General features: G+C 34.3%; 6 protein-coding genes and 2 long non-coding RNA genes across 10 annotated transcripts; 5 read left to right on the top strand and 3 right to left on the bottom strand.

Annotated features, from left to right (window-relative positions):
* LOC130999134 (uncharacterized) lies at positions 1–1,230 on the top strand. Its single transcript, XR_009093422.1, has 4 exons — positions 1–324; positions 406–479; positions 574–698; positions 889–1,230. It is a non-coding gene; the product is annotated as an uncharacterized LOC130999134 (long non-coding RNA).
* Positions 1,231–4,657: 3,427 nt separating this feature from the next.
* On the top strand, positions 4,658–6,087 carry LOC130999132 (transcription factor MYB17-like). Its single transcript, XM_057924630.1, has 2 exons — positions 4,658–5,107; positions 5,194–6,087. Exons 1-2 carry the CDS (start codon positions 4,975–4,977, stop codon positions 5,949–5,951), a joined length of 891 nt encoding a protein of 296 aa, XP_057780613.1. The 5' UTR covers positions 4,658–4,974; the 3' UTR covers positions 5,952–6,087.
* Positions 6,036–7,946, bottom strand: LOC130999133 (remorin-like). The gene is made up of 5 exons (XM_057924631.1): positions 7,524–7,946; positions 7,002–7,052; positions 6,756–6,843; positions 6,516–6,597; positions 6,036–6,423 (listed from the first exon to the last, which is right to left on the bottom strand). Exons 1-5 carry the CDS (start codon positions 7,705–7,707, stop codon positions 6,223–6,225), a joined length of 606 nt encoding a protein of 201 aa, XP_057780614.1. The 5' UTR covers positions 7,708–7,946; the 3' UTR covers positions 6,036–6,222.
* A 2,525-nt stretch (positions 7,947–10,471) lies between these two features.
* Positions 10,472–13,584, bottom strand: LOC130999131 (uncharacterized). The gene is made up of 3 exons (XR_009093421.1): positions 13,457–13,584; positions 11,316–11,380; positions 10,472–10,729 (listed from the first exon to the last, which is right to left on the bottom strand). It is a non-coding gene; the product is annotated as an uncharacterized LOC130999131 (long non-coding RNA).
* Positions 13,585–37,082: 23,498 nt separating this feature from the next.
* LOC130999128 (tRNA-specific adenosine deaminase TAD1-like) lies at positions 37,083–40,809 on the top strand. 2 transcript variants are annotated; one of them, XM_057924626.1, is made up of 10 exons: positions 37,083–37,302; positions 37,438–37,558; positions 37,637–37,827; positions 37,909–38,013; positions 38,188–38,301; positions 39,074–39,240; positions 39,318–39,394; positions 39,516–39,635; positions 40,168–40,255; positions 40,513–40,809. In XM_057924626.1, exons 1-10 carry the CDS (start codon positions 37,146–37,148, stop codon positions 40,615–40,617), a joined length of 1,245 nt encoding a protein of 414 aa, XP_057780609.1. In that variant the 5' UTR covers positions 37,083–37,145; the 3' UTR covers positions 40,618–40,809. The 2 variants fall into 2 exon arrangements, with proteins under 2 accessions (XP_057780609.1, XP_057780610.1); XM_057924627.1 differs by having other exon boundaries at positions 37,160–37,302; positions 37,400–37,558.
* On the top strand, positions 40,603–48,941 carry LOC130999126 (uncharacterized). 2 transcript variants are annotated; one of them, XM_057924623.1, is made up of 8 exons: positions 40,603–40,670; positions 41,200–41,260; positions 42,192–42,413; positions 44,933–45,468; positions 47,349–47,541; positions 47,625–47,689; positions 48,112–48,322; positions 48,394–48,941. In XM_057924623.1, exons 3-8 carry the CDS (start codon positions 42,228–42,230, stop codon positions 48,769–48,771), a joined length of 1,569 nt encoding a protein of 522 aa, XP_057780606.1. In that variant the 5' UTR covers positions 40,603–40,670; positions 41,200–41,260; positions 42,192–42,227; the 3' UTR covers positions 48,772–48,941. The 2 variants fall into 2 exon arrangements, with proteins under 2 accessions (XP_057780606.1, XP_057780607.1); XM_057924624.1 differs by having other exon boundaries at positions 40,656–40,670; positions 42,214–42,413.
* Positions 48,942–50,463: 1,522 nt separating this feature from the next.
* On the top strand, positions 50,464–52,600 carry LOC130999127 (uncharacterized). The gene is made up of 6 exons (XM_057924625.1): positions 50,464–50,738; positions 50,822–51,348; positions 51,443–51,635; positions 51,706–51,770; positions 51,847–52,057; positions 52,131–52,600. The coding sequence occupies exons 1-6, from the start codon at positions 50,637–50,639 to the stop codon at positions 52,479–52,481; spliced, it is 1,449 nt and encodes a 482-aa protein (XP_057780608.1). The 5' UTR covers positions 50,464–50,636; the 3' UTR covers positions 52,482–52,600.
* Positions 52,601–52,728: 128 nt separating this feature from the next.
* On the bottom strand, positions 52,729–54,398 carry LOC130999130 (actin-depolymerizing factor 6-like). The gene is made up of 3 exons (XM_057924628.1): positions 54,240–54,398; positions 53,241–53,506; positions 52,729–53,157 (listed from the first exon to the last, which is right to left on the bottom strand). The coding sequence occupies exons 1-3, from the start codon at positions 54,240–54,242 to the stop codon at positions 53,007–53,009; spliced, it is 420 nt and encodes a 139-aa protein (XP_057780611.1). The 5' UTR covers positions 54,243–54,398; the 3' UTR covers positions 52,729–53,006.
* Between the last annotated feature and the right edge of the window lie 4,010 nt (positions 54,399–58,408).

The following is a 58,408-nucleotide window of genomic DNA, read 5'->3' as shown; positions in this document are numbered from 1 at the left end:
ACTGGTTTGTTTCTTAGACCTCAGTATTCTGGATTCTTGTTCTTAGTGAATTTTGTTTTTCCTGAAATCATGATTACCTTTGTCCATTCTTCTGCCAATCATGTGAAAATACTAGTTATAGGTCTGTAACTATCTTTCATCTGCTGATTTAATCTCATTGCTGATGCTATCTTTTTATTGAATAGCACTTGTCACCTGTGCTTAGAATATTGATTATTTTTCCTTCTGTATGTAGACTTATTTACAAGAGGTATAGATATTCAAGCAGTTAATGTTGTCATCAATTTTGACTTCCCCAAGAATTCAGAAACGTATTTACACAGGGTATGTTGCTTCTTTTAGTTTTATTTTTACCAGTCTGTTCTTTATTGATTCTCTTATTGCAATTCTTGCCATATATGCCAGGTTGGTCGATCTGGAAGGTTTGGGCACCTTGGTTTAGCTGTGAATCTGATAACATATGAGGATCGGTTCAATTTGTATGATATCATTTCTTGGTTTCCTTGAACAAGTTTACCTAGTCATGTTTTTAGAGGGTTTTCTCTAAAATGTTCCATCACCTTTCACTTTCAGGTATAGAATTGAACAAGAACTAGGGACAGAGATAAAGCAGATCCCTCCACATATAGATCAAGGTATATACTGCCAGTGATATGTGGTGGTGGCATCCGTTTTCATGGTTGAAGGTGGTAAAGCTGGTGAGTAATCAAACCTATGCATAATTTATTTACTTTCTAACAGTTGATGCTGGTGGGTTCTTGCTCTTTGCCATAGTCTTATTGGTGCATTTATGTTCTTACGATTGCTTTTCAGTGTAAACTGTTATATCCTGATTTCAATTACATGATCCTGAACTGAAATAACACCTCCGTCATCTTTCTATGGCAGCGACATTTGCCCCACCCCGGAGGTTTACTCGATCAAAATTCCGTTGGGGATTTATTCGAAATCGTGTCGTGTTATTGGTCTCGAAAGACTTGTATTTGCCTAGTGATAGAGGCAGATGATGCAAGACATTTGGCGTGTCTTATTTGGAATGATATTGCCACTGGATGCCCAGTCGTTTGAGCCTTGCTTATTTGCTATTTTTATGTTGCGTAAAAGTTTGAGCTCTATGTCAAGATCTGCTTTTCTGTATGTTTAAATCCTAATAAAAAATATTTGCTTCGTCTCTGTTAACAAAGATTCTGTGGTTATTTTTGTTAATCGGTAGTATTTTCTTTTCTGGTTTCTCCATGTTAATTTACGTAAGTTCAGATTTATCTGTTTTTGTATTACTATAATATTCATTCATTTTGGTATCATATTCAGAGGGTGTTTGGTTAAGCTTATTTTAAAGAGCTTATAAGATATAATTTTTAAGAGCTTATAAGTTGTCAAAGTGTTTGGATAATTGAGCTTATAAGCTAGAGAGAATTTTTTGTTAGAGAGAGAAAATCGAAGAAAAATAAACTTAAATGATATATAATGAAAATAATAAATTATAGTTGAAAAATATTTGTAAAATGATTATTGCATATGAGATTATAAAAAAATAAGTTGGTGTAGATGAATTTATTTTTTGGGGACTTATTTTTGGAGCTTATAAGCTGTTTGGGAACTTATTTTGTCAAACACACTTTTATGAGGAGCTTATAAGCTGTTTTGAGGAGCTTATAAGCTCAGCCAAACACCCTCAGTCTCATAAGAAAATGGTAGTTTATAGCTAAATATGTACTATGTATGTCTTACGCAGATGATGATTAATTGATTATATTAAGAAAAATACGACTTCAACTTTTGTTTATTTTTCAAAAGATCTGAATTTCTTAAAGTTTATAGACGATGATTATATTGAGATGGTGACCTATCATAATCTTTTAGGTGGAATTTTGAACAATATTGCTATAAAATGGATTATGCTGTACCGATTTCATAAATCAGTTACTATTTACTATCGCAAATTCATATTCATGAATGTTAAAAAGTTCTAAAAGTTAGTCCCATTTTTCGTTTTATACATTTCAAGAAAATACATATATGGGTTGATCTATTAAGGAACCTAGCTCCAGCTCAATGCAAGCCCAATTCTTTTTTTTTTTTTTGTATTCCATCTGTACACAAAATTTATGTCACATTGCTTTTGACACATGTTTTAATAAAATGTGAGTGAAGCTGGTAGTGGAGTAAGGGGTTCCACTTTAAATGTGAGTAGAATGGTGCGGACCCTACTCATAAAAATGAATATGACATATTTTTTGTAAAGGGACGAAAATAACAAAAAAGAAAATTGTGACATAAATTTCGTGGATAGAGGGAGTATTATATTAAGTCCAATTCAAAATTAGTCTAATTTAAAATAATTTAAAAAAATTAAAATAAAGTTACTGTGAAATGTGCAATGCGAGCGAAGAAATCAAACTGAATACTTCATAATTGTCCTTCGATCACCACTGTAGCACCGACACTGCCATCGATCAAAGTATTTATTTTTCATCACATCCTATTATCAAATCTGGATCCTTAGAGTATTTGAAAAAAACAAACAAAATGCATGTAATTGATAAGGATCATTGATTTTAATTTTTATGGAAAAAAATGAAATACTTTCTCCGTCTCATAAAAACATGAACATTTCTATTTTGGTACACTATCTCACCACAAACCCTTTATTTTTTATTTCTATTTTTCATAAAGTGGGATCCTTTTTCATTCACAATACACTTTTATCTAATATGAGTAGTTTTTTAAAATTCATGACGTTTATAAATATTCGTATTTTTGTGAGACGGAGGAGTATCAATTTTTCATGATTTTGAGTGGAGGCAGTAAATTACGCAGAAAGGGAAATAGAGAGGGTGTCGCATATGGAAAAAAGCAGGCCAGAAAACATGCATGTGCATGAATAGAATCGTCAATCACACATTCCAAGACACGACAACTTTGTCTAAATCTTAATTCTCTCGACTTCTTCAAACAATGTCTCTCTGTTTGTGTTTTTTTCCCCACACCCAATCTAAAACAAGCAAAATCAACAGTGGTTTTTCAAAGTTTCAAACCTCTGAAACAAGATTTTTTTTTTTTTTTTCCTAATTTATGACCTTTCACAAGAAAACATACGTATCTCTTAATTGATATTTTTTTCCCACAGCTCGTACCCCCTGCCCTCCTGCATGAATCTCTGTCCCACCCATCAATGCTTTCTCTCTCTAGAAAATGTGCAGTCATGTGGTTGCTGTATAGGTGGAGTGAGAGAAAGAGGGAAAGAATGGGATTATTCATTGAATGCAGAGTATGTCCTTTCACCATTGAAGAAACCCCATTAAATGCTTTCATCTTCACTGCTTCTCTCTCTCACACAGAGACGGATCTAGAGGCCGGGCAGCCTCGGCGGTCGCGGTCAATTTTTTTTTATTACCTATATATATATTGATGAAATCTCGGCGGTCGCCCGGTCTGTTTTCTTTACTAAAAATTCATTAAAAACATCCGATGAAATCTCGCCCGATCCTAATTAAATTCTTAGATCCGTCCCTGCTCTCACATCCCATTTCCTTTGTTAACTTGAATTTACTCCTATCCTCACCCCATGGTCTAGACAAACACAGTGGAAAATCAAGAAACTGTTGGCACAAATCTTGAAAGTTTAATTTACATTTTGCCTTTTTCCACCTTATATTTTACTGCCCAAAAGCATTCAACTCCAAAAGTCTAATAGTATTAATGAATTTTTTCCCTTCTTATAGTATCACATGCTACACTTGGTGTCTTAATTACTTTGTGTCCCACTTTTTCGATTTTTCTACTTTTTTTTCTTTAATTTCAATTTTACATGTTTTAATTTAAATTCGTTATTATTATTAAAATTTATTCCATCCAATTAGGATATATAATTAACTTTATCATTTATTTTTACTTTTATTAGTTTTTTTTTAGAATTTACTTTTATTTGTTAATAATGCGTTTATGAGGTAATTTATAAAAAAAATCATTTTTGAAAGAATTTTTTTTGTATAATTCATAATACTATGATAAAATATATTTTCATAAAAAATAAAATTAAAATAATAAGAGGTTATGGCCAAAAAATACATGAACTTTGAAAAAAATTGTAATTTTCACCTGAACTCAATTAAGACAAAAAAATACATGAATTTATATTTTTGTTGCAATTTTCAACGAAATTAGAGGTTAATTGACAGTCGAAATTAAGTCAAATATATTAATTTTTGCCTTTTTAGACCTTCAAACTTCTAAATATACTTTTTATCATCAGCTAGATCAACATCATGTGAACTTCTGACTACCAACTAAGCTCTAATTTCGCCGAAAGTCAAATTCAAGTGAAAATTACAACAAAAATATAAATTCATATATTTTTCTGGCTTAATTGAAAGTTTGGGTGATAATTACACTTTTTTTCTAAAGTTAGTATATTTTTTTGCTATAATCATGCACAAAAAACTATTGTACACTGGATCTAATCCGCTATCTAAGCACCTAAATCATTGCTTGTTCAACTGAATCAAGAAACTAAAATAATTAACTTTGTTTGGGCTTTAGAAGATTAATTAAGCTACACAAACTATACATACACACGTATTCTCGATATGGACATAACTTGAGCTCAAAACTTGCTGAAATTTTTTCAAAGTAAATAAGCGTGCTTAGTAATTAATGATACTGTTATGCTTCTGACTTGATGGATCCAAATTTCTCTCTGTGTGTGTGAAGTCTCTGTCCATATATATATATATATATATATATACATATATGAAATAGTAGTGGTGTCAGAAATAAATGAAAGGAGGTCATGAAAAGAGCAATAAATAAAATATTCCATTGAAAATCAATCATTCAATATCCTCGTCCTTGTTGTTGAACAACATTTGCATCATTTATAGATTAGCAAAGATGAGAATCCTCTCAAAATAGAACCATTCAATGCCCCTCTGAGTAATCCTGTGGAGTGTGTGTTGAAGGTGTTTGTGTGTGATGGGCAGAGCTCCATGCTGTGAGAAGAAGGGTTTGAAGAAGGGGCCTTGGACTCCTGAGGAAGATGACAAGCTGGTTGACTACATTGACAAGCATGGCCATGGCAGCTGGAGATCCCTCCCCAAGCTTGCAGGTATATTTTACCAATCTTGTTTCTTAATGCTGGTGGAATGCAATCATGCAGAGTAAACGCTCCCTTTAATTTTTATTATCCCGCAGGTCTTCTCCGTTGCGGGAAGAGCTGCCGTCTGCGCTGGACGAATTATCTTCGTCCAGACATAAAACGGGGCCCGTTTACGGGCGACGAGGAGAAGCTCGTGATCCAGCTCCACGCCGTCCTCGGCAACAGGTGGGCGGCGATCGCGTCCCAGCTCCCGGGCCGGACGGACAACGAGATCAAGAACTTGTGGAACACGCATCTGAAGAAGCGGCTGCTGCTGATGGGGATCGACCCCGGGACTCACGAGCCCTCTCCCTCGTCGGCGCTCGTGAGCCGGCCCCCCTCGGCCCCCTCCACGCGCCACATGGCGCAGTGGGAGGGGGCCAGGCTGGAGGCGGAGGCGCGTCTCTCCAGGGAGTCGCTCCTCTGCTTCCCCCCAGCGGCGCCCGGCTCGGAGGAGGGGGGCGGGGACCACTTCCTCCGCCTGTGGAACTCCGAGGTTGGGGAGACGTTCAGGAGGATGAACATCAAGAACCAACCCCGGAGCCCGTCCTCCTCCGCCTCGACCAGGTGCCGCTCGTTCTCGGGCACGACCACCGAGGTCGAGCTCAAGGCGGCGGACGCGCTGGCCAAATCTACGAGCTCGAACGAGACGGAGGATTCCTCGGAATCTACGCTGCAGCTGCTGCTGGATCTTCCAAACAACAATGACATGAGCTTCTTGGGAGATCCTGATTGCTACACCTTGTATCCAGATTTTAGCACTGATAGTTTGTTCCATTCCTCCCCTCAAGAACACAGAGATGGCTTCGTCTAGAGACGAAAATCGTGTTTCGCATTATAGTAATGCGAAACGCGAGATGTAATAGGAGAGTGTAGGAAGATTCAAAGAGACAAGCAATGTTGCAAACTTCCAGTGGTATTTATTCAAGACAATTGTTTTGTTGTTACAATCCAAAAGATGACATAACAATAGTAGTAAAAAAGATCACACAGACAGAAGAAACTATACATAGGCAAAGACAAAAATTCTATGATTCAATGTTCAAACTTTTGATCAAATGATGATTCCACTTGTGCTTTTAGTTTTAGCCACCGAGGCATCCGCAAGCCTTGGGTGGAGCTTGCTTCGTTGCGCGGAGTTTTGCAGCGGTCTCCTCGGTTTTGAGCAGATCTTCTCCGCGTTTGGCTTCAACCAAGGCTCTCTTCTCCTCCGCTTGCTTGTGCACCAGCCCCACCTTGTTCTTGATCTTCTCCGCGTACTCTCCCTTCTTCTTCTGCATTTTTTCCTTCAAGAAGCATACACGGTTCGTCTCATTGCTCGTTCAGTGAACTCGTAACTAAAATTGAAGCATTCATCCGCTCGAGAATGTGTGCATACCTCAATGCTCTTCAGCTCGCTCTCCAGAGCAGCCTTCTTCGTGTTCTCCCATGATGCAACGTCCGAGAGCTTCTTCTGTGCCCTGCCCCATCATAGCATATAGTTATTACTATCATCTCTCAATTTCTAACAACATCTTTGAAGAGACGAGAAACGAAAACATCATCATCCAAGGCATTCAAGATGTTTGCAGCATGATATTGTTCATAGAAATGAGAAGAGATGAGGGATAAGCCCTACTTGTTTTCGACTTTGGTTTTCTCACTCTCTTCCCACGCCTTGATATACGACAACCTCTTCTCGTCATCGAGCTTTGCAAGAGCAACATCTACAAAATTCAGACAGTCCAACTTCTTCACTAAGTAATTTCCCCCAATCATTTCAATCTCATTCACTACACAATTCATTCTCATTTCCTGATATAATACATCAACTCATGTTTAACTTCCCCTTGTGCAAAACTATCAATTCGAACGAGAAACGCACCTCTATCGAGGGATCCCTTCGAGCTTTTCTTGGCTAAGGGTTCAGGGATCACTGCAGCACACAAAAACAGTCCCTCAATTCAACTTCAATAATGAGAACTAATGGCAAAGAGTTTTCACAAAACAAATAAGCTACAAAATGTTCTTTTCTGAGTCATGATTCTAATTATGTATGTGTATTATTCAATCTTGGTATACAATTGGAGAAACAAAACAACCAATTAGTCATCACCAGTTCATCTCTTTCATATACAATATTAATTTTCACAAAAGTGTTGTAAATAAATCCTAATTTCTCTTTACATCATGACCAAATCAAAGATGCTTATCTTAAAAGAGATATAGCTACTATAAATTAATTCCATTCAATTACAGCAAAAAGTAATGAATTCTCAGCAACAAAAATTCAATCTTTAGCATCTTCCTCAACAAAAATATCAGAAAAAATGCAGGGATAAATCGCAATTAGTCGTAGCTTAAGAGTCACAGCTGAGAAAGAGAGAGAATTGAGAAATGGATTTACTTGCAAGAGCTTTGGAGTCGTCGTGAGGTGGCGGCGGGACAGCAGGCTCATGCTGCACGACGTCGTTGGACTTCACCATCTCCGCCGCAGCTGGTGGCGCCTCCTCCGCAGCTGGCGGCGCCTCCTCCGCTTCAGCTTTCTTCTGAACAACTTCTTCCGCCGCTGCTGCTGTTGCTTCTGCCATTTCTATACAGTATGTATTTATATACAAAGTCTCTCTCTCTCTCTCTCTCACTACTGGCGAATAAATCAAAAGAAAGCAGAGAAAATTCTCCACTAACAGAGAAAGAAGTAGAAACGGTTGGCAATGGCGAGACGAGCTCGATGATAGGAAAAAGCTTATTGTATTTTTTGTGGGCCTTTAAACGCGATAACGCAAGCTCGCGATTTTGTGTACTGCGATACTCTGCGACGCGGCTCATGGTAGTAGGAACTGGACGCTTTCTCTGCACCGTTAAAACAGTACCGTTTAAGGATGTTGGTTGTGTGGACGGAGATGATGTTAGGGTGCACCGGAAGATCTGTGCGGGTGCGATGTAGAGTGGACTCTCCCACGTACCGACAGGTCACAATTTCATGGTAAATACCGTGTGTACTACTCCGTATCTTATAACGTGGTTACTCCCTCCGTCCCATTATTCATGACACGTATTCCTTTTTGGGCTGTCCCAACCTACATGACACATTTCCTTTTTTGGAAAAAATCAGGGGACATTTAAGCATTAATATATTCGCTAATTATCCACCTAATCACTAATTATCCACCTAAAACTCATTTCCTACTTCTTCTTCTCTCTCTCCTTCCCCCACCTACCAGCCGCCTCCCTTCTCTTCTAAAATTCTCGGCCACCACCGCCCGTCGATCTGCCGCCTCCACCGCCACCACCGCCCGTCGAGCTGCCGGCCACCACCGCCGGCTTCGCTCTCCCCTCTCTCGCCAATTTTTTCCGCTCGATTCCCGGTGACGACAGCCAACCTCCGCCGCGCCCAAGCCCCTGCCTCCCTCTCTGATCACTCCATCGCGCCTCCTCCGTCGTCGACGAAATCTTCAGCCCCACCGCCAGGAGACGCAGCAGCGGCGCGGTCCGCCTCCACCCTCGGCGTAGCCCCTTTCCGCCTCCACTCTAGTTTCTGGATTTTCAATTTTTATCTTCAATACTTGGGTTTCAATGTTTGTGGGTAGATCTGGTTTTGATATTTGTTTCGATTTTGGTTTCGATACTTGTGAACTTGTGGATTTTGATTTTTGTTTGTGGATTTGGATTTGTGGATTTTTGTTTGTCGATTTTGCATATTGTTTGTGGGTCGACGGAGGCATCGGCGGTGGCGACTCTCCACCGCGAGCCCGGCGGCGCTGGAGGATGAAGGAGCCGGCGGCGGCCGTTCTCTGTCTCCGGCACAAAGGGCGTACGCCCTGTTCCGAACGAGAGGCGGAGAGAGAGAGATGGAGAGAGGGAAGAGGGAAGGGAGAGAGAGGTGACAGGGGGAGGACGGAGAGGGGCTGACGACAGAGGCGCTCGCCGGCGGCGGCGCCGTGTACCAGTCCGGCGACAGAGAGCCAGGCCGGCGAGAGAGAGACAGGCCGAGAGAGGAGTGACTGTGCGTGTGTGACTTGTTAATTAAAATAACACTACACATCTAATTCTCTTAATTCTACTCTTCTTAATCTCCGTGCCCAACAGTGTTGTCCCATAAATAATGGGACGGAGGGAGTAATATTTAAGATTACAATAATGATTTTGAGACACCTAGGTGTCTAGACACCTAGGTGTTAACCGGTTTTTTTGTGGTTTTTTAATTGAGCCGGTTTTTTGTTAATTGATGATTTTACTAAAGTATCCAACCTAATTTTATTCTATTTTTTTCGGTTGTTTTCCAGCTTTTTCGTTTTTAATTGTTTCCTTAATTATAGGTTTTGTTGTTACCTTATTTATCTCTTATTTATTTTCAAAAAATTTATAAATCATATAATAATTCAAATTTATATGAGTTTTAATTGCAGATTTTTTTATTTATTTGTTTCAAGATTTTATTATTTAGTTTTTTAAATTAACTTTTTTTTGAAATTAATATTTATTCGTTTCAAATTTTTATTATTTATTTTTCGGATTTTTTTTTTCCGAAATTAATATTTTTTTTTTCTTTCGAAAATTATGTTATTTTTATTTATTTCCACTAAATTAGAGATTATCCTAAAATAATCCTAGATTTGATTCCACTAATTTAGAGATTTTAATTTCTCCAAATAATAATCTCAGATTTGATTCCACTAATTTAGGGATTCTCCTAAAATAATCCTAGATTTATTTACATAGATAATATATTTTTCGAATTTTAATACAGATTTGATTCCACTAATTTAGGGATTCCCCTAAAATAATATTAGATTTATTTCCACATTTAATTTATTTTTTGAATTTTATGTTAATTTGATTTGTTTCCATTAATTTAGGGATTCTCTTAAAATAATCCTAGATTTGTTTTCATTTATATATTTTTTTCGAATATTTAAAAAAAAAACATTTCGAAAATGATTTAAAAACCAAAGAACCAAAATAACAAGAAAAAGGTGTTTCATTTATACATTTTTTTCGAATATTAAAAAAAAAACGTTTTCATTTATATAATTTTTTCGAATATTTAAAAAAAAATCAAAAATGATTTAAAAAATAAAGAACCAAAATAACAAGAAAAATGTGTTTCATTTATAATTTTTTTTCGAATATTTAAAAAAAAAATGTTTTCATTTATATAATTTTTTCGAATATTAAAAAAAAATAGAAATAACAAGAAAAAGGTGCTTGGGGGATTTGAACCTGAGACCTCAATAATACGTGAGTGATACATTGTGTCACAGCCCACTATCCCAATGACGGGTTAACCGGGGTTATGACTTGGGGTGAACAATAAGAAACGGAAATTAAAGGGGATTTACTAAGTAACCAACATTAATAACAAACTAGTGGTATATATATATAACCACTTGGGTAATTCACAAATGAGTCTGCCATAACGACTAGACCCCAACTGAAAGTTAATTAAAATGAAGTAGTAATAAGTTCAAGTAGAAATGATAAATAAGTCAGAGTGTTTGCAGCGAAAAAACGTGTGAGTTATGCATATGGAGATGCATACTCAAGGTTTCATTACATAAACATCAAAAGGGAAATCCGCTCAACACCGATCCATTCCATCGCCTGCTCAACCTGCACATTTAGAAATACATGCAGGGCTGAGTATAAAAATACTCAGTGACATAAGCCGAAAATACAACATGCATACATATATAAATTGAACTGCCAACAGTAACACACAGGGGTTTTCTTGAATGACCTGCGCTTACTAAAACATTTCATTCATTTTCATAAAGGTGGATGCGCATCCCATTTTCAGTCTATATGATCCATATCTGTCCTTTCTGTCACGCGCCGGGAAGGAGGCCTCCTTACCACGGACGCCAAGACCGGTCGCAAGCGACTCGCGGTCTCCATGAGTGTACACGTTAACCCTAGCTAGCGACTTTTGTCTAGCATAGGATCCCAATTGGATTTCTTTTAAAGTTGGCGAACCAACACAGATAGGATACATATAAAAACATAAACATTTTGGCAGTCAATCATTTCATAAACATTTCATTTTCATAACATTTTCATTTTCATAAAGGGCATTAAACATATAAGCATTTCATAAGAACTGAATAAATAGTCAAAACATATCATGCATATATATTCGCATATGAGGCCTACGTCACGCAGGGGATCTCTATATACGTAATAATAAAATAATGCCCACCTCAATTGTTCTTAAAGCTGGCGTGGAGTCGTTTCTTCTTCGGCTTCACTTTCTGTCGCCCGGACCTTCATTGATGAAGAGTCGATAAGTTCGTGAAGAAATTGTCATAAGACAAAGTCTAATTCTACGTGCCTAGGGTATCTTTTAATGTTTTAGGGTTCTAGCATCCATAATTCATTACATTAAAGACAGTAAAAAATCAATCATACCTCGTCTAATCTCATTCAAACACATAGGCAACACAAACACATAAGGCACATAAGAATCACAATCAAACATCATCAAAACATGCTCTATTTTTACACTGACTCAATTTCAAAATTTAATCTGTTCTGACTCCGACATCTCCTGGACTCGAGACTCATACGGAAAGAAAGATATTCTAGTCTAGTTTCATATATAAAAAAAAGTAGAGTCGAAAACTCCAAGTGGTTTGAGAGATATGACGTTTTTACCACGATCTACCATGTTCGGCAGTTTTGAACAATCGAAAACTTGGATTTTTGAAAAATAGTAAACGTTGTCAAACTGGGCTCAACTTTGGTGGATATCTAGCTAACACAATAAGGTTAATACCATAAAAATTTGGAAATCTAGATCACACAGGAAGCTACTGAAATGAATGACGCTTTCCTCTGTTCTCTGAAATTCTCGGTAGTAATGTGCAGTTTAGGTTTTGCATTTTAAAGAAGTATCAAACGAAGTTGGAATGGCTTGAAATTTTACCAGGGTACTCACGACTAATGTAGGGACTTGCTATAAAAGTTTCAAAGCTATTAGACATCGACAAACTGTCGATCACAGTAGGTCAGTAGGCCTACGAAATTCATATTTATAAGTCCTTAAAAAAAATAATTTATATAAATCAAGAAATAAGAGTTTAATCCCAAAAATATTCATTAAAAGTCCATCATAATTTAAATCAAAGAACGGACCTCATTTAAAATAAATAGTCCCAAACTCGTTACGCACATATACTAAATCTTTCATGAAACATCCTTTAAAATAAACTTTGATACATAGAAAATAATTCAACAACTTGAGCTCTTAAGAGGTTATTTTGCAACAGACATCAAATCTGCCTCGGATCTCCAAATGAGGCTCCAAAAGACATTCTGGAAACTAGACATTTCAAGGATCATTCTCCAATTTGAATCGAATGAAAAAAAATTCAAACGAGCAAGATATGCCCTCTCAAAGATGGGTATTTAACAAGCAAAAATCTGAAAATTTCAGATTTCCAGATTACAACCAAGTCAGTGGGCTTTCTTTAAAAATTCATATCTCCCTTTACAAAACTCCAATGGGAACCCCAAGGGTCAATCTGGAAACTAGGGAGAGATCATAACACTCTCCAGTTGGATTTACTCCAAGAACATTCATGGTTTAGAAGATATGACTGTCTAAAGTTCAGTGCACAAAAAGAGTTCAAGTTTGGCAGATTCAGAACATAAATCGGAAAAACCACTTTAGGCTTCACCAAAAATTCTAAAACTGAACAAGTAAGTTCCCAACATGTCAGTGAATATGCAGTAGAAAGATAGGCTTGAGAATCAAAGATTTAAGTCGGCCTTTGCCACCTCAAAGTCGTAGGTTTGTAAAATCTACTGGATGGTACAAGGAATAAGAACTAGATTTCAAGAATTTATACCGGTTGTTTCCCTTACTCAAAAATGGTGAGACCGATGTCAAAAGAACGATACGGGAGTCTAGAGTGACATATTCAAGTTTCAAAGGTTTTCACCGATTGAAACTTTACTTATGGCCTCCCAAAGATTGTTTACCAAAAATGTATTCCAGATGGGCAGTGATGTTTACAAATTCATACATAAATCATAAGAGCTCCAAACCTTCTGAAATTTTACCAGAGTATAGAAAACATATGAAAGATGATACACAATTAATTTGGGAATTTTTGGGAACCGTTTTGATGGCTGGAATCGCCTTGCAAAACACTGCCGAGCAGTGTGCTTATGGCAGATTCGCTGCCTTACCTCATGCACGGTTTTTCACCCAATAAACTCTACCAAAATAATCATCCAAAATCATAAAACATATCCTCACATAATATAGCACACAAATGTGTAAAAATCCATGGCCATAAAGCATTTTCAGTTGAGAAAAAGCAATGAAAAACTCACCCTCGAAGCACAACCTTCACTCTATAGTTTTCCCACACTCTCCCTTGCTTTGCTACTTCTCTTGGGGCTTCAAATGCTTCTATGGAGTGTGATAATGGTGGGAGAAAAGTTGTGAGAGTGGGAGAAAGAATGTAGTGGTGGGGGAAAAGGAGTAGTGTGGTGGAAAGGTAGGAGTAGTGGTAGGGAAAAAGATTAGTGGTAGGGAAAATAAAATATTAGTGGAGGATAATGGGGTGTTACATTAAGTAAATATAAAAATGTGGTGTAGTAATAACCCATGTGTAAAAAAAAAAATATATGTAAGACTAATCATCAATTGATAAAATGCTAGAGCATAAAACTCTTGTGATCAAAATTAGAATAAATAGCACTAACATTAGTGCACTCTCTCAATTTATAAATACATCATAGGAAAATAATTTGAGAAAAATATTGATGGAAAATTTTTATAACTCATCATTCCTAAATTTCTCGGTAAAAATAAATAAATACATAATTTTTTTTTTCGATTTGAAAACTCAAAATAAATCTTTGAGCTCCATCATTCTCTTAATGGACTCAAAATATATTTTGAGTGCATCATCCGTTGAAATAAAAATAAAAATAAATTATCACGTATGTAATCATCAAATTCACATAAGTCCGTATTTTATTAATGGATGCTGAACCCTAATTACCATAAGAAATCCTTAAATCAATAATTAAAAGTCTATAATCCTTAATAAAAAGTCGGGGCATTACACATTGCCACCTTGTCCGATAGTGGCAACAGCATTAGTCAACCGTTAGAAATAATAATAAACTGAATCATACGAAGGGGCATTGTTCGAAAGAATAAATAACATATACTTTATTAAACGTGATATAATAATTATAAAATGAACTACTAAAGTGTAAATAATGAGAAGAAAATTAAAAATAATAAATCAAACAATTGGATTTTGCTTGTAAAAGTATGTAACATATACTTTGTTTGAATATATTATAATAAAGTATTGTAATTGATATGATAATAACTAAACGAACCACCATTGCGTGATTAACGAAGTCGAAATAATTGTACTCAATGAAATAAAGTTAATAAATTATTTGAAATTAATTAGTGAATTTGGAAATAAAATTAATATATAAAACTATTTAACATATACTTGAGGGAAATACAATTTAATTATTGTAAATAATTAAACACGATATGCTAATAAGACAATGAACTGCTATAGTGTATGTAACGAAGTCGATATAACTATTTTTTATAAAATTATTTGTTAATTAATTTAAGTTAAATTAGTGAATATAATATATAAATAAATAAAATAAAGTGAAATGATTCATACGATTGGATTTCGGTCGCGTCACTATTTAACATATACTTGAATGAGAAAGAATGTATTATGCAATGACATTTTGCAATGTATTGAAATTAATTAGTGAATTTGGTATAAAAAAATTAAATAAAATGAATAATACGATTGGACTTCGCTCGCAAGTCTATTTAACATATACTTTATTTGAATGTATTATAATAAAGTATTAAATGCAATGTAATAATAACAAAATGAAAATAGTAATGTTTGAGTAACGAATTAATTATAGTCAATGAAATTAAGCTACAATTAATTAATTGAAATTAATTACTGAATTAAAAAAAATAGATAATAAAATGAATCATGCTATGATATTTTGGCCGGATAACTATACAACATATACTTTATTTGAATGTATTATAAAAGAGTATTAAACTGAAATATTTAACGAAGTCGATATGATTATTCGTTATAAAATTAATTTTTATCAATTAATTAAGTGTAGTTAAATTATTAAATATAATATAATAATATACATATATATATAGACGTTCTAATAAAAACCTCTTTTAAAATGAGAACTAGGAACCACATCTTAGCCTTTAAAATTGGAAAAATATGCGCCCAAAATGGATATAATTGTTTTAAATAGCCGATTTTTTTAGTTTTTAATTAGTCAAAGGTTATATTTATCTTTTACTATTTACTTAATTAAACCTAGATGATTAGTTAGTCGTGTGTTTCATTTTTAATCTTTTATTTCATGTTCTTAATTTTCTCTCATTCTTTTTCCAAGTCTTGTAATTTATTCTTCCATACTCTTAATATCCTATACTCTTAATATCAATTATTATTGAAGATAGTTGTAGCAGGTATTTATACATGATGAACACTGATGGTACTTATTAATTTAATTTTATTGTAAGTTTTAATTTTTGAAAAAAAAAAATATTTTCGGAACCATAAAAAAATAATATATGCAAAAATAATTACTATAGGATTATGTTTACAACAATTCATAAATTCGTCGGAAAAAAAAAATCTCAGAAATAAATAAGTAAAAATTAGAAAAAAATAATAAATTTTTCATTTTTCAGAAAAAAACAATTTTCGAATAAACGAAAAAATAGGAAAAAAACTAAAATACTAAATAAATAGGATAAGATTAAAAGTAGTCGAGGAATTTAAGAAATGATATTTTAATATAAAAATAACAAAATTCGAAAAAAACAACTAAAAAAATATATATTTTTCAAGAAAAAAAATTGGCAAAAAAACGGCAAACAATGCTGAAAAAAACAAAAATACAAAAAAAATAAAATAAGATAAGATTATAAATATTTGAGAAATATAAAGAAAGGATATTTTAGTAAAACCATAAATTAGCAAAAAATCGGTTCAATCAAATATCCACATAAAAACCGGTTAAAACCTAGGTGTCTAGACACCTTGGTGTCTAAAAATCACTACTCTTAAGATTAATGGTAGTATACTTAAATTTTAATTTTGAATTAATATTATTATTATTTTGAGAAAAAAAATTAATAGTTTTTTAATTGATACATAAATTTTGAACATTTTAAAATCTAGCTTGAAATAAAATTTTGAGAATATTTATTTTATTTGGACGCTGAAATATTATTTCATTTTCTATTTTGTCATAGTGAGAATATTTATTTTATTTGAGTGCCGAAATATTATTCCATTTTCTTTTCTGTCATAGCTAGTTCATATAAAAAATTCACGCAATGAAATTCTGGCAGCTATATAGGAATTAATGTGTTCCAATTTTAATAAGGATCGAATTCCAAAAGGTTCAAAATTTATATATTAATTAATCAAATAAATAATGTTGATTAAAAATATAAATTTGAGTATATTTTATGTATTTACAATCAATTAACCTTTTATATTTGATTATCAGTTTATCAAAACATAGTATGTATGATTTATTTTCTCACAAAATGGTGATTCCTAAAAAAATATTAAACAAATGAATAAAATGAAGATAGAAATTATCATTCCATTCTCACATTTATTCGCCGTACCAACCAACTCCTAAAAGTGTCGCTTATTTTGTTTTCAAAAAATTAAAATAAAAGTTAGTGTATAATTATGTATACGTCACAAAAGATTTAAAAAAAAATTACGCATACATGCATGTACTCAATATATAAGGTTAAGTACGTTAATCATTCTAAAAAAAAAAAAAAAAAAAAAGAGGTTCGTTAATTTTTCTTTGTGCCATCTCGTTTATATTAAATTCATGATTATTCGGTATAAAATGAATAATTCTCTGGTTGCTTGATTTAACTATATATTATCCTCACATACTTTCAACCATATTAGATATGATAATTAAAAAATATTACCTATGTACTTAAATTCAGTCCTACCGACATCATTCTTTCAAGATATTTTATTTCTAATAAATAAACAAAAAAATGCAATGTTTTAAAGTATAGACTAGTTAGATTGTAATTGAGATTTGATATTACTCCATGCTCCAATAAATGAGAGGAGTTAAGTTTATCTTCATAATGTTAACGAGATCTGACATACAATTTAAAAATTGATTTTCAATTGAAAACAATTTTAAAATTGAAAGTTACATTTTTAATGAAGGAATACAATCTATCTTTCCGCTCAAAGAAAACTACTACTAATAAATGTTAGTATTTTCAATGCATCCACATTGGAACAAATGGCAATGCCATCTTGCAGGTATGATGGACCCCACGGAATAGATCCTCCTAGTGCAGTTGTTTTTATTATAATAATTATATAATTATTTTATTTTAATTTAATATATTATTCTTTTTGGAATTATTGTGAAATTTACTAATTCAATCTGTAAAACAATATATTGAATACAACAAGGGTATATTAACAATAAATAATGCTCCATAATCTTTATTTAAATTTATAATTTTCACATGAATTTTGAAATATCGCAAACACAACATCATGTTCCTATTTAATTTATTCTTTTTCAATTATAATAAATTTTACGTAAATTTTCAGATAAAATAACTAAGGGATATTAATGAAAATTCTAGCCATATTGTAATTGAAAAAATATTAAAAGACTGTTATTGCGATGTTTGTAATATTGTTTGCATATAATTATATTTGAAAAAAAAATCATACACTGTTGAAAGTAGAGAGAAAAGTAGAAGAGAAGAGAATAGCGTAGAGAGCGTAGAGAGAATAAATCTGTATGAGCATATCATTATGAGGACTAAATGTCTCTATTTATAGGAGATACAAAGCTAGGGTTAGGGTTTAGAGTTAAGTCATTTAATAGGGAAATATATATTTTATATATATTTACAACACTCCCCCTTAAATGACTAACCCTAAAAATATGCTGCCTCATTAAAACCTTGCTAGGAAAAATTCAATGGAACAAAAACCTAGTCTAAGGAAAAAGAGTACAGCTGCACCCCCTGAAAATGATCATTGTATATCTTTGAGTCGATGCATGTCGATCTTGTGTACTAGCTTTCTGAAAGTTGATGTTGGTAATGCCTTTGTGAATAAGTCCACCAATTTATCGCTTTATCGAACTTCATGTATCCTTTGAGTTGTGTGCAATATGACTTCGAAGAAACTCCTCATTTGATGTTAGAGTCTAGATGTTCACGCCTTGTTAAAAACCTCTCCGTAAAAACCCTATGGAAAAAATTCGGTAGAGGAAAAAAAAATACAAGACGTATATTTACTCATATATTACACTAGTTGCCTCGTTAAAAACCTTAACTAAGAAAATCTTATACGAAAAAACTTAGTAAGGGAAAAAGAGTACAACCATTTGGCCTTCAGGGCCATTGACCTTCAAAGTCTAATTTTCGAAACTATTTAGTTGATCATGCTCCCCTCAAGATAACAATCTTGAATGTGTTCAATATAGTTTTCGAGATTAAATAAATTATCAACATCATCCACCAATTTTGAATTTCGATTTCTTTCATAACATAGACCAATTGTAATTTGCTTTGAATATAACCAACAACATGGTTAATATCATTTAAAATTCTCATTCTTGGAGAAACATTAAATCTTGCTAGCAAGTTAACTGCAAATTGTATATCATGCATGATAAAAATAGTGCTTCAATAGCACACAAGTAAGGAACTTCAGGTCCTAAGTAATTTTGTTATTTTCTTTTGGTCTAGGTGAATGAATGTGATATAATCATATTCATCAAAGCCTTCTTCGGGTAGGTCGATTAGTTTGAAATACTTTATCGAAAAGATGCTCGATTTACAAGTCGAGACAATACTTAGTTTTAACTAAGTTTTTCAAAACTCATCTTTAGACATGAGTTAACTTCCTCATGTTTTGAGTGTTGGATTTGTATACTGAAAGCAAGAACTTTATGCTTGTATACAATGATTCCTATTTTCACTATTCTTATCTCCTATCTGATTGTGTTCATGATTGCATATGTATGTTCTTTATCTCTGTATAAGTAGATTATATGGTGTGTTGTAGATCACAGAAGACCATATAATTGGAATAACCTTAAGAGATATAATATGATCACAGCCGAAATAACTCTAGGACAAGTTATTGGTTTAGGCTGCAGTATAGATGGAAGTAGTTTGTCTTGGCTACTTGTCTATACTGGTACGTCATTACGTATTGATAGGACCACAGTTTGAGATGTATTCTTCTATCTGACTTAAGTGAAGAATCAAGATCTCGGTGACTGATAAATCTTAATACTAATAAGTATTCAGATATATATATTAATTCGTATATCACTTTGACTTACTATGGGTGAAAGTTATATACTAACTCGAGTACTCTGTATCTTGGGTGATAGCGGTTAATATATGATATTTGATTATCTGTATTAGTACCCGTATCCGGTATAGGATAATGACATCCCCTTAAGGAGCTCAATAAGGTTTATTACGCTAAACCCTGCAGGTTGATTAAGTTCAGGCGTAATAATAAAGTTTGAGTGGTACTGCTTAAGGAATTATTAAGAGATTAATTAATTTAAGCTGTCAGAGCTCTAATTAATTAATGGATGTCGGATATTTTAAATACGAAGATTTAATAAGTCTAAATACAAGCCCCGACTCATCACCGGCAATAAAGGGGTAAGTCAGTATCGGTTCTCTAGTGGAATGAACTGATATTTATAAATTAATTATGGTCTGGGCTGACCATAGATAAATTAATTTATTTGAGGCCCATCTTTATTCCTTGTATATGGTCCCTGGGCTGGCCCAATGTCTCCTAGCCCAAGTAGGGCAGATTTTCGGCCCTCACTAGAAACTGGCGCCCCCTCCTCCTTTTCTGTATTATTAAATACAGCTGTCAGCTCTCAGGAAAACACACTGATAAAATTAGGGGTTTTGAGAGCAGAAAGGGGCGCAGAGAACGTGAGTGATTTTCTGTCTTGGGAATTTCCATAGCTCGTTGTCCATCCAACGTTGGGAATTGAGCGGGATACAGTCGAGAAAATCAGAGCTGGAGTCAGATTCTTTCGACACGATCATCAACAGTTTGTGCATCCGATTCTCAAGTAAGTTTTCCTAACATCTGTGTGCAGCTGTTAAATTCATAGGAGCATGTTAGGATTTAATCGTTGTATGATGAATTAATAATAATCCAAGAAACGATCATCGGGCAATCGAGTATTAATTCAATTTAATATTCCTTCAATTGGTATCAGAGCCCAGGATTAATTTCTTGGCTCTATTATTAATTTATGTACGATTAATAATGTGCGTTGTTTTAACTGCTGTTATTCTTCGTGGTCTGTTGATTCGTGGGATACGTCGTTTGACGTTGTAATCGTTTTTCACCACGAGAAAATCCGTGGTTAGATTAGAATTTCAATTGTATTTGTTTTTTCGATGTAAATCTGTAAAACCGAGGAACGAAACAAGGATGACGACGAATCAACAACGAGGAACAGTGTTTGGAGTAACAGAGGCGCAACGGGCACGGAGCGAGCAAGGCCACCGGCGCCGAGGGCTGCGCGTGCACGAGTGCTTGCGTGCTGTGCGTCGCGCGCCTGGGCAGGCGCCGTGCGCCCTTGCTGCTGCTGTTCGTGCGGGTCAGGGCGAGGAGGAGGCGAGCGATGGGGGCAGCGCGCGCCTCGGGCAGTGCCTGCGCGCTGTGCGCGCGGCGTGCCTGGGAGGCGACGCACTGCCGCTGCCGCTGCTGCTGCTGTCCACGCCGAGGGACCTGCTGCCGCTGCTGTCGCCGTGCGCCGAGTGCTGCTGCTGGAGTCGACGAGGGACGAGGGCTGGGCGTGCTGGGGCCGTGCGCACGCGTGCCTGCCGGCTGCGTGCAGCGCGCCCAGCGCCGCACTGCTCGGCCGTCTGCCCGACTGCTGCTGCGCGAGGATTGCCGAGGCTGCCGAGCCGAAGCGGCTGCCACCACGCCGGGGCTGCTGCTGCCGCGCTGGTTTGGCTGCTGTTAAGGCTAGGAGGCGGCGGTACCTAGGGTTCCAAACCCTAGGTGGTGCAGCTCAAACCCCTAGGGGGCCCAAACCCTAGCTTGGCGGGCCCATGTGTTCGGGCCAAGTTTTTTTATTCAGTTTTGGGCTTGTTTTCTATTTTATTTTGTAATAGAATAGATGTTGGGTTTCCACGAATGGGTCACGAAGAATTTTAATTCTTTTATTACTGTTCTTTGCATGTTGTGGTTGTTAATCCCTTATGCTCTTTACCTGCTTTTGCACGTCTTTGCTTGTTAATATTTGTTTATTAACTGCGCTTAGACAAGCATGATCCGAGTGAGTATGCTAATTTCGAGAATTTAATTTTTAAGGTTAAAATGTGGTCATTGCTTAGATATCATATCAAGTACAATGTACAACTCCCAAAGGAGTCCCTTCTTGATGATGATATGGTCTAGTTAAGGTGCCAACTATTGATTTCTTTTGTCAAAAGGTTAAGTTGACATGGATAGAAATTAAATGACTAGGTAAATAGTCTGGTTGAGGAGTTCGTGTGTAAACGTCCACCCCACGTGGCTTGCACATGGAATTCTTTGAGCCGTTGGAGGTTTCATTAATATTGTTTTATCAAAAGGTTACAATATTATTGTTACGAACTATATGTTTTTCATGTTCTTACATGTTTATTTGTTTACTTTCAGATATGTCTATGTCTCCGATTATTAACATTCTAGCAAACAATCCTCTCATCGGTCCTAATTACACCGAATGGAAACGCCATATTATGTACATACTTGACGCTGATGAGCACAGTTTTGTGCTTACCACTCCACGTCCCGCGGCCTTAACTGATGAGTCGACTGATGCGGAACGTGAGGCGCATAAAAGGTGGCACAAGTTGAATAATATGGCCAAGTGCTATATTATGATGAATATGTCACAAAATTTGCAACTCCAGCATCAGGTCATGGATGACGCAGCGACCATCATGTTAAACCTCAGCGAGGTTTATGGGAGTCCGAGAGGTCTGCTCGCTTTAACTTGATGAGAGAAATCTTATCTTGTAGGATGAGCGAGGGCAGTCCTGTGCACGATCATGTCATGCATATGACAAATTTGTTTGACAGGCTTGATCTGCTAGGAGGGGGTATCGAAGGCGAAGCCAAGGTCGATATCATCCTCAATACTCTCCCCAAAACTTTTGAGCACTTCCGTCTCAATGTCGTTATGAGCAAAGTCAACTACACTCTTAATGAGTTGTTGAATGCTCTAGTTGCGGCAGAGGGAGTGATGGGCCGTGGGAAAGAGGTCCTTGTTGCTGCCAAGGGATCTGCTTCTTCGTCGAAAGGCGGGAAAAAGAAGTGGAAAGGTCCAAAGGGCAAGCATGATCATGAGGCTAGTGGGAGCGGTAAAGCCAAAGTAGATGGCCCTACCGGCGGCGTGAACAAGCCAACGGGCAAGGGAAAGTGCTTCAAATGCGGCAAGGTTGGGCATTGGAAGAAAGATTGTCCAGTGCTCAAGGCAAAGGGACAAGGTACGTCACAAGTTTTAGTAACTGAAACATGTTTAGCTTCGTTTTCTACTCATTCGTGGGTAGTGGATACGGGGGCAACTGACCATGTTTGTTACACCTTGCAGGGCTTCAAGCTAACAAGGGAGCTAGCAAGTGAGGAGATCACCATCTCCATGGGCAATGCGTCGAAGGTCGCAGCTGTTGCTATTGGAGATTTATCTTTATGTTTTGGTGATGACATTTTAGTTTTGAGAGATATTTTGTATGTGCCGGAGTTTCGGCGAAACATAATTTCTGTTTCAAAATTGTTTTTAAATGGATATTCTGTTATTTTTGATAGGGGTGTTTCTATCATGAGAGATAACAAGACTATTTGTTCTGGAATTTTGAACAACTCTCTCTATACTATTACATGTCCAATTAACAACTCTGTCCATGTTGCATCTACATCACAAATCCTTCCAAATCCGAATAAGAGGAAGTATTATTCTCATGAACAATATACACATACTTGGCACCTAAGATTAGGCCACATCAATCTAAATAGGATCCAAAGGCTCGTTTCAAATGGAATCTTGAAAGACTTTCAAGTGGTTTCATTTAGAACCTGCGAATCCTGTATAGAGGAAAAGATGACGGCAAGGTCTTTTAAGGCAAAGGGGAATAGGGCCTCGCATGTGTTAGAATTGGTTCACTCTGACTTGTGTGGACCAATGTCCACTAGAGCTCGTGGAGGGTATGAGTACTTCGTCACTTTCATTGACGATTACTCAAGATATGGGTATATTTACCTACTTCAACGCAAGTCTGAATGCTTTGAGAAATTCAAAGAATTCAAGGCGGAGGTGGAGAAGAGAACGGGTAAATCTATCAAGTCATTGCGGTCTGATCGCGGTGGCGAATACCTCGGGAACGAGTTTTTGCAATACTTGTCAGATTTTGGGATTACATCCCAATTGACTGCACCGGGTACTCCCCAACAGAACGATGTAGCAGAGAGAAGAAACAGGACTCTTATGGAAATGGTACGATCTATGATGAGCTATGCATCATTGCCTATTTCGTTTTGGGGATATGCCTTGGAAACAGCGGTTTATTTGCTGAATCGGGTACCGTCCAAATCGGTTCCTAAAACTCCTATTGAGTTATGGTCAGGGCGTAAGCCCAGCTTGAATCATATAAAGATATGGGGTTGTCCTGCATACGTGCTAGACAATGAAGCGAGGAAATTGGAGCCTAGATGCGAACTAATGCTGTTTATAGGATACCCTAAGGAAACGAAAGGTGGTTATTTTTATAATCCGAAGGATCAGAAAGTGGTTGTTAGCACCAACGCACGATTCTTGGAACACGATTATCTAGATAATCACAAGTCTAAGTCCGAGATTGTCCTTCAAGAAATCGAAGTCAATGGACAGGCGATTCCATTACCCCAGCCAAGTGTGCAAGTGAATGCACCACAAGACACTGCACGAACCATTGTCACAGCTGTACCACCACCGCTTCGTCGTAGTGGGAGGGTTGTAGTTCAACCCGATCGATTTATGTTCTTGGGAGAATCTTCGGATCTTCTTCCTGTTGATGAACAAAATGATGTCGACCCTGATAACTATAGACAAGCGATGAAAGATCAAGATGCAGATTCTTGGTACGAAGCCATGGTTTCTGAAATAGAATCCATGGGTGCTATGGATGTATACGAGAAGACCGAACTACCAGATGGCTTTTTAGCTATAGGTAGTAGGTGGGTATACAAGAGAAAGAGAGATTCGGATGGCGAAGTCGCAGCTTTTAAAGCTAGACTGGTGGCGAAAGGTTATACCCAGGAACATGGTATAGATTATGATGAGACCTTTTCGCCGGTTGCCATGCTCAAGTCTATCCGAATACTCCTTGCCATAGCAGCCCACATGAACCTTGAGATTTGGCAAATGGATGTCAAGACCGCTTTCCTAAACGGTTTCCTTGAAGAAGGAAGGGACATCTATATGCAGCAACCTGAAGGGTTTGTGAAGAAGGGCGAAGAGCATCTTGTGTGGAAGCTTAAGAAGTCCATTTATGGACTTAAGCAAGCTTCGAGGTCATGGAACAAACGTTTTGACGAGGTCATTAAATCCTATGGATTTACTCGTTGTGAGAACGAAAGTTGCGTGTACCGTTTAGATGCCAATGGTGACGTGGTTTTCCTTGCACTTTATGTAGATGATATCCTCCTCATTGGCAACAATGTTGAGCTATTATCAGACATAAAGAAGTGGTTATCCGAACAGTTTCAAATGAAAGACTTAGGAGATGCAGCGTACATCCTGGGGATCAAGGTCGTTCGTGATCGCCAGAAAAGGATGTTGAGCTTATCTCAAGCGTCTTACATTGATACTGTGATTGCTCGTTTTAGCATGCAAAATGTCAAGAAAGGCTTGCTACCTTTTAGACATGGCATTCCTCTGTCTAAGGACATGTGTCCTAAGACGCCTAGTGAGGTTGAGGATATGAGGAAGATACCCTATGCTTCCGCCGTAGGTAGCCTCATATATGCGATGCTCTGCACGAGACCTGATATTTGCTATGTCGTTGGCATGGTTGCAAGATATCAGTCGAACCCTGGACCAGGACACTGGACTGCGGTAAAGCATATTCTCAAGTACCTGAAGAGAACTCGAGATTATAGGCTAGTTTACCAGTCAGACAGTCTATTTCCTTTGGGTTACACCGATTCGGATTTCCAGGCTGACCGGGATGAGAAGAGATCTACCTCTGGTTATGTGTTTACCTTGGGAGGTGGAGCCGTATCGTGGCGGAGTGCAAAACAGAAGTGCATTGCAGACTCCACCATGGAAGCCGAGTATGTAGCTGCTTCGGAAGCTGCTAAAGAGGCTGTATGGTTCCGGAACTACCTCTTGGATCTAGGAGTGGTCCCTAATTTGCCAAAGAGTATCATAATTTATTGTGATAACTCGGGTGCAGTGGCAAATTCTAAGGAACCCAGGAGCCACAAGGCGTCAAAACACATAGAGAGAAAGTACCACATCATACGAGAAATCGTAAACAGAGGAGATGTGCTAGTAGAAAAGATTAATACATTGGAGAACCTAGCTGATCCTTTCACGAAAAGCTTACCGCAAAAGACCTATGAGAAGCATGCTCGAGGGATGGGATTGCGGTTGATGCCACCCACTTAGAGAAAAACTTTCAGTATAAGTGGGAGAGATGAAGTGAAGTTTTTGTAATAGCTAGTATTTAGACACATTGTATACTAAAAGTTTTGCTTTAGTATAAGTGGGAGATTGTTGGATTTGTATACTGAAAGCAAGAACTTTATGCTTGTATACAATGATTCATGTTTTCACTATTCTTATCTCCTATCTGATTGTGTTCATGATTGCATATGTATGTTCTTTATCTCTGTATAAGTAGATTATATGGTGTGTTGTAGATCACAGAAGACCATATAATTGGAATAACCTTAAAAGATATAATATGATCACAGCCGAAATAACTCTAGGACAAGTTATTGGTTTAGGCTGCAGTATAGATGGAAGTAGTTTGTCTTGGCTACTTGTCTATACTGGTACGTCATTACGTATTGATAGGACCACAGTTTGAGATGTATTCTTCTATCTGACTTAAGTGAAGAATCAAGATCTCGGTGACTGATAAATCTTAATACTAATAAGTATTCAGATATATATATTAATTCGTATATCACTTTGACTTACTATGGGTGAAAGTTATATACTAACTCGAGTACTCTGTATCTTGGGTGATAGCGGTTAATATATGATATTTGATTATCTGTATTAGTACCCGTATCCGGTATAGGATAATGACATCCCCTTAAGGAGCTCAATAAGGTTTATTACGCTAAACCCTGCAGGTTGATTAAGTTCAGGCGTAATAATAAAGTTTGAGTGGTACTGCTTAAGGAATTATTAAGAGATTAATTAATTTAAGCTGTCAGAGCTCTAATTAATTAATGGATGTCGGATATTTTAAATACGGAGATTTAATAAGTCTAAATACAAGCCCCGACTCATCACCGGCAATAAAGGGGTAAGTCAGTATCGGTTCTCTAGTGGAATGAACTGATATTTATAAATTAATTATGGTCTGGGCTGACCATAGATAAATTAATTTATTTGAGGCCCATCTTTATTCCTTGTATCTGGTCCCTGGGCTGGCCCAATGTCTCCTAGCCCAAGTAGGGCAGATTTTCGGCCCTCACTAGAAACTGGCGCCCCCTCCTCCTTTTCTGTATTATTAAATACAGCTGTCAGCTCTCAGGAAAACACACTGATAAAATTAGGGTTTTGAGAGCAGAAAGGGGCGCAGAGAACGTGAGTGATTTTCTGTCTTGGGAATTTCCATAGCTCGTTGTCCATCCAACGTTGGAAATTGAGCGGGATACAGTCGAGAAGATCAGAGCTGGAGTCAGATTCTTTCGACACGATCATCAACAGTTTGTGCATCCGATTCTCAAGTAAGTTTTCCTAACACCTGTGTGCAGCTGTTAAATTCATAGGAGCATGTTAGGATTTAATCGTTGTATGATGAATTAATAATAATCCAAGAAACGATCATCGGGCAATCGAGTATTAATTCAATTTAATATTCCTTCATTGAGTATTCATATATGTTTTTTCTTCAGGAAGAACTTCCTTAGTTGGTTATGGACTTTCACATATATATTTATGTTTAATGGCCTATATAATCAGGGCCGGCCCTGACATTTCGGGGGCCCTAAGCGAAAATAAAAAAGGGGCCCTAGTTAAATACCCCCTACGTTCCGTGAAGCTTGAGCAGTTTCTTTTCGGCATGAGTTTTAAAGTGTCAATATTTTGTGCGTTAAGTGCGGTAGGTCAAAAAATGAAAAGGTGAATATAGAGAAAAAAAATTCCTACAAAGAAAGTGCTGAAGTTTCGCGGGACAACTCAAAAAGAAATACTGCTCAAACTTCGTGGGACAGAGGAAGTATGATTTTATCAATTTTAACTTTGAAAAACTTATTTCATTTGAAGCTATAGTAATCGATATAGTCAACAATATCCTATATGCAATAGAATCATTAGAAAAACAATATGAAAGTTTAACAAACTCAAGAACTTCGAACTTCATTTGTGGTAAACATATTTGTAACACTTGTAATTTTTTTTTTTTTTGATCGGGCAAAGTCATGTTAGATGTTAGAATTAGTTCCCCATCCACTCCAAGAACCACCTTATCTCTCCATTCACCAAAATCCACCTTATATCTCCAATCTCCAAATTCGCTCCCAAGAGCGATCGAACCCGGGTCACTTCACTTAAGTGAGGACCCGGTGGCCAGTGGGCTAAGCCCCCTGGTTTTGTAACACTTGTAATTAAGAAAATAAATCTTGAGCATCAATGTCAAATTTATCATTATGTTTCAGGGCATCTTAAAGTTAACACAACATTTATGCAACGTTTCTCATCCAATAAAATTAGTATCTTATGATTAGTAATATAAATTTATGCAATAGAGAGTCATTTTATGTTCTGTTACCATTTAAGATTAGGAATTTGGAATATAATTTTTTTTTATATTGCTGTTGATCGCTGACCTATAGGTAGTGAAAGATTTTTTTTTTAATTAAGGTATAACATTAGTATTGGATCTATATTTTGGGGGCCCCAAAAATTTGGGGCCCTAGGCCATTGCCCCACTTGATACACACAAGGGTCGGCCCTGTATATAATAATACAACCATAACGTCCATAAATTTGGTATTTATATCAATGAGTACTGCCATAAAATGTTATATAAATAACGAAACATAATGCCATTCATAACATGAGAATATATTTGGGAATCTCAATCCCTTGAACTACTAACCTCGCTTAATTATATTCATTTAGCGAGTTCGGCTTTGCCTCATTGCTTACTTCTATATTTTTAAGTGCTTCTGGCACACTAATATAATTTGTTTTGGATCCAAATTATCTTCAAGTTGAACTAACAATTTGTTGAGGCAAAAGTTGTTGTCGACAACTATAATTTTTTATGTTATATGATTCTCACGTATTCACAAAGTTCATGGCAACTTTAGTAAAACCAAACTTTCACCATTTTCCATAATATTTGGTCTAGTTGTTTCGTAATCCCAATATTAAGTTAATTTAGTGCACGTGCAAAATGTATTGAGATTATCGTCTTCAGGACGATCCTCTTCATGAGGTTTCAGAATGATTTGATTTCTTTATTTGATTTTGTAATCCGTGGATATTTTATCTTGGGCACCAATAGGTCGTTTACGCTTCTGGCGTCAATAAGCATTAAATTAATTTCGTCCTTTAGGGACTTCAATTATTTGTGGTGCAATATGACATATGTATAAGATTTCACTCATGTGGCAGTCAATAATAACTTGTTGAACTTCTAGTTTATTAATGCATGAATCTAACATAATTAATCCAACGAGAAATTTACGGCATTGTACAATTCATCATTCATATCTCCTCCTAATGCCGAAAAAAGTTTTAAGTTGGATAAATCAAAGTATCAATATATGAATCGATCCTCAATTATTGGCTCTGTATATGTATTTTTTACAAAGTATACATATAATTTTCATAGAGCTATGAGTGCATTTGAATGGTGATAAAAGAATTTAGTAGATGGGAAATCCTCTTCAGGAGGTATTTTAATCACTCACTAATTGTAATGTAGACAACCCCCAAATACTCAAGTCTTGAGTTATTTTAAAATTATTTGGGTGTATGAATTTGAAATTCATCTCGACATGACTATATGATAAAATAATAGATCATGTATAATTATTCAATTCTCATGGAAAAATCAATGAAGCTCTTCCGGAGCCCATACTATCATTTTTCAATTGTGTTACACCTATCAATAAAAGTTCAAAAACAATTGAATTGAGACGAAGAATTGCTCTTCAAGAGCTTGTAATATTCATCATGAATATTAGTTGTGCTACTTCGGGAGCAACAATATAAATCGAATAGATAAAGCAATGTAATAATTAAATGAAATACTAAATAATAAGTAAATACTGAAAATAAAGCTTAAAGTAAAAATCCATTCTCAATATTTTAATATTCTTCCGGAATATTAACTTTATCTCACGTGTTCATTGAGAACACATTATATTTCATATTTAATATGAAGAGATATCGTTGCATTTTTATCAAGAACTTCGACGATTTATTTTTAATAATCTTCAAGATTATTAAGAATCATAAATTCATTCCACAATGATGAATTAATTAAATAAAGCAATCCTTCAGGGATTGTATTAATAAATCAATTCAAATGTGTTCATCTGGAAGACATTTATATTTAAAATTAAAGAATATCGTTGTATTTCAACAAAAACTGCAACGGTCTATCTTTTAATAATCTTCCATATTATAAAAAACCGTACATTCCCGTTTCTTCTAGAAACCATATATATAATAAATTGATGCAATGTATAAGTAATTAAACAATTCAAATCTCGACTGATTAATCACTTGAGATATCAAATGATTATTTTCAGTTACCCAAATCTCAATGAATTATTTAAACAAATCAATTTCTTACACACTTGTTACCTCTATTGCCATCAGGCATCATCATCATATAAATAAATTAAGAAATCAAATATCAGACTGATCAAATAGGAATCACAAGATTAATTGCATCAAATAATTAAAATTGATATTTGACTAATCCAAATATTGTACAGCAAGAATGTGATATATGAGAATTTCAACCCAAAAGTGCAATCTATATGTATATATTTAATTAAATATATACATATTTTCCATCCATTCACAAACTGATTCATAGATCTAGAGACTAGAATGATAGATTTAATAAGAAATTGAAGCAATCGGACCATTAGGGAGAAATACGAATTACCTTGTTGGAAAGACATGATTCTTTCCTAGGACACACCTCCAATATAAATCAATTGGTTTGATACTCAAGACTAGGGCATACCTCCGATCTCCAATCTAAATCAATTAGATACTCATGGCTAGAGGCTCGTGCTGATAACGTGTTGAAAGTAGAGAGAAAAGTAGAAGAGAAGAGAATAGCGTAGAGAGCGTAGAGAGAATAAATCTGTATGAGCATATCATTATGAGGACTAAATGCCTCTATTTATAGGAGATACAAAGCTAGGGTTAGGGTTTAGAGTTAAGTCATTTAATAGGGAAATATATATTTTATATATATTTACAACATATACATGTATTTATAATTTTCACTTGATTCTTTAAAAGGAAACAACACGATCACACATGTGCAAAATATTCATTTGCCATATGACTCTATTTTCTTTCAAAAATCATGGAGTTTTATTCATTGTTTATTTTACAATATAAATCGGGGCAATATTTGTGATTATAAATTCTTTAGAAAAATGAGGGGGAAAAAGAAAGAAGATACTACTCCTATTATTTATTGTTGAACGTGACATGTTGATGAATAATGGCATGCCATCACTCAAGCTTTCAACTCAAGTGCGTGACATGATATTTTAGATTTTGATGAATTAATTTCATTGCACAAAAGTCCAATGAGCTATCACTAGTCACTACAACCACATACTTTACAATAAGATTTTTTTTTGTTGTTGTTGTTGATTCTTTTTTTTTATAAATGTTTTAGGACGTCGGCAATTTTTATTTATGAGTATGATTTGAATAACTTAATTTGATATATAGTAATATAATTGTAGAATAACCTTGTATTTTTATAGTATGTATTTGGTTATAGATATTATTAATAAGAAAAATCCTATCAACAAAAAGAAAAAATTAAAAGAACATGTTAGTTATCCGTTATATAGTGATCTGCAAAAATAAAAGGTGTTTTGGCAAATAAAATCACGAACTAGTCCGTGATTACAATTTTAAAGTGACTTTTGAGGTGTGGTGAATTAAATAATCATTTTTTCAATTTTGTCTCCCCAAACTTTTTTTTTTTTCGATCGTCGGAGTGTTAAATTGAAGCTTACATGAATTAGTAAAGACGACGTCGTTTTCGATCTGCAGCTTAATTTTCAATATTTAGCAATTTTATTACAAACAGTATCGTAACATGAATGTTATGTGGCGAACTAATCCACGTAAACTCCAACTCAATAATACTGCGATCGAAAAAAATTGGGAGGATGCAGTTGCAAAAATTGAAAAAGTAATGATTTAATTTGACACAATTTAGAAACTACGTTACAATTGCAATATCAAATTAGTTCATGATTTTATTTATCAAAACTCCAAAATAAAATAGGTGGAAGTGGAAAAGAAAGTCAAGCTATACATTGCTATATTTGCTTAATGGATTCTATATGTTGCATCCGCATCTAATGAACTCCTTTAGAAAAAGTGAAAAAAAAAACAATAAATCTATGCAGCCACATTGTAGCCACCCACACACTAATATAATAAGGACAATCTTGATTTATTTAATTTATTTTTTTTAATAAAAATAGAATTTAGTTATTTTATTATATTCTCTATATTGTACTTATTTTTTAAATTTTTTTTGCAATTTTTTATTTTTAATTTATTTTTTAATAAAAATAAAAAAATTACCAAAAAATTGTAAAAAAATAACTATTATGTAGAGAATATGATAAAATAACTAAATTTTATTTTTATTTTAAAAAATAAGTTAAATAAATTAAATTATTTTCTACTTAGGTAAATTGTAGGTAGCCACAATACATTATGGTTTAGCATTACTAAAAAAAATCACAAATAACTCTTATTCTACGATAGCCAAATAATTATGACATGTTTTAAATCGATGAAGATGACATTTTAACTTACGTATGTATAGTTTTACTACAAAATTTACTTCGAATCACTTTTAGCAGTTGTGCACTTTTATTTATTTATTTTATAATGAAATATGGGATCCGATGCTCGTTATATATTATGAATAACTAAATTATTTTGGGAAAAAGATATATTGATTTGCTGCTGACAGCAATTCTTGGTGGTATTGAATTATTTGTCGGTAGGGGCCCTCTTAATTTTATCCATATACTATTCCTTTCACCATTATTTATTTTATAGTATCTTTTAATTTTTTTTTCAAGATGAGTGAGTGGGACCTACCTAAATCAGAATTTGCTTTATTTTTCTGGTCATAAGGTCTCCAACAATTACGCCAAAATTAAAGAGCCAGGCCAAGTATTTATCTCAATCTTCACAGCTATTTAAATATTCGAGTTAAATGTTCATAACTGTTTTTCTCAATGTTCATAACTATTTAAATATTGGAATTATATATACTTTACTTTTTTAGACACAATAGATATCATACCATAAAACTATATATCATTAATATAAATTAATCAAATAGTACAAATTATGAGAACAAACATGTATTTATATACGGGAGTTATTGCCAGAAAATACATATAATTTGTCAATTTTCTGGTTTATAACATGATCTTATAATTTGACTAGAAAATACATCAATTTTCAATTTAATCGCAATTATAACATGACTTTATAGCCTGACCATAAAATACATCAAGTTTCAATTTATTCTCAATTATAACATGACGTTGTAATTAATTTAGTATAATAATATCAAAGTTTAATATTAAATATTTTTAATTTTCTTTTCATCTCACAATATACTATATATATATATACATATATATTTGATAAATATACATCTATATGTAAATAATATATAATATTATTTACTTTTTAACATAGTTTCTATTATATATGTACCTAAATTATTTATTGGTCCTAATATTTTATAATTTCATAATTTAAATAAATAAATACTTATTATATATGTAATATATTACTAGAATATTAAAATCAAATTTTTATATATATATGCATTTGTGTGTTGAATATATATATATATATATATATATATATATATATATATATGTATGTATTTTTAAACCATCAATATAATATCTTGATATATATATATATAATGAAATAATTATTATAAAATAATTAATCATCTAACTTAATTTTTATAAAAATTAATCAATCAATTAACAATATTTTACACATAACAATTTAATATGAATACAATAAATATTAATACTTCTATGATGAAAAATAATCTAAATAAGGTCATGTTATAATTGAGAATAAATTGAAACTTGGTGTATTTTCTGGTCAGACTATAAAGTCATGTTATAATTATGATTAAATTGAAAATTGATGTATTTTCTGGTTAAATTATAAGGTCATATTATAAACCAGAAAATTGACAAACTATATGTTATATATATATATATATATATATACTGCAAACAAATAAAAGTATTTTAATAAGGTTAGCAGCGAAATAGTCGTTGAATTTTAATCTATTTACATAAGAACCTCTATTATTGTAAAATAAAACAAAATAAATAGGTGTGCGTGTGTTGGCCAATCGGTAAGGGGTTATATGCCCAAGGCTAAAGGTTTTGGGTTCGAGTCCCCTGTGGCGCGACCTGTTTTTGTTTATTTAATATTGTAAGTTCATAAAAAAAAAGCAAAAACAAAATAAATAGTCCACAAAATGACAAAATCCAGTTGGTATAACTGTATAATAAGTAGTCAAAGATAAATAAGTTTTTGGCACCATCTTGTAAATTACAAACATAATTGATTTTGCGTTTAAATAAATTGACCAAAAAAATTATTTATATAGTCGGTGGAGCTCTTTATTTATTGATTTAATTAATTGCGTAGTCAAAGATAAATAAGTTTTTGGCACCGTCTTGTAAATTACAAATAATATTATTTTGAATATGGGTCAACCCGGTTATACGGTACACTCAGACGTTTTCAAAATGGTGTGAAATTACAAACATAATTGATTTTGCTTTATAAATAGATGAATTGACCAAAAAATTTATTTATATAGTTGGTGGAGCTCTTTATTTATTGATTTAATTAATTGATGGGGTTAGTGGGAAATGGGCGTAATTTAGGCTTTAGTAATTAGCCAGGCTGTGTATCGAACTTTTGAGATGGGGGCCTAATTCCTAATCATTGACTACTGGTCTTTGCATAAATTCTTTAATTTGCCCACCATTATCATATTATGAAACCTACTATTATTGGGAATACCATCACTATCTCCTAAACATGAAAAGTAAACCAAAAGTACTCGAATTCTATGCATATATTATTTTGTTTACATATAGTGAATCCGCAAACACAACTATACATATGGATGACCCATAATAATAATAATAATAATAATAATAATAATAATAATAATAATAATAATAATAATAATAATAATAATAATAATAATAAATGATTTTGACAAATAAAATCACTAATTATTTCAAAATTGTAATTTTAACGTGACTTTTGAAGTGTGATGAATTAAATCACTATATTTTTAATTTTCATAATATTCGTGTTATGGCGTCGTTTGCAATAAATTTCCTGAATATTAAAAATTAGGGTGCACATACATGACACATGATACAATCCATAATTTGAAGAAATTTTCAATTGAAATATTTGAACGAAACGGCGTCGTTTAAACCTCACAAAAACGATGTCGTCTTTACTAATCCACGTAAACTTGAATAACACTCATGCGACCGAACATGGGATAAAATTGCAAAAATTTAAAAGATGAAAATTTAATTGGCCTTGTTTCAAAATCACGTTAAAATTGCAATTTCGAAATAGTTCGTAACTTTATTAATCAATACCCCTAATAATAATAATAATAATAATAATAATAATAATAATAATAATAATAATAATAATAATAATAATAATAATAATAATCTATACAATAATATTTTTTTACGATCACCATATATTAAACAAAGATCAATTATCCAAATTGGCTTCTAACAAACTCATGAGAACTTAATTTAGTTTGTTATTTTCCTCTATATAATTAAGGTCTAACAAAATTAGCATAGTATTTTTTTCATGCACGAAAAAAACTCGCAGCTACGTAAAAATGAAATTATAATAAAATATAGGAATACTTCATTTGTAAAGGAAAAAGTTATAACTCGGTCTGCTTTTTTCTCATAAGTTAGGCCAACGTGTTCCTCTTTCGGGTGTCACACCAAAATAATAGTAGCTGAAATAATCATATGCAACCATATATATTATACACCAACACCATCCCCACATTTTTATTATTTTAATTTATCGTACCCAATCATGCCGATATTTTTCACAATATATTTATTATTCGATATTATATATTGACGAGTTTTTTATGATCTATATATATATATTTTTTATTTCACTAGCGTAAGTTATGTTTACGGACAATATTATCCTTATACACGTAACATTGAGGCTGCGTTTACTTTGATGAATAAATTTATCAATGAAAATGGATGAATAACAAAAATTTATGCTTTTAAATATCTTTTTTTTTTAATATTTGACACAAAAATATTTTTCCTTTCTTATTTTCACTTCAATGATGAATAATATTATCATTCCATCGTTGGAAAAGAAAAATGACTTTAAAGGCATAAATTTTTGTTATCCATCATTTTTTCATGGATAAATTTATCCATGAAAGTAAACGCAGCCTAAAGGGCAATTTATCTTCAAAAATGCTAACTTTGGTCGGCTTTGCAATTAGAGCATGTCTCCTAGGTTGCGTTCATGACTCATGAGAAAAGAAGAGATAAGAAAAATGTGGAAAAAATTTATAACACTATTTTTTTACTCCGTATTTAATAGTTTATAAAAAGAAAAATATGAAAAAATATTATTATATCACTATCTAATGATAATATTATCATAAATTGGCGTGAAAATGAGCTGCTTCATTTTTTTTCATGTTTTATTTTTTTTTATTTTTTTTAAAGAACAACATCCGAGGAGGTGAGGGGTTAGAAAGACCCCAATCTAAAGATAAATCATCAATCAATGTCACATACAATACGCTGTCCAAAAGCGACAACACCTAGCAGAAACAACAAGGAGAAACAGAAAATAGATCGAACAAAAACATAAAGAGACGTGACCCAAAAATAGCTACATTCAGAAGACAAATGAAACGAAATTAGATTATATAAAACATGTGAGAATAGTGAAACAATTGTGAAAATATATATTTTCCAAACCGTTTCCATGAAAATAAAAAATGCACCTTCAAAATATAGCACTTGCTATAATCATCTAAATTTGTCAAATGTGAGACTTTGATTCCCACTATGATAGCCAAATATACTAGGAATTCAACCAAAAAAATATAATTTGAATGATTGTGTTGTAGAAAAGAAAAAAAATCAATTAGTAGACATGGAGAAAAAATATATTCAAATGTTTTAGTTTATATTGGGCCTTGGAAAAGCTATTTGGGCCTAGTTTGGTGTAATTATTATCATTGGATCAATTTTCGAGCCCATTTAAAGCCCGCCTTTATTTAGCGGTTAAAAAGCAAACCCAAAACGGCGTCGTATGAAATTTGGCATTCCCGCTCAGAAACTCGACACCGGCGACGATGACGTCAACGCCGGAGAACACCGCGGAGAAGCCATGGGCAGAGAAGGTTTCAGAAGCAGTGAATTCGATGTACGATTCTCTCCCCAAGAAAGGGAAGCCTCAAGGCCGCGAAGTCACCGTTTTAGCCGCTTTTATCCTCTCTAATCCTTCGCAAGGTTAGTGAATTCAGAATTTTCCGCAGTAAATTGATGATTTCCGAATTTAATTTGTTGATAATGACTCTGGATATTGCTCGTTTGTTATTGTTATAAGTGGCTGGTGTTTCTCTTTTGTATGTATTGTGTGTGAAGAATTGCGAGTGGTGGCGCTGGGTACGGGGACGAAGTGTATGGGGAGATCGCGGTGGAGTTCGCGCGGCGATGTCGTGAACGATTCGCATGCTGAAGTAATCGCCAGGCGATCTCTTCTTCGGTTCGGATTTTCAGTTTCTAATATGATTGCAATCTTGATTATTGACTCAAACCTAATAAATCCTCTTCTATTTCCTAGATATTTCTATACAGAGATTGATTGCGTGGCCAAAAAGTATAGGAAGCTTAGCCATGAAAATGGGAGCGCCGTTTTGCCGAATGATGACATGATTGACGCAGTTTTCCAGCTGAGGTCGGATAAACCCGAGCGCGCAAAATTTGAATTGAGACCTGGCTGGCAATTGCATCTGTATGTATCACAATTACCATGTAGGTATTAGGTGCTTAGGTGTATGCATTTTGTCAAAAATGATTAATGGACTTGATATACGATCCATTCTTTTGCAACAGGTGGCGACGCATCACTCAATTCTCAGATGTTCACTTCTCTAAGTAGTAATTCTCCGGTGAAGCCGAATAACGAATGTCTCCCTTTGCAAGTTTCTCTACAGAATGGTAATTTTGGTTTTTTGGTGCTGGTGGTTGGGTTGGGTGGTATGGCTGTGGCTGCTAGTTTTATGTGTTTTCTAGAATGATTGGCCACACACATTTACATTCTGGTCCTTGTTTTCTTCTTTTGAGGCACATGACTTGGATCATTGGAGTGTAATCCCAAAGATTTGTCTTCAGGTGCTTCCTTTCAAGTACCTGGTACAGTTCACAGGAAGCCTGGTCGAGGAGATACGACTTTGTCTGTAAGCTGCTCTGACAAGATTGCTCGCTGGAATGTTGTGGGAGTTCAAGGTTTTTGCTTGTCTTATGATGAATTTGTTAGGTTTGCAGAGGCCACCTGTATGTTGGCTTGCTGTTTGTGTGATGCATCATAGATCCTTCCTGGCAACTAGCTAAACCTGTAAAAAGAATAAAGAATTTTTGCCATTGGTTTAATCTCTAACTATTGGTTAGTAAGAGCTAGAAATTAAATAGCAAGTCCCCTATATGAGTTTTCCTCATACGAGTAAAGCCTGATAGTTGTCAAATATGGTTATTCATGAATTGCCTCAAAAATTCATGGTACTAAATCAACAACTAGGCAAATTGTCCGTTGTTTAGTGCCTCTGTTCAGAGTTATATATATAGTACTCCCTCCGTCCGCCAAAATTATGTAAAATTGCTTGGGCACGAGATTTAATAAAATTGGTGATGATTTTGATGTAGTGGAGAAAGGGTCCCACCACTTTATGAGATGTGTGGTTGAGATTGAATTTTGAGTGGGTTTTTTGTAAATAAAGAGTGTTAGTAAGGATAAAATATTAAAGAGGATGGTGGGACCATTGCCATAAAAGGAAAGTGACATAATCTTGGCGGACGCCAAATATAGTAATTTTTACATAATCTTGGCGGACGGAGGGAGTATATTTTTTCTGCTAGTCTGGTTAGGAAATGGAGTTGTCAGTTGGTAGTTTTATATGCCATACGATGTTAAGATACATTTTTCAAAATTGGAAGCAGTCTTGCTAATTGTGTGAAAATAATTTATTGCGATTGTCTGGTTGAAATCTTTCTTTCTATGCAGGAGCTCTACTTACCTGCTTCTTGGAACCAATTTATATTTCCTCTATAACTGTGGGGCAGTCGCAATTCGACTCTGCAAATATTGTTGCAGACAATCTAAGAAGATCTTTATATGAGAGGATCATTCCATTGTCAAACACACTGACAGAACCTTTTAAAGTGAATAAGGTCATTGCATTATTTCTCCTTTTGGCCATATGAGTGTTGGATACAACTCAAAACTTTATTTTATTCGTATCTTACAGCCACACTTTCATGTAGCTCCAGTGCCACCCAAGGAATTTCAACATTGTGAGACTGCTCTTGAAACCTTAACCTGCGGGTGGGCTTTCTTTTTTTGCGCAAATGTTGTTGGGCTTTTTAAAAATAATGAATCTGATATTAGGAACTATCTTTACTCTTGCTATGTCTGATCTCTGAAATTGGATTCTCCTTGATTGAAGGTATTCAATATGCTGGAATAGATCTGGCTTGCATGAAGTCATTCTTGGAACAACTGGCAGAAAGCAGGGAACCTCTGCGAAAGGTGCAATGTTTCCATCTACACAGGCATCTTTATGCAAGTAAGAATTGTTAAAGAGGTTACCAACAAAAGTTTAGCACACTTGACCCTTTGTATTGAAAATAAGGATGACTTGTTAAATAGTGTGTAAGAAATTATTGGTTTGGCTTCCTTTGTCACTTAAGTATTGTAATTGTAGAATTTCTCATTTGTTTTGCTACTTACTCTGCAGTTTTTGTTTTCCGGATTAAATAGGACAACAAACCATGTAGTCAATATTCTTAATGAACTTGGGGCAATGTGAATCTCATATATGGGCAGTTTACAGCAACTTCTTCCACCAAGGATACCACTATATGTGCTGCATGAACTTTTAAACAACCTGCCACCATACTTAAACACTAATAGATATTTCAAAATGAATTCTGCAAACATGGGATTGCTTGGCCATACTGAACCGCTGTTAGACTGCAGGACTTGTGTTTCTTCTAAAACAGCAAATTACTAGAAGAACTTTTAAGTGGCCTTCGTAATTAATCTTTGAACTAATTGAATAAAGCTATTTTTATCTTTACCTAATCCTTTGTTCTTAGGAAGCGATTGTTGGAGCTTTTTGTATCACTCAAGCAAGATAACCCATCACAGTGCCGCACCAGGGAACTCACTTATCGAGAACTCAAGGTACATTAGTGCACACGTCGTCAGTTCTCAGCATGTCTTTGTAAAGTTCCCTACACTAGGCAACCAATTGCATCATATTATATAGATCCAACCACATAGTATATGCGCAACTTTGGGTGTAGTTTTCAAGATCTAATGAAATATGAAGCATTTTCTAGCAGTTGAGACCTGTAATATAAGTATTCTTTTTAAAATGTGTCTTCTTGAATCTATTGAGATTGAGGAGATGACTGAAGCACATGGTTTCTCTATTGCAGGACTGTGCTGAAGAATATAGTTCAGCATCAACGGCCCTAAAAGCTAGCCCACATTTTAGAAACTGGATTGTGAAACCCCAAAATTTTGAGTCCTTCTCTTGCTAGGGCGTTATAACAAGGAGCACGGTGTTGCAACTGATGCATGGTCGTTGTTTACTGTTAGTGACAATGACAATATTGTTTTTATTATATTAATGTTCCGTCAACCCATTTTGCAACTGCAACCTATTTCCCTCTTCCGTGTAAATTTTCTATGGTAATATGTGTTTTATTAAAAGTTTAAAACTTGTTCTGAAACTAAGTGGCTATGCAGTATGCTATGGTCAAGGAAAAGGATTTCCTTACTTCCGTGCTTCGTTTCACTTTCACCAATAAATGGTATTCACATTTGGCTTGAGGTTCGGCATTCTTATGTGCAAGTAGTTTTTTCTGACATGCTGTGTTTCATTTCAGAAAAGATCAAATGTTAGTTGGAGTTTATGCTGAGAAATTATGGCTTTCTCACTGTTTTTGCTTGGAGCATGCTCCATATTCTTACTATATGTATTTGCCCTTACCTTACTAGTTGTTTGTTTTCAGCTAAACATTCCTTTCTCTGATTATATACATACATGCATGCGCCTAAATTAATGTATATTCAAACTTACGTTGCACTACTCATCTTTTTTATACTTTCTCTCTGCTCAGTAGTTCGTCGACAGAAAATCAGTGAGGAAATGGCCATCATGTGTTGGTGTCACGTTTCCAGGTAATCTAATCCATTCTTCTTGCTTGCTTTCTACAGCATGAGTTTTCATATGTTTTGAGATGAAGCAATTGTAGTCAACCCCAGTAATTGTGGGCTTAATCACATGTTTAATTCTCAGTGTCACACTTTTCACTTGCTTCACTTCCACTTTATTGCCTCTTCATGCTACCCAAGCTGCTAAGAAAATTATGATCCTTCACGAGAAACTCCTAGTTCCAAATTTTACTCTGCTCAATTTTATGGTGCTGTAAATTCCTTTTCTTGCACAGAGTATATTGTAAGTAATTGAACTTAAATCTTGTGAAGTTTGCTTGTTATATAAACAACCGTTGACTGTTAGGGTCATTTTTTAGTTTGACCTATTTATAAATATAGTGTTTCTTGATATTTTATCTTTAATTATGAACTAAACTATTAAAAGAAACCCTTCATGTTTATTTGTAGTTATTAGTAGCTGATATCTTCATTTGTTGTAGGGTGATAGACTACAATTTGTTTAATAGGAAAAATATCTAGTAATTATAATACCAAAGGTCATTTACAATTTATTACTATTCTAAAGCTAGATTCATTATTATAATATCCCCTTCTTAACAAATAACCCATTTTTCTTTCCTCGGCCTATGTACAAGCCATGATATAAGGAGAGTCAATTGACGTCCACCATCAACCAATGGGAGATCAACGTGAATAGCCCTCTAGAGAGAGGAAACACATTTACTTTCTCATTACTATCCTATTTATCAATTTTCAACCCATAGATAATAATTCTACAAAATCAAGTCTTCTTTTTGCAAAGAATTATTCATATTCCTCTGTTTTAGAATTTAGAGCAGAAACCTCTTTCTCTCCCCCTCACAACTCTCTCTCTCCACATACAAACACTATTCAAGAATCTTGATGGATTAGTTTTGTTTACATGTATAAGCAGTAATCACAAGGTGTGTTGGCAGAAGTGAGGGAAAACATGAAGGGGCATGAGGAGAAGTTGATGAAGGTATTTTGGCTAAGGCCTGCTTTCAAGAGACATTCTGTGAGGTCGCCCTCGTGGAGATCGTTCAACAACGCAGTTTGTTCATCGTATGCACTCCTCCTGTTCTTCTTCTTCCTCCTCGTCGTTGCCGTGCTCGTTTTCACCGGCCAGGTCGATCTCGTAAGTGTTCTAGAAACTTCTCATCAATGCATGAACCTTTAGTTAATTATTTTGTGCTTGATTCAAAAATTTCAAAGTATGTGTTGTTTTAGGATTCATTTTGGGGTTTCTGGGGAAAAGATGAATCATTATTGTTATTTCATCCTAATAAGCCAACATGAATTATTTCTTCCCCTCATACAAAATATGGAAAAAAGAATTTATCTCAATGGAATCAATTCGTCTTGCATCATCAATCTGTTGTTCTCTCTCTGTATGAGTATTTTCTTCGCATACTAAAATTTGTTAGCCTCAGAGAATTAGTGGACTTAAATTAAGTGAACAATTTCGACATTGAAAAAAGGATTTGCTATTTTAATTAGTGGGATAGATTAAATTACTCGCTCCCATGTTGAAATATTGGTGACTTGCTCATCTAGGGCAAATCAACACACTCCCTTCATTAAATTTACATTTAATTTCGAGACCAGGATTTCGAGAAATATATATTTCAAGTATTAATTCGAGGATGTTGTGCGTGTACACTGAAAATAACATGAAATTAGTCAACATTTATTAATGGTTACTACCTAACTCATAACTAGCCTCTAAATTTGGCAGCCTGCATGAACTAATCCACACTGTTGACCAGTGATAACTAATGAAATCTTCGAGTTTAACTAATTACGGTTGGGTAGATTTCCTAAATAACTTTTACGAGAGATTTTCTGTCCTTTGAATTAGGTATAAATTTTGAAAGCCGCTCGCTCTCTATATATATTTTTATTTTTATTTGTTATTTATGCATAATTGTACCGGGATGAGATACACTGATGCATATGTTCCATTTATATATTTATTATTTTAATAATTTTTTTTATAAAAATAAAATTTATTACTAACACTATATATGAATTTAAATTATACTATGAATTTTTTTTTTAAAGAATTAAATTTTTAAAATTATACTATGAATTTATTATTTTTTAAAAAAATTAAAATTTTAAAATTATACTATATCATAATTTTGAATTCATCAACCTATTATTAGTTAATAAAAATAAAATTAAATGATAAAAAATAATTATATACCTTAATTAGATGCAAGGTTGTACTTATGTCTACAGGTCCCAATCGAGAATTTTAAAATAGTCCTCTATAATGTACTCCATTCGTCCCACGAATCTTGATATATATATATTTTTTTTGGGTCGTCCTACTAATCTTGACACGTTTCTAAATATAGTAATAACAATTAGCTAAAGAATAAGAGTATTTAATTATCTTTCTCTCTTATACTTTATTACTTTATTACATTCTCTCTCCTACTTTATCACCTCCAGTCTCCTATTTTATCGCTTTTATACTTTATTACCTACACATTTAAAACACTAATCTACAACTCTTTAATTCTCGTACCGAAACCAAACGTATCAAGATTCGTGGGACGGAGGGAGTAATATTTTTTTGACAATATCAATATAATATTTGATATTTAACAAAACAAAAAAAATCACCAATTTTTATGAATTGTAAGAAAAATAATAAAATATTGATATATCGTATCAAAGTAATCGCTCCAAAACAAACAAGGTTTCTTATTTTTAAACAAATGCATTAAGTCTTAGAGGCAAAAGTTTATTATTTTTATTTAATTCATTTTCCATTTCTTTAGCTTGATCCGTAGTAGTACGATGAAAGCCATATGAGATTAATGGGGAATGGCTACTGTAAAAACACTTCTTAAAATAAAAATAAAAATGTTTTTTAATGTATGAATTTTATGTAGAACACGTATGAATTCATTCAACATGATTACGAATTATGAAAATTAAATTTTTGATACCTTTGAGATTCGAACTCAAGACCACGAAATTCATCTAACAGGGTTACGAATTAATCGTAAATCTTTATGATCTAAGGGCTGGAAATTATTTATATTTTATACTTTAAAAAGTGTTTTTATTTTAGCTCTCCCATATATATATATATATGTGCACATTAAAAAAATAGGCCTCTCAAAATTTGGGGCTTCATGCAATGGCTTGACTTGTGTCTATACTTAGTTACGATCCTAATTAAATGGAATGAACCATAATTAATAATCATAAAATTAATTAAAGTATACAAAATTAAAATTGAAGACAAAATATATAAGAAAATAAATATAATTGAAAATGAAATATAAAGTGGGACATTCAGTGTGATATATTGAATCTGTGGTACCACTATCTTGTATTGGTACTTGTAAACTAGTATAATAATATCACTTTTGTTTATTTCGTAAATTAAGATACAACCTTTAAATTTTGTTACCAAAAAAATAAATTAATCTTTGTAATTTCTGTGTTTTACAAATTTTATTATTTTAACAATAAATTTAAAAGTTGTGGTGTGAACAAATAAATGAATAAAAAGTTGGTATTATTGTTCTAAAAAAAAAGTTGGTATTATTATATACTACAATTAATCCTAAAAAAGCTTTGTATTGAGAAATGCTGTTATTGATTTCACTAACCAATTAAAACTAAATCTGGAAGGGAAACTATGTGAGAAACTCTTACCTAAGGACTTCTATAATCAGCACTGGAAAATTCGAATATACCCTCGACTGTGCCACGTGGAACCACACCAAGTCCTGCCCGAGAAACTACCCGATCCCGGTCAGGCGCGAGCCGTCGGCAAATCCGGCGGCGACCTGCCCGGAATATTTCCGATGGATCCACGAGGACCTCCGGCACTGGAAACGGACCGGAGTGACGAAGGAGATGGTGGAGAAAGCGCGCGCGACGGCGCATTTCCGCCTCACCATCCTCGACGGGAAGGTCTACGTGGAGAATTTCCGGCAGTCGATCCAGACGCGGGCTCTGTTCACGGTGTGGGGGATCGCGCAGCTGATCCGGACGTACCCGGGGAGATTGCCGGATCTCGAGCTGATGTTCGACTGCGACGACCGCCCCGTCGTGGAGGCGAATCGCTTCCGGCTGCCGGACTCCGCGCCGCCGCCGCTGTTCCGCTACTGCTCGGATTGGCGCAGCTTGGATATCGTCTTCCCTGACTGGTCGTTTTGGGGCTGGTAATGTTTCTTCTTCTTTGTTTGTTGGTTTATTTTGAAAGATAAAACGGAAAAAATAAAAAAGAGGCGCGAAAATGCAAATAGTTTGATGCATAAAATAAAAGGAAAAAATTCTACTAGAATATGATTAGGAATTATAATAATTAAAAAAAATTAAAATGCAGTGAGCTTGAGTTTACTCTTATGTTTGGAATATCAGTATATTGATAAAAGAGTTAATTACTGAATTTCCATCTAATTCTAATTTTGTATATACCTTTTGAAATTTGACTACCAATCAGGATTTAAGCCAAACTTTCGTCAAATTCTAATTAAAGTTTGATGTGATAATTATCAAATTATTGATTTAATCTGATATTGCTACCAATCAAGATTCCGGCCAAATTTTCTACTGATAATTGCTAGCCAAATGATCGACCTGGCATAGTCCTTCTCGCGTGACAATCGATTGACATAAAATAAGTTAATAATTTGACTAACCATCATGTTAGCAGAAAGGTCGTCTGAAATCTTGATTGGTAACAAAATCAGACTAAGTAAATGATTAACAATTAACATGTCAAATTTTAAAGTTTGTATGCAAAATTAGAATTGGATGAAAATTCAATAATTTATGCACAACTAACCCTTTCATAAAATGAAAATATGAAGAGAATTAAGGTAAGGCTAAACAACATGGTATTTTATGAAGATGGTAATAGATAATAAGGGGAGCATTGGTGTAAGAGGTGTTTATTTTGAACTTGTTTGATCGTCATATTTTTTAAGGGTGTGTTTGGTTATTCGTGATAATATTAGTTTGAGATTATTCAAATTAAGTGGGCTCAAGATTATCCCAGATAAATTTTGATGAGGGTATAAGACTCATAAGCCATAACTAATTCTACGTGGTGTTGTCTCGAGATTAAGTAATAGGCTGAGTCCATCTAACCAAATACTCCCTCCGTCCCATTACAAATGTCTCATTACTTATTGGCACGAAGATTAAGAAATATGTGAAAAATAGATAAAGTGAATTGGTGAAAATTATTTAAAGGGTTAATTTGTTTTAAATCCACAAACTTTACGCTTTTTTTGGTTTTTCCCAAAACAAATAAAAATGTGTTCTAAATACACAAACTTTCACACATTTTGGAATTTCCCACGAAAGTCAATTCAGATAAAATTGAATCTGTCTTAGAATCGATTTTTGTTGTTGTGTAATATCTTAAAGGTTTAATTTGGTACAATTTATTTCAAAATAATTAAAATATCCAAGTTTTATAGTATATAACATCGTATATATCTTCTACGTCAGCAAAATTCATCGTCACGCTAGATTCAATTTTGTCCGAATTGACTTTTATGGGAAAATCCAAAAATTATGAAAGTTCATGTATTTAAAACAAACTTTTATTTATTTTGGGAAAACCCAAAAATTGTATAAAGTTTATGTATTTAAAACAAATTAACCCTTATTTAAATATTAGGTATAGAGAGAGAATATATTGCCAAAAATGGAATGAGACATCCCATTATAGAAAATGAGACATTTGTAATAGGACCGAGGGTGTTAGAAGACTAAAGTTATCTAATACTCCCTCCGTCCACGAAATGAGTACTCATTTGTGGACGGCACGAGTTTTAAGAAATGTATTGAGTGTAGTGTGAATAGAATAAGGGTCCCACCTTTTTTAGTGTATTAATTAAAGAGTTTTGTGGGGTACACTTGCCAAAAAGGGAAATGGGTACTCATTTCGTGGACGGACGAAAAAGGAAATATGGGTACTCATTTCGTGGACGGAGGGAGTAATATCAATCCGAACACCATCTAAATACTCAATCATCTACTTTATCAATCTACTCTATTTCTCAAAGTAAATGTCTCGTAAATTGTGTAGGGCGGAGACGAATATAAAGCCATGGAGAAGTGTGTTGAAGGAAATAAAAGAAGGAAACAAGAAGATAAAATGGGAGGATAGAGAGCCCTATGCATATTGGAAGGGAAACCCCAGTGTTTGCCCATGGAGGGCTGACCTCATGAAATGCAATGCAACTCCTCAGACTGATTGGAACACTCGCCTTTATGTTCAGGTATTTCTTCCTCATTCATACCTCATCAAATGCAATCCAACTTTTTTCTCTACACCTACTCTTAATTCTTCCTTGCATTTCAGGACTGGATTAGAGAGTCCCATCAAGGCTACAAACAATCAAATCTTGGAAACCAGTGCACCCACAGGTTACAAATTTTGCCAATAAATGAATCTTGCTTTTCCTTTCTGCAATGAGCTTATTCAAGAATCAATCAGTTACAAGTTTTGGCATAAATGAATCTTGCTTTTCCTTTCTGCAATGAGCTTAGCTTATTCAAGAATCAATCAGTTACAAATTTTGCTATACATGGATCTTGCTTTTCCTTCTTGCAATGAGCTTATTCAAGAATCAATCAGTTACAAATTTTGCCATTGAATCTTGCTTTTCCTTTCTGCAATGAGCTTAGCTTATTCAAGAATCAATCAGTTAAAAATTTGGCCATAAATGGATCTTGTTTTTCCTTCTTGCAATGAGCTTAGCTTATTCAAGAATCAATGAGTTACAAATTTTGCCATAATTGGATCTTGTTTTTCCTTCTTGCAATGAGCTAATTCAAGAATCAACCAGGTACAAGATCTACATAGAAGGATGGGCGTGGTCAGTGAGCGAGAAGTATATCTTCGCCTGCGACTCCCCGGTCCTGCTCATGACGCTGCGTTGGTATGATTTCTTCATTAGAGGCATGGTCCCTCAGCACCATTACTGGCCCGTGAGGGACGACGACAAATGCAAGTCTCTCAAATTCGCAGTCGATTGGGGGAACCATCACACAGGAAAGGTACAAGTAGACCACATTAATTTCCTTCTTGCAGTGTGTGTCATCAAGTCCTAAATATTCTTGATTGTTAGGCCAAGTCCATTGGTGAAGCCGGGAGTCGGTTCATCCACGAGGATCTGAAGATGGAGTACGTCTACGACTACATGTTCCACCTTCTCAACGAGTACGGGAAGCTGATGAAGTACACGCCCTCCGTTCCTGCACGTGCAGTGGAGCTCTGCCCGGAGTCCGTGGCCTGCTCTGCTCGAGGCATTTGGAGGGAGTTCATGGAGGAATCCATGGAGAAAGGGCCGAGTGAGATGGATCCGTGCACATTGCAGCCGCCCTACGAGCCTCAGGAAATCCGAGCCTTCAACGATGGGAAGATCAAGAGGACTAAGCAAGTGGAGGCGTGGGAGAATCAGTATTGGGACAGCCAGAATAAGAAGAAGCAATCTTTAAAAATGTAGCAGCTGCTGCCCTTTGTTAAATTTACTTTTTTTTCTTTCTAAAGTTGTTGAATAACATCATAGTTTTGAGCGTTTTTGTAAATGAGGGTGTCATGATTCAGACTTCATAATGTGATTCTTGACATTGATGTTGCTGAAAATGATATCAAAATTGCATATTGCAACTGTAATACCAATTGTGGTTGATATTGAAGCTTTATGTAGAGAACTAAAGATCATGAATTTGAATCCTTACTAATCTATATATAATGTAGAAACAATCCACCTGGATGGCCATAATGAGGAATGAAAATCAATTTTTAGCCCCTAATCTTAAAACATCAAATTCTGGCCATTAATTAGGCAGTATACCTAATATACCCTTTTTACTTGCCGGACACCTGGGTCCCAGCGGTCGTGGTGGAGAAAAACGTGCGGGCGCTGAATGGCTCGGCCGCTGGGGACTTTGAGCTCTCGCAGGGTGCTCGTGGGTGAATAGCGTGGCCGCTGGAAGCTTATGGGTGAGTTGCGCGCTCGCGGGGAAAAGCCAGCGCCCGCTGCACGTATGACACTTATGGCACTAATAGTGACTTGGTTTTATTTTGGATTTTCGTTGGCACTAATAGTGTCATAAGTGCCAAAAAGACTATTTTAAACACTTTCACGTAGGGTTTAGATGTTTCATTTAGGGTTTTTTGTTTGGTTGTTTGTTTCATGTGCTTCATCTTCTTCACATCATGATTTCTTGATTCTATTGCTATTGTTTATGTATTTGTGTTGCACGTATGACACTTATAGCACTAATAGTGCCATAAGTGCCAAGAGGACAATTTTACTTAATTTTATTCTGAATTTTCATTGGCACTTATGACACTATTAATGCCATAAGTGTCAAAAGGACCATTTTACTTGGTACTTATGGCACTATTAGTGCTATAAGTGTCAAAAGGACCAAGTAAAATCTTGGCACTTATGGCACTAATAGCTATTAGTGCCATAAGTGCCTAATCCAACCCGGCACACGATCCGCGTGCCTAATTTTACCCGGTCCGCCTAATTAAGGATAAAAACGTTCGAAATCGTTAAAAATGACAAAATTTTATGTTTTTTCAATTAGTAGCCATAAATTGTATTTTATAATTCATTTTGCCTATTTCAAAATTTCGCTGTATAATGTATATATATATATAAGCTAAACCAATTACCCAAAAAATTCCTACCAAAAAACTTCATCAATATCATTATTAATAATGATTAACTTAATTATTTATTTAGTTTATGTAGATATTCACATATTTCTTTATTTTAAAGGCAATCGATTTAAATATAAAACTAGCACACATCTTATTATATTACATTTTAATTATAATATATACGTGTGGGTATATATGAAAATGAGGTAGTCAAATTAGATGTGTCTAATTTTAATACTTTGCGTAATTAAATTAATTTACTTATATATATATATATAATATTTTATAATAGATCTGGAAACAAATGGTGTGTTTGAAATCAAATATCCTAATCAATCTCATAGAATGCACCAGGTGAACTAAGTGTTGTGTTTGAATTAACTCTTGCATTTTATTCATCAAACAAATCTACAATAGAAATATGGAATATATACTTTTTTAAAAAGAAATTGAATAAACTCTAACAACCACAGCCACAACTTTAATTAGAATTGGTAAAACACTAAACAACAACCACTTCTTGTGATTAGGCAATGATTATCACTAACTGTGTGTTTTAGGTGATCAGGAACAAGTCAAACACTCTGCTAAAACACTCTTAACAACTATTGCACACAAACACATCTAATCTGATGCTGGTTTTAGATCAAACATTGATCAAAACAAACAATTTTTGTCAAGATCATCAAGAATATGATAGACAGGCAACAACAGCCTAGGAGGGCTCAATCCACTACTGTATTCTTTCTTGCAATCCTCATCATCATTGGCTTGATCACTCAATGGCTTGATGTTGTAAGCTCTTTTTTTTTTCATGTGCAGTAGTGTAATATGATGATGATCATCAATCACACTTTGGTTTTGGCCCTTTTTTGCAGTCAATAATCAGAGGATCACTGCTGAAGAAATTTCATGTCCAAGATTCATCCTACATATATTCAGAAGAATTTGATTGCTCTCTCAACTGCTCAAACATATCATCACCTTTAAAAAATGATAACATAGAGAGCTCATCAGCTAAAGCATGTCCAGACTACTTCAAGTGGATCCATGAAGATCTAAGGCCATGGAAGGAAACCGGGATCTCAATGGAGATGGTCGAGGAGGCCAAGAATGTCGCGCATATTAGGATCATTGTAGTGAATGGGAGACTATACACATTGAGGTACAAGAAAGTCTTTCAGACCAGAGATGTTGTGACCATATGGGGGATCTTGCAGCTCCTTAGGCTGTACCCGGGCAGGCTGCCGGACTTGGACCTAATGCTCGAGTGTGGGGATAGGCCCGTGATCAAGAAACGCGACTATGGAGGTCTAGAAGCTTCCCCCCCTCCTCCATTGTTTCACTACTGTGGAGATGAGTTGAGCCATGACATTGTCTTTCCTGATTGGTCCTTCTGGGGTTGGTAAATCTTTCTGTTTCTTCAATTTAGCATCAAATATCAATAGAAAAAGATGATTTAATCTCATTTCACTTCATTTCATTTCTCAACTTTGCAGGCCAGAGCTGAATATCAAGCCATGGCAGGTGCTGAAGCAGGAGATTCAAGAAGGCAACAGACGAGTCGAGTGGAGGGATAGAGAGCCTTACGCTTACTGGAAAGGGAACACGAGGGTGGGAGCTGCACGTCGCGACTTGGCAAAATGCAATGCCTCTGATCAAGATGACTGGAAAGCTAGGATCTTTGAAATGGTATGAGGAAAACTTCTTTTGCATTTTATAGTATTTGTAGTTTATTTAACTCATGCTTTCAAAATTGTAGGACTGGAATGAAGAGAAGAGGCAAGGCTTCAAGAATTCTGATATGGCAAATCAGTGTAATTACAGGTATAAATATAATACATTTGCAAATTTTAGATCACATATTTTTTCTAGATGTAAATTTGGAGTTGATGTAAGGCAGATACAAGATTTATGTTGAAGGAGTTAGCTGGTCTGTTAGCCAGAAGTATATCTTAGCTTGTGACTCCATGGCTTTGATCATAAAACCTCGTTTCTACGATTTCTTCACGAGGAGTCTGCTGCCCTCGATCCATTACTGGCCTATCAACACCAACAGCAAGTGTGAGTCAATCAAATTTGCAGTTGAATGGGGCAACAGATACACAGACAAGGTGATTGAAAAGATGTGGAAAAAGTTGGGAGTTATCGATGTTTTTCTAACTTGATGGTTGTCGTTGGTAGCAGGCTCAGGAGATTGGAAGGGCAGGAAGTAACTTTGTTCAAGAAAATCTTAAAATGGATTATGTTTATGATTACTCTTTCCACCTACTAAATGAGTATGCAAAGCTTTTGAGGTACAAGCCGACTGTCCCTCAAGGGGCCGTTGAGACGTGCTCAGAGGCGTTGGTGTGCTCTGTTAGAGGACAGAAGAAGAGATACAGACTACATTCCATGGTCAAGAGCTCGTCCGGTTCACCTCCGTGCCATCTGCCTCCCTCGTTCGAGCCAGAGGATGTTCGCGCTTTCATTGAGAGAAAAGAGAATCTCACAAACCAGGTTGTCTTGTGGGAAAGAAGTGAAACTCACAGCAACTGAAGGAGGAGAGTATTTTGATTTAGGACTATTACAACTACTTGAAAATTATATATATAAAAAATTCAGACTCCTTTTCTATGTAATGTTTTAGTATAAATCAATGTTACTCTTTTATGACAGATGTTTCATGGTTTTCATATGCATATGATTTTGAAGGAACTGAAAAATCAAAACTTGGAATAAAAGGCCCTTTTTGAATTTTGATGATCATAAACTTTTTTTAAAAAAAGTTCTAAGTAAAACTCAGTGTAGAAAATCATTGTTTATATCAGATAAAAAAGGGGGTTAGCCACAGAAAAGATGCAGCTAATACATTAATAAACACTCTTGTAAGAAAACCACAACAAACATAAACCAAAAATGGAAAAGAAAACAGACAGATGGTTTTATCCCTCTAGTTCCAAAATACTACTAAATAACTAAGCCCTGTTCAGATGTAATCGAAAGAGCCGCCCTAAAACTCGAACATTTTATAAGGAAGTGACGATGAGACGCGAGCCAGAGGATGCTTGGTGCAACGCGTCTTCAATAAGCCCGGGCCTTGAGGATATCCCAGCTCATCTCACTAGGATCAGTTGCTTGCAACTCAACCTGAATCCCATCTAACTCTCTCTTGAACCTGTCTTTGGAGCTTGCATACAACATCTTAGTCCTCACCTTTGCAACATCTGGTGACCTACAATATTTCAAGAAAATATTTTCTTTTCATTGAAAAATAAAGTAGGAAAAAAAGAGAGAAACATGGTAAGTAAACCAAACCATGCAATGAAGAAGATCTTGCTCTTGTGGCAGTTTTCATCTGTTGTGAAGTCATAGTCGAAGACAGCATAGCGACAGTCGTCAGAAGGCAAGCTCTTGCAGAAATCCTCGTAGGATTCGCCCTGGCTTCCGACCTTGTCTACCACCACTTGTTGGAGGCCATCATCAATCTTGAAGGTCAGGTATCTGTGGTTTCTTCTGGCTTTTAGCTCCAAGAATGTCAGCTTGCATTCGTCGTGCACAGCAATTCCCGAGGCTGAGTTCGCCTGCAAATGCACCACAACAATGGTGTGACAGTTTCATCTCTGACTTAGAATGTTGAAAAGATATCAGACCTCTTCTTCATAGGATGTGTGTGGTGCAAGATTTCATGCATATGGATTTGCCATCACTGAATTTTGCAAGTTTTGATAAAATATTTTGATCTATCAAATCATCTTGTTTATCTTTGAAACATAACACTAAATGTAAACACACACCATAATGATAGAAACACAACCACACAACTACAAAATGTGATAAAAAGTTACTAATTTGACAGTTTACATGATATGTCATCTCAATAATCAAGAATCATTATATGTCTGAATTTTGTAAGTTTTTGATCTATCAAATAATCTTATTTATCTTTGAAACATAACACTAAATGTAAACACACACCATAATGATAGAAACACAACCACACAACTACAAAATGTGATAAAAACTTATTAATTTGACAGTTTACATGATATGTCATCTCAAGAATCATGATATGTCTGAATTTTGTAAATTTTGATCAAATATTTTGATCTATCAAATGGTCCTATTTATCTTTGAAACATAACACTAAATGTAAACACACACCAAAATGATAGAAACACAACAACACAATACAAAATGTGATAAAAAGATATTAATTTGACAGTTTACATGATGTGTAATTTCAAGAATCAAGATCTATATATATGGATGCAAATAAGAGTAGAAAGTGAAGATGAAGATGAACAAGAAACATACCATGTTGTGTCTCTGTCTAACGAGAGAAAGGGACTTCAAAATATGAAAAATGGAGATGGAAGTGATCAAATGGGAAATAGAGAGAGATGAATAGATAATGCAAAATGATCCTTGTTTTTTGGTTAAAGAAGTTGACGAAATATTCAAAAGATGGGGAGATTTTTGAGGTGTGTTTTTAGGAAAACTAAAGGCACATATCTCATCTTGCCTTTTTTTTAGGATCATCATTAATCACATCCAACAATTTTATTTTTTTTCCAACAGCCTCAAAAATTTTAATTTTGAATGCTATTTGTGCGATTTATCAAATATAGTCTCTTTTTATTAAAAAAAAAAAAAACATTAAAGAATTATAAGGGATACTGTGGCTAGTTTTATAGAGGTTCCTTTTTTTTTAATTGAATTAATTATTATTCAAGATTTGTTTAATGATGAAGTGAAAAATCTGTGCTTTTCTAAGTAAGAGATAACTCGTGATTTTCTTCCACTTAACGCTCCAACAAAATCTATAATATACCTTTTTTCTTTTAGTTAATTAGTCACACATACCTAAATAAAGTGATTTCAATGTTTCATCACCTTCACCTTATACATTTCTTATTTTTCCCCATTTTTTTTAATCACCTCCCTAAATTTCAATAACTCAATAATCGGCTTGAGTAATTTTGAAATATTTAGGATCAAATCTATATAATCTATAAAAAGGCACTTTAACGGCTTATTTTTCCCACCAAATTTTAAAAATCAGTTTTTTTTAACTGCTTCCTATTATTCAGTAAGTATGCAAAAATTGTGTTCCACTCATTTTTCTTTCTGCTCCACATTTTTCTTTTATGTTTTGATTTATTTTATTTTCTACATCTTTCTAATCTTTCGATTTTATTTAATTAGCTTTATTTTAATTTTATTTTCAATTTTAATTTCTTTTATTCATAGCAAATATATGACATCAATTTATATCTATATTCATATAATATACAAAAGGATAATTTTAACGGATACTTTTTAGTGTAATTTTTTTAAAATAATTCTTTTAATACTCCAGAATACCTATTTTTTCACAATTCACACTCAATCCAGCATGTTTTTTTTTCCTTTTCTCTTTTTTCGTTTCAATTGTAATATAATTTGATTAATGTTAAATATTTAATATACATATCAAATTAAAGATTATGAAAGTAGCTTTAATTTAATATTAAAAAATGGCTTTTTCCCTCCATTTATTCCCTCTCTTTTTTTTTTCTCTCATCTCCCACCATTTTTTCACTATTTTTTTTTATATATTTTAATCCTTTTCTAAACATTATCACATTATTTTATTTAAAAAAAATATGCACATTTTAAATTTAATGTAGTAAAAAAATAATGAAAAATGAAGTTAAAACGATTAAGTTATGAAATAAATTAAAAGTTTAAATATTTTATTTTATCTGTTTGTTAAAATTTTACAATTTTATACATATGTTTGTGTATGAAAATACTTATTTATCTATTATGACGTATATACTACTCGATGATAATAATGCCTAATGCTAATTTTTATTATTGATTTTTTTTATTTATTTAATAACTTTAATTATCATTACGCTTTATACAAAGTTGAAAATTTATATTTTTAAATTCAGAATTTTATTAAATAATTGACAGGCGTGGATTGTTTTAGTTTATTTATATTAAAAATATATTTTATATTTATATATTTTAATTTTATTTAATATTTATATTTATTTATTTAAATATATGTTGTTTAGTTTTAATGTTCGTCGTGCATCGCACGAATGGAATACTAGTTATAGAAGAATATGCTAATGATAATCAATAAAATTTAATTTGAAATTTGGAATATACAGATGTTAAAAAGAATCATGGCCCAATTTCAGAAAAGGAAAGGGTTTAAATCCAATGGGCCGACGGGCCCAACCTATGAAGCCCAAGACCTATTTAAACGGCAACTTCTCAAGAATCATTTATGGTAAGGCTAGCACATTCAATTTATTGAGTTATCTAAAAATATACAAAATTATTAAAGTATTTTTAGGATAAATAAATCTATTTTAAAAGAACGGGCGACAGAGAATTCAAATCCGAAATCTTAGTCTTCAATAAGACTGATGGGGACAAAAATATACATCCTTTGAAGATCGGGAGATTAAGGTCAATCCAACGATAATAACGTTGTTCACGGTCTAGCAGCTCTGATTTTCCAATTTTAGCCTTGCGGCCGAACAACCTTGCAGGCTTAACGCTCAAGTCCAAAGACTATTAAATACCCGATAAAAAAGGAGAATACCATGAAGATATGGATAAATATGAATAATCATAATCATATTCTAAATCTAAGAGGAGTCATATTCTTACTAGAATTCTTAGTTATTTGCCTATAAATACATGTAAAATCGTAGTGTAAAATCATCTACGATCATTGTCTACGCCATACGCTGAAATCAATACAAAGCATCAACGCTTCGACACCTTTCTCGTGTTCTTGTTATTTCCTGTTACGATATTTTTGGGCACAACAAAGACATTTTCTATATTAGTATTACTAAGCAAACATAAACACACATATTGAGATATTTTTTTATGTTGAGACCTAATAAGTTGTGTTTTATAAATATATTCCCTTTGTCTCATAAAAGCATGAACATTTGTGAATGGTACAAATTTTTAAAAAATATTTGATAAAAGTGTATTGTGAGTGAAAAATAGGTCCCATTTTATAAAAGAAAAAGATGAAAAAGCAAAGAAATTGTGATGGGGTAATGTACAAAAATAAAAATATTCATGTTTTGTGAGACGATAAAAAATAATAAAAAGTTAATGTTTTTGTGAGACGGAGGGAGTATATTTTCTTGAGGGATATTAAAATAGTGAAAATTTTCCATGTAAAAAGTGAAGTCGAGTGCTCAATTTCTATCGACTTCCTTTCTTCTACTAAAATGGAAAATTGTATATATAAATATCTATTGATTTATAAGTTAAAGAAATAAAAATTAGGGAAAAAGTGCAGATTGGCCCCCGAAGTAGTAGCTCCTATAGCGTATAACCCATCTTACTCACTATGTGTGCAACTAAACCCCTGAACTCAGAGAAAAGGGTGCAAATTCCCCCCTCTGACCTAACGCCGTTAAGTGTCCGTTAACGTTTGGGTTTAATTGCACCTTCTACTTCAGGGGTGGATCTGCACCTTAATTTTTTTTTTTATTATAATTTTAGCAACTCACCTCCGGCATCAACTTAACCGCCTCCCGTACTCATCGGCTCCAACTTACACTTTGTCAGCTTGCACGTGCTCAATCTCTTGATCGTCGACTGCTTACCGCCGACATGCAGCAGCATCACCAACTCCAGATGTGGACCTGGATCGAATCTTGCTTGGTCCAAATCCATATTCGTATTTTTTTACTTAGGTCAGGATCCGGTCCAAATCCATTAGGTCCAAAAAAACGAGATTCATGTTCAGATCCATTAGATTCACACGGTCTCGAGTCCTGACCCGGATCCATTCTTTTTTCTCTTTTAAAATAAATTTACAAATATTAAATTAACCAAAAATAAAATCATAATTATTATCTAGAGTTTTAATAATTATTCAAAAATAAATAAATAAAATTTAAATATATATTATATAGATAAATATATACACAATTAATATCATAAGATAAGCTTAAAAGGTTAAGGTGTTGGAGGAGATGCTGTTGTGCGGGGCGGTGAAGAAGCTGGTGGCGTTGCTGCATGTAAGCGGTGGGCAGTCGACAACCAAGAGATTGGGCGCGTGCGAGCTGACAAGGTGCAAGTCAGAATCGATGAGTACGGGGGCGGTTAAGTTGATGCCGGAGGTGGGTTGTTGAAATTATATAAAAAAAAAAAAATCCACCCCTAAAGTAGAGGGTGCAATTAAACCCAAACATTAACGGACACTTAACGGCGTTAGGTCAGAGGGGGGAATTTGCACCCTTTTCTCGGAGTTCAGGGATTTAGTTGCACACACAGTGAGTAAGAGGAGTTATACGCTATAGGGGCTACTACTTCGGGAGCCAATCTGCACATTTTCCATAAAAATTAACTTGTACTATTTTTTTAATTATTTATAGAAGTTTTTTTTTTTTTTTTAATTACAAAAGACATCGCAGATGGAACCTCTACACCACGCGAAGGTGGGAAAATAA

The sequence above is a fragment of the Salvia miltiorrhiza genome, chromosome 8 (genome assembly GCF_028751815.1).
Source record: "Salvia miltiorrhiza cultivar Shanhuang (shh) chromosome 8, IMPLAD_Smil_shh, whole genome shotgun sequence".
Classification (NCBI taxonomy): Eukaryota; Viridiplantae; Streptophyta; class Magnoliopsida; order Lamiales; family Lamiaceae; genus Salvia; species Salvia miltiorrhiza.
The sequence above is the reverse complement of the archived record's forward strand: the minus strand, read 5'-3'. Positions and strand labels throughout refer to the sequence as shown.

Coding starts and splice junctions, on each gene's coding strand:
- LOC130999128 (XM_057924626.1), top strand. CDS start 37,146: ATGACGTCAACGCCGGAGAACACCGCGGAGAAGCCATGGGCAGAGAAG. Junction 39,395..39,515: donor CTTGAAACCTTAACCTGCGG/GTGGGCTTTCTT, acceptor CCTTGATTGAAG/GTATTCAATATGCTGGAATA. Junction 39,636..40,167: donor ACACAGGCATCTTTATGCAA/GTAAGAATTGTT, acceptor CTTTGTTCTTAG/GAAGCGATTGTTGGAGCTTT.
- LOC130999130 (XM_057924628.1), bottom strand. Junction 53,158..53,240: donor AAGATCTTCTTCATTGCATG/GTTTGGTTTACT, acceptor GAAATATTGTAG/GTCACCAGATGTTGCAAAGG.
- LOC130999132 (XM_057924630.1), top strand. CDS start 4,975: ATGGGCAGAGCTCCATGCTGTGAGAAGAAGGGTTTGAAGAAGGGGCCT. Junction 5,108..5,193: donor ATCCCTCCCCAAGCTTGCAG/GTATATTTTACC, acceptor ATTATCCCGCAG/GTCTTCTCCGTTGCGGGAAG.
- LOC130999133 (XM_057924631.1), bottom strand. CDS start 7,707: ATGGCAGAAGCAACAGCAGCAGCGGCGGAAGAAGTTGTTCAGAAGAAA. Junction 7,053..7,523: donor CGACTCCAAAGCTCTTGCAA/GTAAATCCATTT, acceptor TGTGTGCTGCAG/TGATCCCTGAACCCTTAGCC. Junction 6,844..7,001: donor GAAGGGATCCCTCGATAGAG/GTGCGTTTCTCG, acceptor TGAATTTTGTAG/ATGTTGCTCTTGCAAAGCTC.
- LOC130999126 (XM_057924623.1), top strand. CDS start 42,228: ATGAAGGGGCATGAGGAGAAGTTGATGAAGGTATTTTGGCTAAGGCCT. Junction 47,690..48,111: donor GGAAACCAGTGCACCCACAG/GTTACAAATTTT, acceptor AGAATCAACCAG/GTACAAGATCTACATAGAAG. Junction 48,323..48,393: donor GGAACCATCACACAGGAAAG/GTACAAGTAGAC, acceptor CTTGATTGTTAG/GCCAAGTCCATTGGTGAAGC.
- LOC130999127 (XM_057924625.1), top strand. CDS start 50,637: ATGATAGACAGGCAACAACAGCCTAGGAGGGCTCAATCCACTACTGTA. Junction 51,636..51,705: donor AAGCTAGGATCTTTGAAATG/GTATGAGGAAAA, acceptor TCAAAATTGTAG/GACTGGAATGAAGAGAAGAG. Junction 52,058..52,130: donor GCAACAGATACACAGACAAG/GTGATTGAAAAG, acceptor CGTTGGTAGCAG/GCTCAGGAGATTGGAAGGGC.